The 72,089-nt window shown below is 38.5% G+C and overlaps 1 protein-coding gene across 7 annotated transcripts; it reads right to left on the minus strand.

Moving 5' to 3' along the window:
• Positions 1-21,679: 21,679 nt before the first annotated feature.
• zbbx (zinc finger, B-box domain containing) lies at positions 21,680-60,158 on the minus strand. 7 transcript variants are annotated; one of them, XM_086164553.1, is made up of 11 exons: positions 60,012-60,158; positions 58,388-58,515; positions 57,822-57,935; positions 50,101-50,203; positions 47,859-47,910; positions 45,720-45,835; positions 34,781-35,003; positions 33,249-33,408; positions 28,357-28,445; positions 25,225-25,352; positions 21,680-22,898 (listed from the first exon to the last, which is right to left on the minus strand). In XM_086164553.1, exons 2-10 carry the CDS (start codon positions 58,447-58,449, stop codon positions 25,276-25,278), a joined length of 996 nt encoding a protein of 331 aa, XP_086020679.1. In that variant the 5' UTR covers positions 58,450-58,515; positions 60,012-60,158; the 3' UTR covers positions 21,680-22,898; positions 25,225-25,275. The 7 variants fall into 7 exon arrangements, with proteins under 7 accessions (XP_086020679.1, XP_086020678.1, XP_086020675.1 ...); XM_086164552.1 differs by having other exon boundaries at positions 25,221-25,352; XM_086164549.1 differs by lacking the exons at positions 21,680-22,898; positions 25,225-25,352 and adding an exon at positions 25,375-25,722.
• Between the last annotated feature and the right edge of the window lie 11,931 nt (positions 60,159-72,089).

The raw sequence follows: 72,089 nt of genomic DNA on the forward strand, positions 1-72,089 counted from the left end.
CTGCTACAGTGAACAACTTTCCCATATTCTGTTTTTGTCTCTTACACATTTTTCTAGTTTATGCGTGGATGCAATTTGTAACACATGAATACAGCTGATGTCCCTTGCAGCTCACTATTGAGTTATGAGACTCAAAGACACGGGAGACCTTTCAGTGCACTCTGTGAGAGAGGCATACAACAAATATAAATTGAAAACAATTCTCCACTAAGTTTACAAAGATTTTTCTACTATTTCTTACCGTAATCTCTAAGTTCATATGGTGTACTCACACTTGAAAGATTTACTATGTATAGTCCATTATGAATGATATGAAGTGTTATTTTGAACACTTAGAATTAATTTAGCATTCTCTGCATGAGTAAGGTATATTAACATCGATAATTTTTACACGTGCATACAGTGACATTTCACACCTTCTCAAAATGATTTTGTGTCATGGAGTTAAATGTCAATTCACTGTCTTTCTGACAACAGAAAGCGCTTCAGAGACAGCTCTTTTCTCTTTTCTTCTCAACCCGTGTGTGTTACTGCAAGAGGGAATGAAGGTGATGGTGAGGCACACATCTCAGGGTTCTATAAACTCAGTCTTGAGGTTCAATACCCATCAGATTTATGCCTGTTATACCCCCCCCCCCAACAGAAAGCAATAAACATACTGAGGGGCACTTTCAAAGATTTACCTTTTCATTTCTCTCATTCACTTGTATCAATTGCTTGCTCTTTCTTTCACCAGCCATGCTATCAATTGGTTCGATGGTGATTGTCATTGGATTACCAAATTTTTACTCCCAGCTCCTTGCAGTTAACCCTCATATTATGTTAAGGGTCAATTTGACCCATTTCAGCCATTGACCCAATGGATCAAATTGACCCTTAACATAATATGAGGGTTAAAGTGGTAGATATAAAATGTCCCTCATTGTGTGGTCTCAATTGTATTTTATAATCTCACAGACATGCATAGTACTGAAAGACAAGGGTCCCACCATTGTCTCATCCTGTCTATATGTCAGCAAAAAACAGCCAATTTCTTAACCAGACTTTAAAAGCAGACTTTTGAGAGGCATGCAAGTTTGCCTCTATGGGTTTCCAATGTTTGATGTGAGACAAGTAAGAGACTCGTCCCTCCTGCCTATCATCAACAGACACAAAAGCAGTTGCTTCTCCTCGGTCTCCATGTGACCCTCTCTGTCTCCTGATTCAGACAGCTGTAAATGGATCCTTAAGCAGGTTGCTCTGAGCTTCCCTTCACGGATGTAAATGCACACAACTACGTGCACCTCATGAATATATTTTCAAAAATGTATTCTTTGCTTACCATCAATTTTTTGACCATCCCATTTTATGTGTTGTGAAATATGGTTGTGACTTTCCTCTTTTTGAATCTGTTTGCCTTTGTTTGATCCTCGCTTGCACATGAAGCAGAGATGAAAAACTGACCAGGGGTTGTGAACTTGGTTGAGGACAGCGGCAGTCCTGATTAGAGGAGCTGCAGGGAATAATGCAAGAACAGAGAGAAGGCACACACTTGGACACACAATTAATGTACAAATTCACCACACAGGTGACAAACTGGTGTCTGGTGTTTATCTTTTTCCCCTTCTTTATGCACACACACCATGATAACAGTGGTCACTGGCACAGGTCCTTATCCCCTACCGAACAAACACAATTTATCACCTGCAGGAGTATCCTGTGTTTGAAACGTTGGGTATGGGCACTCTGACGGGGTCTGACCCTGTCACAGTGCAACAATAGACTGATGGCAATAGAAAATGTGTTGCTTTTCCTTTTGGCAATATTTGTATAAGAGTCAACTCTCCCATTGACCATTTACATTTCATACCACTTGCACGAAAAAACAATCTGCATGCATGCATGCATGCATCAACACACACACACACACACACATACATATACATATATACATATTTATTTATTTATTTATTTTTTGTAAGAGTCAACTCTCCCTTTTTTTTTTACTACAAAAAAGAAAAACAGCCATAGTTGCACATGAACTTCTCCACGACTGTTAACCCTCATTAAAATGGCTACAACTAAGTTGTTGTTTACATTGGGGTATACATATAGCACAACATCCAGCTATAGTTACCTGTAGCTATAGCTGTTGCTGGACCAAGAGATCTTCCTAAAGGATGGATACCTAACCCCTTTACAACAAAAAAATTCCTATTATTATACATGAAGAAAACCACCAGGTTTTAATTTAAGGATAGCCTAGTTTTACCCATCTGTGAAGACAAAATGTTAAGTGTAATCTTTTTTTTGTTTTTAGTTGTAAATATATATGGTATATATATAAATATATATGTATATATATGTGTGCTATATGTATACCTCAATGTGACAATAAAGGTCTTCCTTTTCATAAAACTGAACACAGATCCATGAAGTAAAAACAGACTCATGTCCACTGGCCGGTATCTCTTGGCAACACCAACAGTATAGCAGAATAGTGACTAGGATTTCCCTTTTTCATATTTTTTGGGTCAGCATTAAAAAAAAAAAAAAAAAAGAATTTACAAATGGACAAAATAGCTTTTCAATTATTGAGATACAGTTGATCTGCTTTCTACTTGGGTTTGATGACAAGGCTTGTCCGTGAGTGAAACCCATATTACACGATGGACTTAATTTTGGTAGAAATGTATTGCTGTCCAACAATTCCAACAACACTGAAATTCTAATAATGATTTAACCCCATGATAGGAAACAATGATTAAATGAAACAGTGTAATGAGCTGTACCCAAGGTAGAGATACATCAAGATTATATATTCGGATGATCAGTCAGTGATCTGCAATCTAGATGTTATTGGCATTCTGTCTCAGGGTAATATGTGTGAATCATTGGGCACCTATGCATGTTACCAAGTGGACAATAACATGCAACTGCCTACTCAAGAGTATAAATCAGGTGTCTAGTAGAAATAAATTAAATTCAAATAGCTACAATGAGATCTATAAATAAATAATAAATATAAACAGCAATAGAAAATAAGCCGAAAAAGGCTGATCACTGACAATCATCACAACTCGAGAAATAATCACACACCTATAGGAGATCCAAGAAGTTCTGACCTAAACATTAGAATAACCTGGGGATGTTTGTTATAACTGAAAAAAACATGTACGTTGTTTGTTTGTTAGTTCGTTTGTTTATGATTGTACAGTAATAGTCTCTTGTGTCTAACCTTAATTTCCTTTTTATACAAGTTGATATTGTGCATATTTCAAATGTTATAGACTTAATGGGCTTAACCACATTCAGCACTTACATGGGTATTTAATGAAAAGTGACACAATTTAATGAACTGACATCCCACATTCTTTTTTTTTAACTTCCAGATTTTCTTCTAACTAATGCTTGTTATGGTATGTTTTATCCTTTTCCTGGGGGGAAATCATGTCAACTAATATTATTTACAACTTGCTCTGTACCAATCCAATGGTGGAAATGGCCAAGTAATCCTTCCTTTTGTATCTATATGTCCCTTATATCAGTGTTTCCCAACCACTGTGCCGCAGCACATTAGTGTGTCGTGAGAGATCATCAGGTGTGCCGTGGAAAAATGTCCACTTTCACCTGATTGGTCCGAAAATTATTTATCCAACTCAAATATGTGTCTTCCTATGTCTATGTGGGCAGCGCGCCCATTCGATGGCAACGGGCAGTGAATTAACCTATGCATCTGTGTATCAGAGTGATTAGTGACGCTTGGCGTGATACATTTTTAAAATTAAAAGTACTTGTATCTAAGTAAACAAACAGGCAGCTTTGTTGAACACCACCAAGACGAGTGAGAAAGCAGTGAAAGCTTGCTACAAAGTTGCTGAACTCATCTCTAAATCCAAACAGCCACACATCGAAGCAAAACATTAATACTACCTGCCGGCAAAATCATTGTAGAAGAAATGCTTGGCTCTGGCGTTGATAAAGAAATAGCCAGAGCTCTCTCAAATACTACCATTTCCAAACATATTGATGACATGTCTTCAGACATTGCAAAAAAGTGTTCTGGAAAAGTTGCACATCAGTGGGAAATTTGCATTGCAACTTGATGAATCTACAGATATTAAATATATTAGATTTTACACTAAGTAAATTGAGACTACGGTTTACTTCTAATTCGTTAAAAACTGTTTTTGACATATTTATTTGGTGGTGTGCCGTATGATTTTTCTAATGTAAAATATGTGCCGTGGCTCAAAAAAGGTTGGGAAACACTGCCTTATATATCCCTCTGCTGTGATTATGTACAGCGTATTGGATAGTTAGCCTGCACAATGTCTTCAGCCTTGAGAGCGTGTTGAACATTGTGTTGTGATGTGCTGCTTAATGGGCATTGGCAAGACACAGTTTGTCAGTGTACTATCCTTGATTTTCAGGAAGAGAATGTGTGTCTGTGATGTATTGACTTTTTGTGTTAGCGTGTCACAAGCATAATCTGTGCTAGAGGCAGTGAGCTGAGCAGTGCACTGTGAATATCACATTGAGACATGTAATACCAGATTAACACATAGTACACAGAGGGCTTCCTAAACAGCTCCTTACATATTTCAAGAATACTGACATGGCGCAATGATGACATGAGTTTTGAAATTTATTTTGATGTGTTTGTTTTTTCTTCATTTTGAAAGACTTTGACCTTTCTTCACAGAAATATGTGATTATTCACTTATAAGTAAATCTACTGAATATGCAATAGGGTCAACATTCAGGCTGTACAATAATCACAGGAAATACTCAACTGTGAAAAATTTTCAACTCATTACATTTCTAACTACAAGGTCATTCACATGTCTGTCAAGGCTGATGAAGAAAAAAAAAATTCACTTTAACTTTTCACTTTTCCACTGATTACTATGCACTTGCTACTCCCTTCCAATCAAAAAGACCTTAGTGGGATTGTGACAATAGGCAATCAAAGAAATTACAATAAATCAACAAAAGAAGATCTATATTGTCTTGGCCAACTTTATGATGTAATATGTGATTTTCAGAAAAAAACATGTTTATCTTTGAAAACACATGTTTTCTTTCAGTTACAGCCTAATTAAAAAAGCCATAAGACATTCAAAAATTAATTTTGGTTACATGCCAGGTGCAGGAGGGAATAGCATTCTTAAATACAAGAATCAGTGTTTATTGTTGGAGGATTTTTTCATTGTTTGATGAATTAATTAATTAATTTGATTAAATATATCCATGGATTTCTCTTATACTAGTGCCAGGTCAGTCATCACAGGTTATTGTAGGGATTATTTCAAGCATGTTAAAAATCATATGCAGTCACTATATAACCCAAGCTTATTTGTACTTTCTGTAGACAAAATTTAAGTGATTTATTACCTATGTTTCAAGTGACTATATCCCATCTCTCAGATATGATGACATTACCATTATCTTCAATGAGAGTAATGGATACAGTCAATTAAAGTACATCTTCATTTTATTATTTTTTTTATTAATGCATGTTTTCGGTTGAATGTTCTGTGACTTTAAAACTTACACTCTTATTACATTTTTGAGGGCAAATTATTAAGATATTATACCATTTAATGAATGCTTGTATTGTCATGTAAAAGGGTTTTCACCAATTCCACCAAATATTTTAGTGTGATTCAATGTAGCGAGCAAACATCGCTTTAAAAGTTACAATTACGAAACATGGGCCTGAAGCATCCACAGTTACAGTATTTTCTGTGACTGGGGTTGAATTCAGCATTAATTATCAACAATTACATTCTTTTCAGCATAAAGAAAGATGAGACTGATACTTATATGACTATATGGCTTGAATCCATCATCATTATGTATGATGATAAAGAAGCAAACAAAGTCAGCATCGCTTCAAAATTGCTCTGAGACCTGAATTACGGTGCCTGTGATTAATGGTGGGTCTAACTGTGTACAATCGGTTTAAATGAATGAATAAATGAGTGGATGAATGAATAAATGAATGAACGTTATCTGCATTCATGTCTTTGTTACTGTTGAGAGTGTGGGCATTTGTTTCTGTGTGGAGGCGTCATCACAGCCTGCATGGTAAATGTTAAAGATTTCCATAATCTTAGACTTTGTCAGATGATAGTACAAGACTGGTTCCACTCTTTGGTCCCATATGAAATGAGAAATGCAGGGAAGATGGGGAAAAAGGGACTGATTGAGGCAAGAATGGACTTTGTGTTCACATTTGAAGGCCAAGATAAAGTTGCATTGACTGGCTGAAAAGGTTAGAGATAATCCTGAATAGTGCAGACAGAAAAAGTCCCTAAACTCGTCATGTTCTGCACAGAGGTTTAATATTTGTAAATAGAATGTGCCAAATGATACAAATCAGAATGGGCTTCAAGGGAAATGATAAGCATGCTTATACGTTCTAAATATTTTACACACATTTTTACTTCTCATCCTGAAACATGTAAAAGATAGGATTTCCTTGATAACAGTGGAAGTACTAGAGGGCTACTGATGTGAACTCTCTTTGTGCACTGTAGACCTGTGTTGAAGGTAGTACTAAAACAGTAATGAGATGGCTTGACAAGTCTCTAACAGAGCCCTTACTAGTATCCTTTTCAGTGAACCCACCAGATCTTTATAAAGACTTGTCACTGGGTTGATTTATTGCAGCAAAGGTGTCTTGAATAAAATCCAACAGAGTGGGAGTTAAGGTGATGGCTTAAGATCATGTCAGACACCGGAGTGGTTACAATTACGATTGATGGCATAAATAATTTCCCGAGACTCTAGCCCAGTACGTGAAATGTTTTTGACCAGTAACAAATTCAGTTCTAGGGAGGTTAATTAAAAAATATAAGTGTTTGCTTAGAGCCATACATATTCAAATGTCATGGAGAGGCATAAAACCTATTGTAATTTTTTTTTTTTAGCTTCTTCTTCATTTCTTTCTGTTTAACCTATGAAAAGTTGATCTGTTTAATGAAAAAAAGGACATTTTTTTAGATTTTTTTTAAAATTAGTGTTTAATAAAAAAATGATAATAATACAATAAGAATAAAGGCTTAGCCAGTGGATAACAGAATTTTACAAACATAAAATTCATAACATAACATTCAACACAATTTTACAGCCACATACTATATATATATGTATTTATATATATATAGTACCTTATAGAAATCTTTTTTTTTTCCAGTACTTCCAAAAATATTGATAATATTTTGATAATATGGTAATTGAATCACTTGCAGTTTTTAGTCATTGTCCAATACTATTTTAAGCATTCTAGTCATCGCCATCAATGTTCCTATAGTTGCGGTTCAAACTGTCATTGAAAGGGCGGTTGCAACCATGGTAAAATTCACAAAATTCTAAACAATGCAAATTATTCTAATTACATAAGCGAAAAAAGACTTCTAATTCTGGTTAAAATCCCTTTAATTGACAACATTTAACTGTCACTGATGGAATGGAAGTACATCTGAGAGCAACCTCTTTTCTATTGCTTTTGTTTCTTCCATCACAAACAGGAGACTATTTTTTGTTGAGGTGATTTCAAAGACACTAAATTGTGAAAGCTTGACTCAACCAAACGTTTTAGTTCTATCCATTTGAGTATGCAGCACGCTTGTCACACCTGGCTGCTCAAAAATTGTATCTGTCCAGCTGAGATGATAGTTGATTTAGATGAAACCTACTGCTTGCTTTGGTCAGGAGGAGTTATTTTTGTTATTGTTTTTGTTTTTTTTTAAATTCTTTTAGTTTACCTTAATGATAATTGGAGGTAAAGTCGGTTGTCAACTATACCACCACAACTCAATAATGCGCAGAGAAGCAAACAACTTTGTCAAGATCCCCTGCTCCTGATACACATCTTCAGATTGTGACCATCCAAGATGATAAGAACTACTGGACAAGAAAGTCAGTAAAAAACCTGTCTTCTTACAGATATTATGAAAAGAGTAAGGTGGGAAATGATAAGATGTGTCATAGTATATTTGCTTTCCTAAAGTGGACTTTTTTCAGATTTTGTGTCTGTAATACAGAAAGTGAAAACAAAGTCTCAAGGTGATGGCTCTAAAAGAAATAATGCAGTAATAGCCATTTTCATAGAACAGACTGCAATGATTATCATCCAAAAGAAGGATAAATATAAGAATCATGTTATGATTATATACACTAATGGGGTATTTTTTCAGAATCAGAAAATGTGTGACAGAAGGATGAGGTTTTAAACCGAGGAAAACAAAGGGAATCAGCCAACATAGTGTGAGATTTAGAGAGATCATAGATTATTGGACAGATAGAGGGAGAGAGAGGAACAAAACTGACAATGGTTGAGTATCGTGTCACATCTTAAATTGAAAAGACAAGCCTACCTGCTAATTGTAAATTACATCAGAGGACCCCACCGAGAAGCTATGAAGTTACAAGATACGGAACGTACAACTCCTGCTGCAAGCTCTCATATTGCTTTCTGCCTGGTGTTAAGTTCCCATTCTTTCAGTCAGTCACCTCCTTCTCACCCCTTCAGTGCTTGGCACTGTCTATCAACATACACACAACCTCCATTTAGCACTTCGCAATCACCTGTACTGTCAAATTAGGGAGCATGAAGTGATGATATATGCAATGCAGACAGCTGAAAAGAGTTAACTTATATAAATCAGTAATGTCTGAGTATATGCACAACTTAGTGGGATTGTATTACAATGGCTTGGGATCACACGTCTTTTCCTCTTCTCTGATCTCTGCTTGAAAAGTCAATATCTATTTGACAGTATTTGCTCTGAAAGAATATGTTAATGAAACATACACTGCCCCACTGGGGATAGGGTTTTATGTTGTATTGGCATGGGCTTGTTTTTAATATTCATAGATCTCTCACATTGTTCCAAACTGCCACTTATTTGCATGAAGTTCATAACAATTAACGTAACAAATACATAACTGTGCAGGGAAAATTGTGAGGCCCTGTTTGTACTGACACTTTCAAAGTAACTACGGTGCCTTGTAAATGAAAAATTTCAGACAATTACAGTTAAAGGCTGCAAGATATTTCTGGTGTTACAAAACTTAATTACTCTTAACACACATTCAGAACTAACCCGAACTTATACAGAGAATGAAACCATACAGTTTTGTATTATCAAGTTTCCTTGGGTTTGTCATGACTTTTCAATAATATAAGATACAAATCTAGTGATGATTAGTACATTTAGACATAGTTTGGTTGACCAACGTTTAAAATAGAGGTGTACAAAAAGGGTTCTGGCAACTTGAACTGGAAAAATATTCCATTTCAAAATATTCATGTTAGACATGAACACATTAATGCATTTAATTAAATTTAATTTAATTCAAAACCACAACCAAAGGCAGCAACTTGTAAAGTCCAAGTCAGCAGCCCCCAACCTTTTTTGTATCAGGGACCAGTTTAATGCATGAAAATGTTTCCACGGACTGGTTAGAGACACATGGGGTTAAATAACAAAGACTTTTGTCAGTTCACAGTATTTAATCTGAACACAACAATTACACTTTATGTAAGGCAATAACAATAAAGCAGAAAGGTGGAAACAGTCCTTTTTCAAAATAAGATCAAGAAGGTCTAATAAAAAAACTATAATTTGTACCAAAATCTTGGTGGACCAGTGCTGGTTCGGGGACTGGGGGTTGGGGACCACTGCTCTATGTCTCTCTGGGGAGAAACGCCACTTTCTAAAAATCTCAAGGCCTCGATGATGGCAAGTCACAAATTGATATTAATCAAGACTATTTAAAGCTGCACTAGTGTGGATCCTGCGGCTACCAAACCCGATCCCCTCAATGCCCTGGCTGCGCGTAGAAATTCTGTCCATAAAAGTTATGAACAGAATTGGTGACAAACAGCAGCCCTGGCTGAGTCCAGCTCTCACCAGAAATGGGTCCAATTTACAACCAGCAATGCAGACCAAGCTCCGACACCAATCATACAGGGGCTGAACAGCATACTCAGTACCCCATACTCCCTGACCACCCCCACACAGGATTGCCCGAGGGACATGATGGAATGCCTTCTCCAGATCCACAAAACACATGTAGACTGGTTGGGTAAACTTCCATGGCCCCTGGAGGACCATGAGGGGGTATAGAGCTGGTCCACTGTTCCACAACCAGCACGACAACCACACTGCTCCTCCTGGATCCGAGGTTCAATGACCCGACAGACCCTCTTCTCCAGCACCACTGAATAGACATTACCAGAGAGGCTGAGGAGTGTGACCACCTCTATAATTGGAGCAAACCCTCCGATCACCACCCTGGTTTTCCAGTCAAGCAGCACTGTCCCCAACATCCTCGCAATGCAGCAGAGGCATGTCAGTCAGGACATCCTTACAGCATCCAGAGCCTTGAGGAACCCAGGACAGACCTCTTCCCCCCGGGCCCAGAAACTGAAGAGCTTTTTGACTGCTTCAGCAACTTCAGCCCCAGAAGTAGGTGTGTCCGCTTCAGAGTACCCCTGCTCCCCTGCTTCCTCATTGGAAGATGTTTTAAAGGGGTTGAGGATGCCTCGGAAGTATTCCTACCACCGATCAATAGTGTCTCAAGTTGAGGTCAGCAGTCTCCCTCTCCCATTGTACCCAGTGTTGACAGAGCTTCCCACTCCTGAGCCGCTGGATGGTGGACCAGAATCTCCTCTATGCCCACCAGAAGTCATTCTCCATAGTCTCCCGAACTCCTCCCACACCCCAGTTTTTGAATCAGTGACCACCAAAGCCACATGCCGCTTGGCCTGCCAGTACATGTCAGTTGCCTCCAGAGCCTCACAGGCCAGTGGGGTTCTTCAGTTTGACAACATTCCTCACAGCCTGGGTCCACCAGCGGGTTTGAGGGTTGACGCCCATACAAGCACCAACCTCCTTGTAGTTGCAGCCCCAGTCTGCCTCCTGGACAATGGAAGCATGGAACATGGCCTTGGGACAGAGTTGGGAGTTTAAACTCCTTCTGACAGGGACTCTGCTAGACATTCCCAGAAGACCCTCACGTTACATTTGGGTCTGCCAGCTCTGACCAGTATCCTCCCCCACCATTGGACCTCGCTCACTACCAGGTGGTGATCAGTTGACAGCTCTCTTCACACAAATGTCCGGGACATGCAGCTGCAAGATCTATGACACGACCACAGGGTCAATCAAGCAACTGGGGCCTGAGGTCCCTTGGTGTCAAATGGACACCTTTATGCTTGAACATGGTGTTTGTTATTGACAATCCATCACGAGCACAGAAGTCCAATAACAAGACATCACTTGGGTTCAGCTCTGGAGTGGCGTTCCTCCCAACGCCCAACGCCTTTCCAAGATGCACTGTCATTGCCCACGTGAGCATGATGTCTTCCAGTATGACAAGGGAGTCCCTGGGAGGAGCGCTCTCTAGCAGCCCCTCTAGGGACCCCAAGAAGGGTGGTTAAGCTGAGTTGTTGTTAGGTGCAAAGCCAGAAACAGTCAGAACCAATCCCCCCGCCTGAGGGGGCAGAGGCAGGCTACCCTCTTGTCCACCAGGTTGAACCCCAATGTACAGGCGCTGAGTCGGGGGGCAATCAATTTACCCACACCTACCTGCCACCTCTCACCAGGGGCCACTCCAGAGTAAAAAAGAGAATCCAGCCCCTTTCGGGAGGCCTGGTCCCTGATGTAGGAATCTGTCAGCCTCACGCACCAGTTCGAGCTCCTTCCCAACCAGAGAGGTAACATTCCATTTCCCAACAACCAGCTTCTGCAGTCGAGGATCAAACTGCCAAGGTCCCCACACTCAGGCAACCACCTGGCTCGCACTGCACCCAACCCCCTTGGCCCTTCCTGTGGGTGGTAAGCCTGGGGAAGAGGGACCTGGCCCGAGCCCCGTGGGTGAAAGCCTGGTCACCAGGTGCTCGAAATCGACCCCCGCCCCTGGGTCTGGCTCCAGGAGTGGAACTTGGGCAAGGAAAGACTTAATCCAAAGTTTTTCTTCCTCTTCTTTCCAGCTGCAGTGGTGTCAAGGCTGTCAGAGCAGTGTCTGGAATACTCAGTATTACAATTTTGGTGATGTAATTCATAATACATGCCAATACATAAACATGCCCTGAAAATGCAAATGACTGAATGGTGAATTGTTACATTATGCTGCTTGATAAGCCATGTCTGATGGCATGTTGTTTCAAAGGCAGAGCCCTATCTCCATGTAGTCGCTACTTTGTGACAAGCAGCCCAAGCTAATTGTGTCAGTGCAAGGATTTATGTAGATTTTGAGACAATGACTTAGAACACTACAACTAACAACTGACAATGTTAACTTTATGTAACTTTAAATGTGTGGGCTAAAAACATACCACTGTGCACTTACCTTGACAATACCAAAGCATTATACAAGGAAATACAGAGTAAGGCAGTAATCCATACGATTCAGAATCTTGAATTTTCTTTATTTCCCAATGTAACTTTAGTGCAAAGTCATCCGAACAAAGTCGTGTCTTAAAAAAGCACGTAAAGAGCAAGCTAAGTTAAAGACAGAAATCGCCATTGAGTTTTGTTGTGTGTTCAGTGCTTATACAGAGCAAGTTTGACTTAAAGCTGGTGCTATGAGTTAAGGAGAACTGCAAAGTGTGTGAAGTTGGTAAAATTGCTGCCAAAGCCGACTACAATCTCTTTAGAGCCATTTTAGTAACAGCATGTTTACAGCATGTGTGTTGCTATCCCAGTCATTGCTATTACCCTTGATTTGACCCCACCAATGGCAAAATTCTTCATGCAGTTCAAATTCAGTCCATGTTTGGAAATAAATGTACTCTTGGAGTTCCTGGATGAAAACCAGCACTGTTTTTGTACCCCAGTCCACCATTTACCAAAGCCTCCCACATCATCAAAATTGGTGTTTCTCATTTTGTACTTATAAAGATAAGGGTTTTTTTAAATGCACAGACTGTCATTTGGTGTCACACTGCCGTGTCATGGTCAGTCACCTCATCCTAGAAGGTTAATAACTGGTCAGAACTTATGCAAGAGAAATGCTTTCTTCAAGAGACAGGACACATCTTTAAAGATTGTTTTGCACTCTATTTGGACTTGGACTGAACAGTTCAAATTCACAGTGCATCGAACACTTTGCTATGTCTGCTCTCTCAGTACTTGAATACAAAAAAAGTCAAGCAGATTGGTTGGTCTGCTCTTAAAATGTGACATAATGATTACATATCATAAAATGTTGTCCTAAATTGCACAGCAATGTTATTTGCAGAAAACTGATAAACAGTAAATAAAATTGATATGTGATGCATGAAATTAAAATTAATCCAGTATGTTTTGTTTATCTCTGAACCCAGATGCATCAGCATAAACTGATCATTGACTTTAAATTGTCCGATATCTGCATGAATATTGAAACCCACTATTAGTGTTAAACAGTTCTATTGAGCAACACCTGCATAAAAAGTTCTGAAAAATGTTTGTCATTCCAGAAAGAGAACAAAGAAATGTTAGAGGGGAAATTGTGAATACTCATATTCACAAACAGATGAGACATATATATATTTACCTGAGAATCTGTGTATTTTTCAAACATTACTCCTTACTCCTGGTGCTTGGGCATTTGCAAACCATAAATCTAATTTCTCTTTATATTTGAGATTTTGAGTCTCTTTGAGTCTTCTCTACAGAAGCTTTACCTGTATAAGTACTGTAAAAGTACTTTTCAAAATTATACATTTTTCCTCTTGCATTAATAGTTATTTGATATATATGGAATGAAACCAAATTGATTCAAAACACATGATCTGCAGGACTTATGGAACAGATAACTGTGTTGGTTTTTTGTTTTTTTTTTTCAAATTAGCCTTTTTACCTTCCAGAACAATGGCACTGAGTTAGGCTTACAAGTGGAATTTACCTTCAAAAAACTCTAGACAAATGAAAAGATATGTAATATGGGAGGTAATTGAATACAATGGCAGGAATGTTTTTCAATTAGCTCATAAATAATCATCAATGTGTGATCTTTTTAAGTAAATGTACTTGGTTATACTCCATTTATTCATTCTGCATGAAACCATGGTTGCTTAACACGCCTGTCAGGCCCATGTTGTGATGGTTGTTCTCTGCTCCATAGCAGCATGCCGTTTCGGTAATGATATTGATTGCATGTAGAATGTATTAAATGGTCTAAATCCGCGGCAAATGAAGAGAAATGTAAGTGAGACATTCACTTCCTTACTCATAAATATATATATATATATATATCTATAGCTATATATATATATATATATATATATATATATATATATATATATATATATATATATATACTGCTCAAAAAAATAAAGGGAACACTTGAACAACACAATGTAACTCCAAGTCAATCACACTTCTGTGAAATCCTAGTGTCCACTCAGGAAGCAACACAGATTCATTTTGACTTGTTTTAGGGACATTACATCAAAGTTGGATCAGCCTGGAGTTTGTTTTTACACTTTAATTTTGAGTGTGATTCCTAATCCAGACCTCCATGGTTGATACAATTGATTTCCATTGATCATTTTTGTGTGATTTTGTTGTCAGCACATTCAACTGTGTAAAGAGCAAAGTATTTCATAAGAATATTTCATTCATTTAGATCTAGGATGTGTTTTTTAAGTGTTCCCTTTATTTTTTTGAGCAGTGTATATATATTTATATATATGTACATATATATAAATATATATATATATATACAGAGAGAGAGAGAGAGAGAGAGAGATTTATCTATACATATTTATACACATGCATACATATATGATAAAACAACTGTATTCTGTTGTTCTGTCAGAGCTTTGTTCCTTATAGTTTATGCCTTTAAGGATGGCTACCCGTCTCTTTATAGTGCTTTGTCTGTCTGTCTCTCTTTCTCTTTTACTGGATGCACACCTGACAGAAACTGCACACTAACAACCTAATTTTCTGACTGACTGGGTGGTAGAGCAGGAGACATATAAAACCTGTTGGATCTCAGCCTTGCCTGGGAAAAAAAAGAAAAAAAAGGGGAAGCAGATGGAGGGATAGAGGCACTTAAATGAATGTGGTGTGTTGTCAAGGTGATATTCTTCCTCTCTAACCTTTCTCTCTCATTAACTTTGGAGCTTTAACGATGAGACCAGAGACATCGCGAGCTTTGATAAGCAACTCGCTGCATGGTGTGAGATGTCCTTGTGAAAGCATCTTGATGTCAAGTGTATTTGAAATAGAGGTTTTGAGAGTTGATGAGAGAAAAAGGTCTTGACTTGAATATTTCAGGCCAAAATAATTGACGTAAGCAAACAATACATGAAAAATAAATATTTGTATTATGCAGCCCAACAACCTTGAGGGGACCACCAAACCTGTGCAGTTCAAAGATGTATTAGATACTATTTCGGTATCTGCCGTTTTTTGCTGAATATCTCTCACTGTTTTTCTGCAGTCTAAACAAACAGACAAGGCTACTTTTTAAACACCTGTAATTAATGTGACTACACATGTAAAATTTATGATGCATCCAGAGATTATTCTTTATTAGACTTCAGAATATTCCCAAACTTTGAGAGGAACTAACTTTCAGTAGCCTTTGATAAAGTTTAAGGAGAAAACTACTTATCACAGAAAACTGGTTGATTCAAAGCTATGGCTTCATTTTTACATTATTTTTGAGAAGTAAGACCATTTTTAGAGTTGGTCGACAAGAATCAGTCATGCCTACACACTAGATCCATGCCATCATTTCTTAGCTGTACGTGAAATTTACTCTCCTTTCTTCATCATAAACTGACATTTTGGACAAATTATGTTGCAGAAAGAGCGGGACATTTTTCAGAATTATATAATTGTCATATTTTAAAAGGAGATACTGACGGAACTGTTGTCCTTCACAAACGTGTTAAAAACTAGCAAAAAAAAAGTACTTTGCATGATTAGTAAAAAATCCGATGTGATGTGATGCAAGTCATGCCACCTTTTTTTTCTTCACCGAGGAGTTGCAATTCGCTTTACTGAATTAGCTGCGCAATGAAACAATTTCTAAGCATTCCAAAGAATTGGTGAGTCAGTGCGGTAAGGATTTCAGAAAAAGAAATTCATCCTGACAAGCCTATATTCCATTCTCATACACCAGCCATTCCATTCTCATACACCGGTCCCATATTGGTCAGAAGTATCGATAAAACAATATATTAGTCTGGCCCTGTTCAAAACTGATGCATAATAGGGCAGAACAGGACTAGAATTATTAGACAGACCTGTAGCTTTGTGTTACATTGAGCTATGTTCTAAAATATATCACCTTTCTATATTCAGTAATGGATGGGCATTGCTGGATGCCAAGAAAGTAGATTTTTCAGAGTTGTTTAAATAATACAGACAGTAATGTGAAAACATGTAATATTTGACAAGAAATTAAGAGTTTAAATACAAAAAAACATTATTTACAGATTACTTTCTCACTCTGAGCTCAGTGGAAAACCCATTATACAGAAGGTAACACAGAAACCAATTAGTATTAATACCAAAAGGATTACAAAAATATCTTAAAATATACACAAGTAACTCTAAAAAACAATAACCACACATGCAGAAATATAAACAGGATCACTAAAATCTTGGAGATAAGCAAATTAAGCATCCTTTCAACATTGTAATGCAATTATATATTTGATAGGTCAGATAAGGAATATTATCATGTTGATTTTATTTATGAGCTAATGAAGGCTTTTGAATGCAAGACTCACTCAGTTGAATAAATGAAACATCATGTGAGCACGCGAGCTGGCACATGTTTAAGATGTAATTGGTTTTAGGCGCTCTTCTTTTGCATATCCTCTCCTATAGTGTAGAAAAAATTGTGTCTTTAAATGCAAAAAAATGCTAAAAAAGAATCACACCTGATTAGAAGTTTGCACACACACACACTTTTAAACAAAAAAAGGCCTCTAAGGAAAGTTCCCTTTGGATCCACCAGTGCAAAATTATCTGCACTGTCCCAAATCTCTCATTTTCTGCCGAGCATCCGGCGCTCCTCTGGGTCCAAAACTCATTTTCATCTGTCTTGTAAGCTCTGCGTTTGTACATATTTGTTGTAAATTCTATTATGAGGCCTTTGTGATATGAATAACGCTTGCAAATTGGAAAGTATCTGCGGGCAAAAGTTGGACACAGAGGCAATCTTCACAATCTAATCTCTTGAAGCATAAAAACAGCATTACTTTTTTTCCTGATGTAGTTTATAAGGAAAACATGAGCCAGATGCATAAAAAAATCAGGTGCATAAACAATTACCCTGAAGATGCATCTCCTTTCACGTTATACCTACCTGTTTGGTCAGACTCAAAGCATGGTATTTGGTCATAGCATGTATGTTATGAAGCGTTTAACTGACAAGACATTATGGTGTGAAAGCTCATCTAAATCATAGAACTGTATATCTACAACTATCTCTTTGATTGTGCATCACCCGGGGGTAATAAACACTGAGAGGATGGTGAGGGTTGGCGGGGGGTATCTTGTATCAAATAATTACACCTAACATATCAGAAGAATAATAGCCACAGGTCCCCCTTGTGTTGAACAGTTTTTGGATTATTTTAGCTGCTGGTTCAATATATAAGATGGATCACTGTAGATTTAAAGGTTGATGCACAGTATTTATTTATGCACAGTATGTGTTGCTAGAAAATGACTAGTGGCTCAAATGTGTCCTGAAGTGCAATGCTTCAGTACTGATGTTACTGATGAGTTACTGATGCACAGATAGGAACAGGGAAAAGCTCAAAGGATAAATATAATAATGGTTGGAGTGGAGGGACAATTTGTAGGGTAAAGAGGGTGGTATATAGAGAAGCACTAGGAGGCAAGGTCCACAATGGATAAAAATTGTAATATAACAGTGCTGAGTGGAATTATTGTTATTATCATTCCATTAACAACAGTGCAATCACATAAACATCACACTGTTTTTCACTGAAGATTATTCTCTCCTTTTTCTGTTTCCACTTGATGAATTTGTTTTTAATTAACCCCCCCAAGCTGATGAGAGAATCTCACAAGTGCGAAATTCACTGTTCTTCTCAATCAAATGTCATCTTGTGAGAAGAGGGTAAAATTAGTGAGCTCTGTTTAGTTGAGATTAGATCCATTAGAATGCCTGCCATATCATTTGACTCATTGCAGATCATCTGGGAAAAAATGTTAAAAGAAAAGCATGGGAAGATGCAAGCATACATAACCAAAAGGAGGAAAGGGTGAAAGACATGGGGGGAAAAGAATAACGGATTAACACAATAAATGTATACGTAGGGGTGGAAAAAAATGTTACGTCTAAACATCAAAGTTTTGGTATTACAAAAAGAATTATGTGCTTCAATTGCATTAAATATAAAGGAAAATAAGTGAGGAAAGAAATAAGAGGCAGGTGTAAAAAGAGAAAAGTCTGAAAAAATAATTAAAGCAGAAATTGAAAAAAGTCAAATTCTCTAAGTAATAGTTTGATATAGCATCATATGCCATAGATGGCCACTATCATCACAATTATAGATCTCATTTTGCTCCAGCTTTTTAATAAATCCCTACACCCTATAATATTCTTTTTTTTTTTTTTTTTTTTTTTTTTTGTCAAAGTATAACAGCTTCTGACCATTAAAAGGTTGATAGGTTATTTGGGACTATTCAAAGGATGTTTTTTAATCCAGTCTATTCCTCTTTTCTTCTCAGAGGTGTGCAAATTATCACTTCCACCTTTTCTCCGTAGAGTAGCTCAGCTATAGACAGAACATGTGCAAGTTCTTAGTGTGGAAGGAATCTGGTCTTTTAGAGGTACAGCAAGAAATTCAACATGTATTTTGCTGTTTGCCTTTATATTCATTAAAGGGACTATGTTCTGTGTAATAATGTGCTTCTGAACATTTAATAAAATGTTTGTTTCTTTTTTATGAACTTGCCTTTTTGATTAAAAAAATGCATATGAGTATGAGCAGTTGATAACCTATTTAATACGGTTATCCCTCTTCCCCTGGGCTTACTACCCACAGGAAGGGCCAAGGGGGTTGGGTGCAGTGTGAGCCGGGCGGTTCCCTGAGCGGGGGGACCTTGGCAGTTTGATCATCGGCTGCAGAAGCTGGCTCTCGGGACATGGAATGTTCTTCTCTGTTGGGGAAGGAACACGAACTGGTGCGCGAGGCTGACAGATTTCGACTATATATAGCAGGGGTCGGGAACCTTTTTGACTGAGAGAACCAAAAAACCCACATATTTTAAAATCTGATCCTAAGAGAGCCATATGTATATTTTAATACCAAAAACAGCTAAATGGAAGAGAAAGACCATCAATTTTAGAGTACAATAAGACTGAATATATTTTGAACAACATACTTTGAAAAATACTTTGCTGCATTTATGTCGTTCACCTGTTGTTTCTACACTTGATTTGACATCATAATGGTACGATCATGTACAGTTCTTGCTGAGAAAGGCATCTTTTATCCGTTTGATTATCTTGTCTTTATCCATAAAGTCGTCAAAAAGCTTGTTGGCCACATCAAGCATGAATGATTTGGCGTATTCGCCATCTGTAAACGGCTTCCCGCTTCTCACAAATGTTAAAAAAACAGCAAAGCTAGCTGAATTGTAATCACCTTGTTTGGCCCAGACATGGAGCTGCTGCTGACTAGCCTCCACTCTGGACACTAGTTCTTGACAGGCCTTCTTTCTGTCATCTCCCGCTGGATATTTCTCTGCAAATGTGGCATGGCGTGTGTCAAAGTGTCGCTTTATACTTGAACGTTTCATCGATTAATTTTATCATTGCATAAAAGACACACTGCACAACCCGCTCTCTCCACGAAGGCGAATTCTTCTGTCCATTTCTGCTGAAACATACGGTAATCCTCATAATTTTTTCTTTTCGTCATCTTCTTGGTTAGAAGGGTTCACTCTGCATATACAAGCTAACCAAAAACGAGGGAATATTACTTCTTGGACTCAAAGTGACGTGTGCAGGCTTTTGTAAATTATCCAATAAAATTAGACTTTCAGGGTATCAGACCCTCCCGGACACCGGAGTACAGAAAGGATTGGCTCTCTGTTTCGTGCCAGCGCGAAAAGTTGCGGTGAAAATATCTTAAGATTAAAATGTGTGTGGATTTTTTTTTTTATTGTGATGCTTTTCCTGTAATTTTTTTTTTTTTTACTAAGGTAACATTATTAGTAAAATTATTGATTCATTTTTCTGTTAAGAAATTTTCAAAGAGCCAGAGGCAGTCATCAAAAGAGCCACATCTGGCTCGCGAGCCATAGGTTCCCGACCCCTGATATATGACATGAGGTTTGGAACCAGGCCTCTCGAAAGGGGCTGGACTCTTTTTTTCTACTCTGGAGTGGCCCCTGGTGAGAGGTGCCAGGTAGGTGTAGGCATACTGAGCAATCACATTATCATTTGCTCGCTGAAAAGATATTGAGATAACAGGAATGCTGATCAATGGATAAGATGAGCTTTGATCCCCGATTAGTTCATTAAATATCCCCTTGAGAAAGGTCCGCAAAATGTCTTTCAGGCGTGTGCTTTGGTGTTTATTTTATCAATTTATAATTTATAATTGTTTACATGCTTGTACTTCATAAAATGCCAGTGTCTATATGAAGTCTAAGTGCATGTCTTGTGTGTCTGACTTAAAAAGTAGTAGTGGATGACTGACTCTTCATAAGAATTGCTTTAATGGGTTTTAATTTCTTCTTGTGTGGTTGACATAAATCATAATGAATAATAATTACATTACTCATTACTCAATTGACACTTCAATTAAGAAATATGCAAATAATCTTTCTTCTACAGACATTAAAAAGGGTTCTGATTTATATCAGTCACTGAATGTTCAGCCTTGAAAAACAGGAAACAATATCTTTCATGAACTGTATTTGAACTGCATGATTGCAGTTCGATGTGAATTACAACCCAATATGCAAATGTAAAAAAGAAAAAGGAATGCCTTTGCATTTTATTACTAGTGACTAGTTAGGAGTTTAACCTTCCTTGAGTTGGATGAAAAAAAATAAAAATATGTCTAAACCTTTAAAGTAAATCTAAAATGTTTAATGTCCTTGGCATTTCCACACACCCATAGCAAACTCCAAATAGTGACAAAGTAGGCATTCGTATTACGACTACTCAAAGAGCCACAGAAAATTGTGGATGAGGGCAGCAAGTGCAGGAATGATGATGAATAGAGGAAGAAATTATGCGATGTGAAGTCAAAAAACAGGATTGAGAGAAATAAAAACGGCCAAAATGACATTTGGGAGTCGACAAGCCTGTTAGTTATCCACATCAATAGATAGTGGTCCTTTAAAAAGTTGACATGGAAGTTTCAGCCCGGATTTAGGGCAAATCAAAATTCCTGAGCATTCAAACACTCCTGTGCACTTTTGTAACACATGTCTGTATGGTCATACATTAACTATAAAATACATTTCTGCAAGTCTGCAACATCTCAAATGAGTGTGAATGTTATAAGTAAACCCTGAACAAAATGGTGTGTGCATGTGTGTGTGTGTGTGTGTGTGTGTGTGTGTGTGTGTGTGTGTGTGTGTGTGTGTGTGTGTCAGAGTGACACAAAGAGCAAGCAAGTGTGTAGAATAAATTATTTATTATGAAAAAAGATAATTAATCTGCTATGCGATTTGCAGGCACAAATATACACAAAGCAATCAAATCAGCATACCTGTTTATGTTTAAATTTAGTGACCAACAAAAGCCACAGTTAATAAAGTTAAGATGAAGTGTGAACTTCATTTGAGTCAATTGTGTCAGCAGGAGTGTTGGACAAAACAAGATGAGGATGGTGTGTGGCGGCAAACAAAAGAATGAAATAAGCATGAACAAAGAGAGAGCTGGCAGAGCAGGAGGCCCGGTTTATACAGCTGAGAATCTGCTCCCAAGAAGCTCCAACTAAGCAGATTGTTCCGCCTCTTAGCTACCTGCTTCATGACAAATGAAAAAACAAGGTGAGGAGCTGCCTAAGATCCATCAAAAGGAATTAATTTTAATTAATCATTTTTTTTGAAAATCATAGCAAGGGAAATCGACCTGCTCACATCAGTTTAATTATAATAAATAGTTTGAACTTGTGTTTATGTCCTTCCATGTTTGCAAATACAATTTGTTGAGGTTTACTGTTAACTGATGCGTTTGTAAAAAAATAGACATACAATTATTTGGATACATGCTTATATAAATGTCATATGTTGTCATGGTACATTGTACCTTCACTGGGTTTGGTAGATTCCTCTTAATGGGCTAACAATGAGTCATCCACACTTGCTTATTATAGCCATAAAAACTGGAGGAAATGTATAAATAATTTGAACATTTAAAAATTAATAATGAAAGTAAAAATAAGAAAAAAAATCAAATTATGCTTGCTGGGATCACTGAATGGGAAAATTTGAAGACTAATATAGGGGAATGTTTCTGTCTGTTGCTGTAAGACTTTCTGGATGATTGTGTTTGGAGCAGAGAAGCTTTATCTTTACGACATGGTAGTTTCGACCTGGTAGTTATTACAAGTGTTCCGGGCACCACCTTTACTTTACAGGAGTTCTGCAAGAGTAAGGTTACCCTCTTTGGGGGAATGAAATCTTAAAACACTCTAAATTTAATTCAATGTTTGGCAAAAAGATTTTTATTCAGTAACAGCAATGTCGGCCGCCACAACACAGCATTTGAAGAAATTGTCAGTTAAAAGTTAATACAAACGTTATTTTGTTATAAATTGAGGACAAATACACAGAGCATTAACACACGTGTCCACTCTTTTTAAAAATGAACACCTGAATCATTGATACATTTCAGATTCAAGGGTTACTCGCTTTTGTTGCCTTTCCTGTGTTCATTGTCTCCATCTTAGTCTGTCAAACAAAAAAAAAAACAATTGTCATGAAAACATTTTTAAAGAGAATTTTCATACATTAGCATAAAGACCTGAAAAACCCAAAAAAAACAAAATAGTACCAGTAAATATAAAGTGGGGAGAACAATTCAATTATTTGATACACTGGCAATATGGACTTCTGGCTCCCTCCTCAGATTTTCTATTGGGTTCAGGTCTGAAGACTGGCAACCCATCTTCAAGGCTGACAGAAGATTTTAATCCATGACAGCATAGTGTGTTACTAATGGTTTTCTTCTGAGACTGTGGTCCCAGCTCTCTTCAGATCACTGACCATGTCCAGCCAGTAGTTCTGGGATGATCCCTCACCTTCTTCATTATCACTGATGCCCCCCGAGGTGAGATCTTGTATAGAGCCATACTAAGGGAGATTGACCATCATCTTGAACTTCCATTTTCTACTAATTGTGCCAACAGTTGTTGCCCTCTCACCAAGCTGTTTGCCTATTGTTGTGTAGCCCATCCCAGCCTTGCTCAGGTCTACAATTTTATCTCTGATGTCCTTACACAGCTCTCTGGTCTTGGCCACTGTGGAGAGGTTGGAGTTTGTTTGATTGAGTGTGTGGACAGGTGTCTTTTATACAGGTAACAAGTTCAAACTTGTGCAGTTAATACAGATCATAAGTGGAGAACAGGAGGGCGTCTTAAAAACTAATAGGCATGTGGGAGCTGCAATTCTTACTGGTTGATAGGTGATCAAATATTTTGTCATACAATAAAAAAGCAAATTGATTATTTAAGAATCATACAATGTGATTGTCTGGATTTTTGTTGTGGATTCTGTCACTCACAGGTGAAGAGTACCTATGATAAAATTATAGACCTCGAGATGCTTTGCAAGTGGGAAAAATATTTATCAAATACTTGTTCTCCCCACAATAAAAATATATATATTGCTATATATTGCTCAAAAAAATAAAGGGAACACTTGAACAACACAATGTAACTCCAAGTCAATCACACTTCTGTGAAATCATAGTGTCCACTCAGGAAGCAACACAGATTCATTTTGACTTGTTTTAAGGACATTACATCAAAGTTGGATCATCCTGGAGTTTGTTTTTACACTTTAATTTTGAGAGTGATTCCTAATCCAGACCTCCATGGGTTGATACAATTGATTTCCATTGATCATTTTTGTGTGATTTTGTTGTCAGCACATTCAACTGTGTAAAGAGCAAAGTATTTCATAAGAATATTTCATTCATTTAGATCTAGGATGTGTTTTTTAAGTGTTCCCTTTATTTTTTTGAGCAGTGTATATCTTAGAAACCTTGCCAATATCAGTATTGATAACACTAACTATCTGGAAATCTCTCTAGATCTGAATAAGAGAGGGTTTTAGTTCATCTACAGAACTTAGACAATGAGGCTTATGCATTTGCCCAGCCATCACAAAAGATCATGGTAAGGAGGGAAAAAAGGAGAAACTTAACACCAGCCAGACGAGTGTAGAGACATGATGCTAAACAAATTTAAAGGCAGTGCAGAAGAGGGAGAGCATGCCTGTAGGAAGCTGAAAATCCTGTATTAAGTTTTAAGTTAAGTTTTTTTAGTAAAGACAATAAGTCAGATTTTTCAAGGCCCGCAGAAGCAAATAATTGGAAGGGTTCTCAATTTGTGTGGCAAACTGGTACAACTCATCAGAAAATCATATCAGGAAATGAACTAAACAATGAGTCATTATGGCCAAACACTGACAGCTTTGTGGTTAAGCAGTGATGGCTCAGAAAGCTAACAGCATGAATATGAAATTGCTGCTCTTTATAGTCTTTACTGAGGTTGCATTTTTGTTTTGTTTTTTCCTTCACAGTACAAAACAAATTCCAAACAAATTGAAAGAACCCCTTATGCAATATATGGAATAAGAATTTCCAGATACGCAAAGCAAAATTTTAGATGATGAGGATGCTGTGGAAAAAAATAGAGGTTTGGTAGTACAGTGCTAGAAGAGATATTAGCATTCAATTAATATGAGTTACATCATCGTAAACACTGTAAGGCAAATACACCTTTGAAAAATCATTTTGTGAAAAAGAAGTAAAGCATCATGGAGGATTTCTTGTATTTGGAAATCTGTCAGTTAGTCCATTACAAGCATTCCTTATGGGGGACAGAAGGCAATAGACAAAGAAACATGTGACACAAATAGGGTTACCTTGAACCAGGTGGAGAGACTAGCACAGGTCAGTGAACAATGGCAGACCTTTGCCACTGGCCTATGTTTAAAGGACAGAGGACCTACAATTCAAACATTACCGTGCTTGTCACTGAAAAATACCAACTGTTCTTTAATGGTGGAATCCTCATCCATGATTTCGACATTTGCTGCTTGATTAAGTTGAGGATCTGATAATAGTGACAGGGACAGCAAGCAATAACGCACAGTAGCGTCGGAAATCCTCTTCTTGATCTATAAATGTATACAAACGCAAATAAGAATCAGGGCAAGGCAATTAGTAATGTGAATCATTTAATATGATGCAATTTAGTAATCAAACAGTTGTCCCACTTTCAGAGGGATATACCAGGGGAGAGAGAGCAACTCCAAAGGTAGAGATAGATGACCGGGGAAAATTTCAATTGAAAACAAAGGCCCAAATGTACTACAAAGCATATGTAAATCACATTATGTAACAATAATGTGAGTGGTGCACCAAACCTCTACTTTGATCATTTTGGACTTCTAAGCACTGGACCATGGAAGTTAACTACTTGACTGAATTCAGGCTTAACTGAAATCCAAACTTCAAGCACTGGCAGGAGAAGAGCCTTTTGCCTTTCTGCACAAAAATAGGAACATCTCTAGAGTCAACAGGGAAAAGATGCAAGCAGCAGAGTGTGTCTGTCTTTTATACCTGTAAGAAAAAAGCAAGAGCTAAAGTCTTGTTTATTCAGTTTACTTGTGCGTGTATCTGCCAATCTAAATATACTTTATGGCCACAAGTATTCGCTCACCTGCCTTGACTCACATTTGAATTTAAGTGACATCCCATTCTTAATCCATTGGTTTGAATATGATGCTGGTCCAACCTTTGCAGCTATAACAGCTTCAACTCTTCTGGGAAGGCTTTCCACAAGGTTCAGGAGTGTGATTATGGGAATTTTTGAGCAATCTTCCAGAAGTGCATTTGTGAGGCCACACACCGATGTTAGAAAAGAAGGCCTGGCTCTCAGCCTCCACTCTAATTCATCTCAAAGGAGTTCTATCAGGTTGAGGTCAGGCCTCTGTGCAGGCCAGTCAAGTTCATCCACACCAGACTCTGTCATCCATGTCTTTATGGACCTTGCTTTGTGCACTGGTCCAAAGTCATATTGGAATAGGAGGGAGCTAGCGCCAAACTGTTCCCACAAAGGTGGGAGCATGGAATTGTCCAAAATATCTTGGTATGCTGAAGCTTTCAGAGTTCCTTTCACTGGAACTAAGGGGCCAAGTCCAGCTTGTGAAAATCAACCCCACACCATAATCCCCCCACCACCAAACGTCATACTTGGCACAGGGCAGTCAGACAAGTACCGTTCTCTGGGCAACTGTCAAACCCAGACTTGGAGAATTGCGATTTGTCACTACAGAGAACACATTTCCACTACTCCAAAGTCCAGTGGTGGCGTGCTTTACATCACTGCATTTGACCCTTTGCATTGCACTTGTTGATATGTGGCTTGGATGCATCTGCTCGCCCATGGAAACCCATTCTATGGAGCTCTCTGTGCACTATTCTTGAGCTAATCTGAAGGCCACATGAAGTTTGGAGGTCAGTAGTGACTGACACTACAGAAAGTTGGTGACCTCCTTGCATGATTGCGCCTCAGCATCCACTGACCCCGCTCCATCTCTTTACGTGGCCTGCAACTTTGTGGCTGATTTGCTGTTGTTCCCAAACACTTCCGTATTCCTATAAGACAGCTGACAGTTGACTGGATTATGTAGGAGCAAGGAAATTTCATGACTGGATTTGTTGCACAGGTGGCCTCCTGTCAAAGTTCGCCGCTGAAATTCACTGAGCTTCTGAGAGCAGACCATTTGTTGGGCAAAACAAATGTTTGTAAAAACAGTCTGCATGCCTAGGTGCTTGATTTAATACACCTGTGGCCACAGAAGTGATTGAGAGACCTGATTCTGATTACTTGGATTATTTGGGTGAGCGAATACTTTTGGCCATATAATTATAAATATATATTTACATATATCTATATATCTGTAGATATATAGATATATGTACCCAGCGAGAGAGCGAGAAAGACAAAAGACAGGATTTATGATTACCGGTAATAAGTACCACCTATTTTGTCTCTTGCTAAGAAGTCCTTCGAACAATTCTTTTGTCACATTATCACATGGGTCCAACAGTGGAGAAAAAGAGACTTAAAATGAGTGAGTGTTCTCTACATGATACCAGAAAAACACCTTTCATTATTCATAGATGCACAAACAAGTCACAACCTACTTTCTTATTCAAAGACAGAAGAGGAGGAGAAAGTCTTCAACCTGTTGAAATTGACAGGTGGAAGAATTCTTTACCAGCTGCTGTACAGATTTACATTTTCCACAACTGTCTTCCACACAACTGCAAATAACCCAAAGATGCTGAATAAATTGTCCAAAAGATTAATTAAAAAGTTGTGTATATATTTTTGTGTACACACACATCACATATTATATATATATATATATATATATATATATATATATATATATATATATATATATATATATATATACACACACACTTTATTTTATTTTGTTGGTATCTATCTTACTTTGATACTGTTCTAAAAGACATTTCATTTGAGATATGGTACAGATGATGAAATATTGTAAGGACTTGCATATCTAGGCCTTTGAAATCATGCACAGAATCTTGATTGATGTGATAAGACAGTTGAGCGCCTCGAGGTTTTAGGTTTTGAAAGGTAAGCGATAACCCTGCTCTACCTGTATCCTGACAGCCTCATCTAGGGGACAGACAGTCCCCTGACTGATGAGCTCCAGGCCATGAGCTTCAGATTACAAGTTTCCCTGTATCCCCCACCCTGCCCAATTCTTAACACAGGAAGAGTGCAACCTGTCAGGCATGAGTCGCTTCGAACAGCCCTCTGCCCACACAATCACAGTCAGTGATTACCCATCACACCACCACCAATGGATGGGCAGACAGTGATATGGCTGACACAGTGAGAAACTTTTTTTTTCTGTTTTTATCATTGTTTTTTTAACTTTTGAATTTTTGTGAGTTGTGATGTGCTATTCGCCTGAATGAAGACTATTGACCGGATCTGTCCAAAGCATTTTGATATCTGGGTAGGCATTTCATAAATATGATAGGTTTAACTGTCAATGTGTATTGTCAATGTGATATTACAATTTTTGTCCTTAAATATTTGTAAATGTATGATTGTGCGAGCATGTATGTTACCTGTTGGGATCCTGGCAATTTCCTCCTCATCATTTATTTCAAATGGTGCTTTTAAATCTTGATTAAGGGTCAGCATTTTAATTGGTGTTCTGGAAGTAAACAATGATAAATCAATAAACACAATTATTAATGAGCTCAACATTACTTATTCACATAGTCAGATGAAGGGCAAAGCCCTTGTAATATAAACTACTGTTTATGGATTAAGTCCAATGCTAGTCTGAACAGCTTCATGGATGAATGGAGACATGCATGAATTCACAAAATGGTTCAGGTTGAGCATTTCTTCAGATAATCTTGAATTCTGCACCATGTTTGCATTGCGAGTTTCAGTTGAAGGGGGAGGTTCTGAGAGACATTTTAGTCATTATGAGGCCATATCTTTTATTTTTTGTTTAAAATTGAAAACATGTCAATCACGACTGAATAACAAGGTAGAAAATTCTTGATTCTGGATTCTAATTATCCAGACCTGAGAATAATGGTACTGAAGACCTTGTAGAGGATCTGTGCACCCATCATGATGAGGAAGAGCCACAGGTAAGGTTTACATTGGTAATCAAATCACCTTTAATAGATACATAAATTTGATTTAGACGTCACAAAACAAGTAAAAAAAGGGATAGTGTGAAAGTAGTATATACACTGGCAAATGTAATTTATGGACTCATATACTGAATGAGTGGGTGACATGATGCTAGGTGATGAAAAGACATATTTTATTAACTTGCCACTTAAGGTACTTTGTCATACTAGGACTTGACTGGGACTGAATGAAAATGAATGGGGAAAAGAATAAATGGTAATCGTCCATCGTCTGCCGCTTATCCTGCACTCAGGGTCGCAAAGGATGCTGGAAGCTATCGCAGCTGTCATTGGACAGTAGGCGGGGTACACCCTGTACTGGTTGCCACTCAAACGCAGGGCCATAAATGGTAATAATTACTCGTTAAAATATAATTGTTTGTAAACATTTGCTAAAAGATTCGAAGGTTTGTTTTGCAGCTATTTTTTCCCACAAAATGTTTTCTCACAGACAAACAGAAAAGCACAATTTGGGATTAAAGCAGAAATCTTGCTGTGATGTGACACACAATTACTATGTAAATGTAATTCCCATTTAAGACAATATGCATACAAATTTGAAAGGATTGTAAGGAAAAAAATCTGTAGTAATGATCATGTTGCAAAGGAGTGCAACATGATAAACCTTCAAAAATGCCTTGGACAAACTTTTGAGTGCAAGAGACACGATTGGAGTGAGTTTGTTATTTTGGTCTTGTTTTGTCAACAAAATAATGCAGCCATCTTAAATTGTCAATGTGAGATCTTCATGGAGTTGGTCATCGTCCCCTGGTCACCAGAACACTTTCTATAGCCTGCTGGCTAACCATGACTCTAGCTAAGTAGTGGTTTATAACTCAAATATAACTGACCACTTTTAGGGAATTCTTTAGACCATTTTATTCTTCATCCAACCTCCATACATTTTCATCATTATTAAACTTGTTAAAATTCAAGCTCTGGCTTCTTTTGTGACCAGCCAACCAGAGTGTCTGTCTTTCCATTAAGCTCTGCCACCTTCAGCGCTGCAGGCTTATTGCACTGTAGATTGGCTCCCTCCTCAATTCCACCGTTAAAGGCTACTAAAGCTGGGGAGTTAAAGCATTCCAGCTCAGGAAATCATTGGGCCTAAAACTGCATTCTGCTCTCCTCTCCAGTGGTCTGCTCTCTAGTGTCCTACTCAGCCCAAAAGGGGCTGCTTATATAAAGGACTGTAATAATGGGACCTACTGAAGCCAAGCCTTTAGGCATTCTCCCGCACAATGAGTTCTATAAAAATATTGTGTATACTGGTGTCTAATACAGACAGAATGCACAGATGCAAACCAGACAAATAAGCACATGTCTCTATTCATAGACGTTAAAAAGATGATTTGCTGACCATATAGTTCGCCCATTCATTGTTTATGACACTTATCATGCAAATGGTTCATAGGGGTGCTAGATGTAATCTCAGGTGAGTGGTACTGCCCTGGACCAGTCATCAGGCACAGGAAAAACATGAAAACCACACAAAGAGAGACCCCAAATTGAATTGAACTAGGCCTCTTTCTGTGAGCCAGGAATGCTAACTAATGTATCAAAATGAGGCTATCCACAGATTTCAAAAGTGGGTTTTGCTATGTATTTCCTGAAAACTCAAAATTGTACCCCTCTAATAAAACCAAACATCCAGACATACTGGCATTACTTCTTATGTAAATTAAAATTGATGGGATGCGTCTCACAGGTAAACCACATAAAAACAATTTAAGAATTCATTCATTAAGTCTTTATACAGCTTGTCCTGCACTCGGGGTCACAGTGGGGTCAAGAAGCATGTTTCACCCTGAACTTGTCACCAGTTGATCACAGGGCCTCATACAGATATAGGACCATCAATGTAGAAAGTAAGCATGAAAACAAAAGGCAGTGTGCCTTTGTGTGTAAATAAAAAGAAAGGGTAACTAACCATACACAATTTTACCGTACTCTTTACTCTTTTAAATCTGAAAATATAGGTAGTTCAAAATAATACATGCAAAAAAAAACACAGCCCTGAAATCCTATATTTATAAAGGTGATACTGGGAGGTACTCCCAAAATGTCCTGAATACCATTTGAATCAGTTTTAATTACCTAATAATTAATATCTATTTAATAATAACCATGGTTCGGCATACCTCAAAAAACAGCCTTCATAAGAATAAAAAGAACCAAAAATCTTTCGAAAATAATAAAACAACTTTAAAAAATAAAAACTCAAAGATTAATCATAGAGTGGCTGTCATATTATAGTGTGGACAAAGAAGGCAGTATTGTTGCAGAGGCAATGGCACTCATGTTAAGCTGTGTGAATACTCAGGACTTGCCCTTGGGCAGATATTCTGTAGCAATTTTCCTATCTGGCTTGATGTCTGCTTTACACCTGCTTGATATGTTTAGTTGTGTAAAGCTGGGCTGGACAAAGAAATGACACGGAGTATATGTCATCTGAACACCAAAAACTCACTTGATCTTGATTTCAGAGCAAGGTAAGGATTTAATTCCCCTGGCAAAATAGAAGCCGTGCACTCATATTCTGGTGAGACCCCCCCATCTGAGGATTCTACACCTCACTTGTGCACATTGATCCGGGTTTTGGCTTGTTCTTGCAGTCACACATTTCTTCATTTACTTCTACCATCTCTAGTCACCTCTTGTTTCTGTACATATTTCTTAGAATTGTGGTATTGCAACTGAGATTAGATTTTCACTTGGCATTCTTCTTGACTTACTAAACAGAAAGAAAGGCTGATTCATATGGAAGAAAGCACAACCTTATTGACCTGCGTTTATGGTTGTTTGACGAAATTGACTGGAATTACAAAAGGTTTTCTTTGAATATTGTGAATTCAGTGGGTGTAAACTGTTACAACGACCAAAAGACAGCGGGCAGAACTAGAGGTTGCAGAGATGAAGATGTTGAGGTTCTCTTTGGGAGTGACCAGGATGGATAGGATCAGGAATGAGTCTATCAGAGGGACGGCACATGTTCGGTGTTTTGGAGAGAAGGTCAGAGAAGCCAGACTGAGATGGTTCGGTCATGTACAGGGAAGAGATAGTGAATATATTGGTAGACGGATGCTGGAATTGGAGCTGCCAGGCAAGAGGTCCCGAGGAAGACCAAAGAGAAGATTTATGGACGTAGTGAGAGAGGATATGAAGGTAGTTGGTGTGAGAGAGGAAGATACAGAGAATAGGGTTAGATGGAGAAAGTTGACTCGCTGTGGCGACCCCTGAAGGGAAAAGCCAAAAGAAGAAGAATCAGAAGAAGAGTGGGTGTTACAGTGCCGTCATTCCAATTTTTGTGTCAATTGTTAGCAAAAATGCAGCATTCAGAGCACCCATAGAGTAGTCCATTTACCCACAAACTCACCAGTAATGTCTAGACCTTGTTTTTTCAGAGATATAAACATTCTGTAGAAATGTATGAGAGGAAACTGAGCACCGTGCATCAAATTAAAACTCACTGGCTGTGTACGGACCATCAAATTAGATGAGCTAGAGGCTAACTGCCAGCTGACTGGTAGATTGGTTTGGAAGGTCTGCCAAAGACACATTTTAAACTTAAAGACACAATGTGGGTTAGCTGACTCACTGGCAAACAAATTATGTTCTTATGAAGTTCTTCAGCTTCTACTACTGAAAGAAGGGTGCTACTTTCAGAGGCCAATTCAACGTTTTACTTTCAGTACCTGAAGGAGAGGAGAGTCACGAACTCCACATAACAAGACATAGGTTATGGCAAGAAAATGGTTAACTGTTTGCTTTAGGTAATTTACTCTCAAGGGAAGTTGTAAGTCAGACAGGCAAATAATGTAAGTGAGGTAACCACAGTTATGCAAGCCCTGTAAAGAGCTATTGCAGTGAAAAAATGCTGAGAAAAGAAAAATGCCCGGTTAACATGTAAAATTCAGACCTATGGTCCCAGTCCTTAATGAGAGGCGACCATTACAAAAACATCACAGATGCAAATCTGGGTGTGATTGACGGTTTGAGTTCAGTAAAAATGGAGAGGCATCCAAGGGAGATTAAAAAAGAGCGAAAAGGTAGCTTATAGGGTTCAGACATTTTGATGACCCTGTGGCAGACACATATTGCACAGCAAAGATCAAAAATTTTGGAAAGGTTTGTATAAGTTATTGTGCAATTTATTAACAATTTATTATTTATTAACCCTAGATAGGTTAGTTTGGCTTTGTGATACAGACCCCAGGAGTATGAAAAACAAATAAACAACAAAAAATTATCTATAAACAAATAATAAGTGGGCGTGATTTATGTGCGTTTGCCATTTTCCTTTGTACCTGCGATTCTTTTTAAGAAGCAATCTGTCCATGTAGGATAGATTTCTTTCCATGAACTCCACTCTGACAGGTATCCTGACACCTACTCCACCTTCCTCTTGTCCTTCATTTTCACTGTCTGGTTGGAGGTCAGCCTGGGTTGCCACTGCTGACACTGACACTGGAGACAAAAATGAAATCAAAACAAGAGAAATTAGATGAGGAAAAATAGCAGGAATGATAAGAATTGTAAGACAAAGATGGAGCAAGAAATATCTTTTGCCAGCTTGTGAACATGTTCTTCAATAACACCTCACCTCGAGAAGCGAGAAATCACCTTGTCACCTAGCCAAGAGTGCCAAAACACAAACAGACAGAAAAGAGCCCCACAGTGTTGAGTAAAAGATGTACACAATGGAAAAAGACAAGAAAACATAGTGAGCACATGAAACAAAAGGGAAGATAGAGGTAAGAACGAGAAATGTTGTGATTGTAGTCAGCATTTTGGCAGACCACAGTGGCAGCATTAAATTGGAACTGGGTGCCATTGGTCAGATAAAAATAATTAGGGCTGGAGGGTCTAACAGCAATTTTCAGCACATAGTGAAGGCAAAGAGGAATATAATATGTCCACCTAGTGAAACAGAGAAAATAGTTGGCCGGAAAAGAATGAAAAAACAAAGACACATACAAAAACCTGGCAAATAATGCTAACAACAGGTACCCATATTCACTCAGAGAAGCATGCAGACCCATATTGTCGGGAAAGGCATTAAATGGCCTGATGCATTGCTGGTTGTAAGAATACCTATAAACACAGCTGAAGCTATAAGTGCTGTGGTATGGAATAGAACCAGCCCTCTCATTATCCTCTCATTATCTCCATAAGCAACGGCCATGGATTATTTTTTTACTGCAGTGGCAAACACATTCAAAGAAGACTTAACAAATCTGAGCACATGCAGGGAGGAAGACAGGTGAACACAAAATTGGGGGAGGGCAGGAAGAGATGGGAAGAATGTATTGAGTATACAGCTAAATCAGTACTATTACATACATTAAACGTGAAGTACTCTGTCTAGAACAAAGATTTGCTTATAGAATTCGTAAAATAATTTCAAGACATTTTACAGTGTTAGTTTCCACCTTGATGAACAACTATCTGCTTCTCCCTCCCAACAACCACCCAAGACAGACAGAGCAGGATAAGTGGTATAGAAAATGAATGATTGAATGAATATTCATCACAACATTTAACAAGTTCTTGTGGCAAATCAGAAGAACTGGACTGTGTTCAGTAGCATTCATGTTTATGATACCCATGAGAACAAGAGCACAATAGAAAGGTTGAGCAAGTGAAGTAGAGAACAATAAAGAAAAAAGATAGAGCTCACATATTAAAAAACTATTTATACAAGATCTGGCTAATGCTTAAAATGGAGTGTTGTTGTTTCACTAAATGACACTTTAGAGAGAGTGGTCTCATTATCGTAGCAAAATGTTTATATATGTATATACAGTATGTGTGGAGACAACATGTCTTTGAGATTTACCCAGTTTTATAGATGTCTTCATGGCATCGTCTGTCATGGGTTGTCCTGTACACTCAAATCCCTCCTTTCTCCATTGTCTAAGAGCCTCCTGGAAAGATCTTGCAGATTCCTCTTCATCATACTGTTCTTCATGAAAGGAAATGGAAGAAACGTTTTTTTCCATTTTATGTGCATTTTCCATAATTTCCACATTTATCTCATCTCCTTTCTTCTGGGCTAATATCTGCAAAACAAAGAAAATCAGCTGATGTAGATACCCTGAATATGATGTGAAGCTAGTCATCTTAGTTGTTATAATACTATTGCAAAGTACTGTAAAGGGAAATAATTTAGATGCAGAATTTAGAGAAGTAACATGGAGCAGAGTAAAAATGTCATTTCACAACATCACCATGCGCATTTTCATCAAAAGAACTACCCTCGCTATTTTGCCACAACATGGAAAATAAATGTTTTCAGTGTTATATTGTGCGGATTGGTTACAATATTAGTTTACTTGAATGATGGAGGAAGAGCTGAATTGCAGCACAATAACGAAGCAGTGATCCGTGTGGCAAGGTTGAGACATTTTCAGATGAACATCCACTATTTGGTTATGTAACAGACTTCAAACTTGGTGCGGAAATATTTGTCATCCAGAAATCGGCAAAAAGAATCATACTCAAGAGTGTGGTGATGGTATCAACTGTCTGAGATACTGTTTTGGAGGATTATAGTAGGTCATTCAGCATTCAAAATTTCCTTTCACATGGGTCCAGAGCTTTTATTATGAGCATCCCTCAAGAGGCAAAGTCAACATGAAGGATTTTGATTTAATACCATTGTGATATCACTCAAATGCCACATTTTTGTTCGCTTCATGACTGTTGTACTGTATGTATGAAAATGGGAATAAAACTGGTGCAGGAGCCTAATGCTTGCATGTAACAAATTGCCTGCCCTATTTGCCTAAATATCTGCTCTGATTTAAGTAGCCCTGTTTCCAGAAAAGCATCAATTATTTCCAATTCCAGCCACAACACAGATAGAGGTTGACCAGACCATACAATTTACAGAGGATTCAAATCCAGTCAGCCAACTTCTCGTGTTCTCTATTTTGAGTAGGGTTAGGGTTAGTCTGATTTAAGGATATATAATTGAATGAATATATAACCCATTCAAGTTAGAAAGACAGCAGTAGATGACTTGTCCAATACTCCTCTTCATTTTGACTGGCTTGTCATTTCAGAAAAGATTATTTATTATTTATTAATTATTGTTATTTTCCCCTCTACTTAGACAATCTGTTTAAACAACTGCACAGCTAGCAACAGAGGTCCCATTTTGACATTAGAAGGACACTTAACACATGTCCACTTGGAGCACCACTTAACACAATTTCTCATTGCAAAAAATGTCTTCACAGACAAGCCACATCATCATAATTAAAACATGCATCATGAAATTGAATAAATAAATGGAATCCCTTTGGTAAAAGTCAATATATTTTTAGCAGCGATCCTTAAGAACATTTAGCCACTTAGTTCAAACGGCGTATCACATGCCACATATGGATAGTCATTGAACAAGCTTATCTATATTTTAAATAACAAGAAGTAAAAAGAAATTGTATACATTACCAGAAAGGTGGAAAAAAATGTGAATGACAGTTTTGGCAGGTTTAAGAGCTAAATGATTTCTCTCCACTATACACTTTGATGTCTTTTTACTGTAATTATCCATTCAGTCATTCATTATCTTTACTGCTTTTTCAATAAAACAAGGTCACAACAGGGTAAGGGCCAATCCCTGCTGACACAAGGCAAAAGGAAGCTTTACACCTTCAACTGGTTTGCCATTCGATCCACAAATAGGGCAACATGTAGAGACACATAGCCACTCACTCTCTATTCCACACCTCTGGGTAATCAAGAGTCCTTTATTTGCTACCGATTGTTTTCGGATCACAGGAGAGAACCGGAGAACCATAGAACCACACAGTCACAGAACAACCAAATTCTGCAAAGAAATTGACCCTTCAGAACTGAACCGAAAATCTTCTTGCTGGTTAGCAGAGCTAACCACCTTGTGCTACTATACCGGCAATGATAATCTGATGGGAACACTCACATAAGCACATGTATTGTCAGTGTTGGACACAGACTGCCTGGCATATGGCTGACCCAAATCACCTGCAATCAGTGAGGACTTAAAAGCATAAGCACTGTTTGCTGGGTCATTTGCACCTGTTCCCCATGTGTCTAGTTTTCGCTCCTTCTGCACACCCTTAGTCTCACATTCACTCTCGTGCCTCTCTGGCGCCTGTGCCCCCGCTCCCTCGTCCTTCCCTCCGGCGGTGTAAACCCATGAATCTTGCCGAGCCGCCACTCCCCCCCGCGGTGTAAACCCATGCATCCTGTCAAGCGACCACCTCCCTCATCGGTGTATGCCAGTACTTTCCACCTAGCCGCCTGTACCCAACCACGCTTCTCACTTGCCATGAGTTGATCCCTAATAGTAAACCCCCTAGAGGGACAGCTCCCGACTTCCCACAAAAAAATCGGGGGTAAAAAAAAACAGTAAAAACAGCTAAACCCAAATGTACTCACTACCTTAGACTATAATTTCTATGAAAATAAATGAATGATTGGATATCCCAAAATGTACCAATAACACCAATAAATGCAGATTGTTCTTGCAACCAATGAGCAATGATTAAAAGCTATCTGCAGACTTATCTACCTTTTTTTTACATTTTTGTTATCTTTTGGATTTATTTTCCCACCCCCACCCAAAAAAGAAAAATGCATTATGTTTCATAAACCACTAACTTCACTAAATCAAAATGAAACTGTTATAATTGAACAGCTATTCCATATCTAGGCTGAAACTTCCTTGTTTTCCCTTACCTTTATCACATCAAACTTCACTTTATTTTACCATTCATTGCTTTAATGAATCATTTAATCACATAATTGTCCTTATAAACTTAGCCTTCTCAACTTGCTGTATTCTCTTGTCTATCTCCCCAAGCTAGTAAGATGACAGCCAGAGAAATGTAATTATCTCCCACATGTTCAATATGAATAAATACACACATAAAGTGAAAGGGCAACTCTGGCTTAACTCTTCCTTTGACAGTCCACTATCACAATTTCTTGCTGAAAGGAGGGATTTTCAAATTGCACTTTAGGTTAGTAAAATTACTATTAGTCATGCTTAAGCTTGCCTGCACTATCTATTCAGCTAACCTTGCATGCAGCATAGAAGGGAGTTGCAGCCAGTCTCAGCTATATCGGGCAGGAAACAGGGTATGACTCAGTCAGGTTATCACTCAATCATAGAGCTGCCCTCTAGAGATAGACAACCATTCTCATCAATTCACATTTACCAGCTACTAAAACTCTTTAATGGCCTAAAACACACATAATTTATGAAGAAAAGCCAGAGCATGTGAAAAGTAACCATAACAGGGCTGGGAAGAATGCCGCACACAACTTCACCACTTGGCCCTAAAAACCATATTGTTCGCAAATTTTACGCTAAACTACCCTGTTTAAGCATAACTGAGCAAATGGCTGGCTGTAAAAACCAAATCAGTGAAAGGGAATTGGTTGATGAATGACATATATTATGTTTGGTACATTTGCCATTTAACTTCAAAGAGCACCAAATGTTAATCAATGCACCAACAGTGGACTTAAGAACTGGAATGCAAAGCTTTTCACCCACACTAGAATGGCAGGGCAATTCCAATTGCAATAGTAGGCTGCAATTAACAGCTTGGCCATTAACAGCTTGGCCATAGCACTTTAATGGTGCACAGCGTTGGTCTGAGCATATAAAATAGTGACATCAATAATTTGTCATAACCTGTGCTACAATTTTCAAATGGCATGGCTGCCACCAGTATTTGCCAGAAAAGTTGAGGGATACGCCAGACTCAGCACAACAGGAAGATTGTAATGGACAATCATTCGCTCAGTGGCCTAAGTGGATGTAATTGAAGACTCAGTAGAATAGGAATCTAAGGTTCATATAGCCCCCATTTGAGCTGCTACAATGCAGTTTAAGATAAAAATCCAACCAGTTTAAGAAGCTTGTGAGTAATGCAAACCCACCCCAACAGCCATTCTTCTTCATGATGTGTGCTGGTAAAGGCTGTGATAGAAAAATGGTCAAAGAGTTCTGATAAAAATGATAATAATTTGACCACTAAGTGAATGAATGCCTTTGGAGAAGCGACTCTAGGACATAGATAGAGAGTGCTGAACCCTGCCAGGGTTAAATCTGCCCAGGTGTGTTATTAAAAGGTCCATAGTATGATGAGTCAACGATTTAAACTTCCTATGCTATTTTCTGAATTTTAATTACAAGTAAATGTAAGATGTACATTTCTGGGATACAATGAAGACAGTTATCCTGTTATTTGTTACAAATAAAGTTGTTAAAAGCAGGTCACAAAACTAGTCTACAACCACCCCAACGTATCAGATCATAAGCAAAAGTTGATGGTCTTTGTATATGCAAAGCATGCCATATCAGCAGACAAGACAATCTGACTGTTACTGCTAAATTCAAATGTCTTAGGTTGATGTGTTTTAAGTTAAAACATACAGCAGGTCATATGTCTGCCTGTAGATATAGCGTCAATTGGGGTTTGTTTGAAGTCTTTTCTATTGACTCACAGGGAGTAGAGGTAAAAAAAAACACAGTGCAGGGCATTGTTTGACATGTTTTGCAGTATTGATTTTGCAAGTGAAATACAAGTAGAAAGACAGCTAGTCACTAGCAATTAAAACAAGAGATGCCTGTTTTTTATCTAGATTGATGGAAAACTATGGTTTTACAACAACACCTGGACATTTAGATTCCCTGCAAGTGTTTTATTTTAAGGAAAAATTAATTACATTTGCTATAACACCAAACCTCATCTGTGAACAAGATTCAAGATTCAAAGTATTTATTGTCACACACACAGTGTAGAAACGTTTTTCCCTGTGCAGTGAAATTCCTACTTTGCTATCTGCTGCTTAATAAGATATGTTCTGATGGGAAGAGTAAACATTATTATAAATATGATTGCAGATATGAATATGAACAGTACAATAAGACATTTGAGAGCAGCTTGGTGTGCAACTCACAAAGTGAAGGTGCAAATATGAGTGCAGTTTAAAGTCTGTAATTTTCATTCCAAAGCACCTTGTACATTTCTGGCCAAAAGCACTCTAGATGGGCAGCACCGTTTGAGATAAACGCAGGTATACATTGGCCAAGAATTTAACCCAGGCAGCAGTTGAGAATTCTACCACAGAAGCATGCAATGGCTTGGCATGTACACCATGACTTGGAGGCCCTTTCAGACTTTTGACTTGGGACTTTGAGGGACCCATTGAGACTCTTGAGATGGAGAATATGTGAATGTATATACATGACAGCAATTGGAAAAGAAATAACTTCCAAATTATCTTTAAAAACTTTTGCAGTCAGAAGTCCAAATACCGGTATACAGTTTTTTGTTCGTTTTCTCAATGTATTTATTTATTTATTTGTTTATTTATTTTGGATTACCGTTAGTTAACTTCTAAGTAGTCCAAGGAGCAAAGTGGTTATTGGTGATTAATGGACCAGAATCAGAAGTTTAGTCCGTGGTACAGAGTCAGCACTAATTGAAGTAATGAAGAAATGTTTTTGAAGTAAAACCAATCAATAAAAAATGTGTTACTTCCTAGCTTCGTTTGATGGCAAGGACAATATCTTTGAATTTCTGTGAATGGCAGAACAGCTTTGTCAAGGGAGGACACACATTTATGAATCAACACTCACTCATGACGAGTTGTCATTTACACAAAAACTGGTAGATGTCCAATACAAATGACCAAAAAAGAACAGCTACGTAACTGCAAACAACTGATTGACAAGAAACATTGAGAAGAAGCTAGGCTGAAGAACACTTATTGCATCTAACATCAATAAGGGGTGAAAGCAAAACACAACACAAGAGGGGAGGTCAAAGACAAAAGTGGGTGCCCGCACACTATGACCTACAAGAGAAACAGACTATAAAAAAAAAAAAAAACCTCATACAAAACAAACGTCTCAAGACAAAAATATATGAAAGGTCTAAAGTAGTTGTAGTAATGAAATACAACTTGAAAAATATGTCAAGACAGGATACTACAATTTTGGGTTCAAAGTCTGTCTTATTTAATGATTGTGAATTTTTCTCACCATTAGGATGTAATTTGTATCCTTGGCCAGTTCAATATGAAAGTATGCCTAGGTGTCTTGCTTGCCTTGTCCAGCAAAACTTTTCAAACTGAGAGATTTAGAACACCATGATTTATATCAAATCCACAATTATAGTCGCATTATTGTGTACATGGCTGATGCCAGATCAAGTCATCTGCTTCTTTTGCCCGGCAGATAGTAGTTTATTCACTTTTGAATAAAATGAGCAAACTCAAAGACACTATGTGTTAAATTAGATCATTCATTCTCTTGACGCAGCAAATTTGCTTATGGCCATGAAATATTTAAGAATCAAATCTTTCTCTGCACACAATCCAGCAAGCCTGAGGGTAGGGCAAATCTTTGCATCACAGAAAGTATTAAACGAAGAAGCTGGTTTTCCTTATGCTCTCTGGTCACAAACCAACTTGTGCTTTTTCAAAGCATAATGATAGAGACAACACATTTCTGTTAAAACTTTACAGAATTTACAGTCAGGTATATTTCAAACTATCAAAAGCAAACCCACTCCTTTCTCATATCTTCTAAAAGTCATGCAGTTAGTGGACAAACCTAAATGTGTTTTACTTTAGGCCCCTTTTCCCCTTTAAATCTTGTTTTTTTAATACATGGGAAGTGCAGGTGTGGTATGTCATGCTCACATTCTTTCTTAACAGTTATGAGAGAATTCATCTGGCTCTGCTAAAATTACAGGCAGTATTTTAAGCAATTTCACTTGCTACAAATTATAGCTATAGTATTGCACATTCATGTCACATTCATGCAGCAGCAATGACAATACAGTTAACAAAAGCACTCAGAACGCTTGTATCTGACCAATGTTGAGAACTGGTTTCTCTACCTATTGGATACGTTGACGGCATGAATGGAAAGAAACAAAAACAGATGTTTTTAGCTTTTGACCATCAGCCTCATAGTTTATTTTTTTCATATGAGAAAACACCCATGTACAGTAGCCTCATGCGAACAGATTAATCAAATGAATTGATCCGCAAAAATCCAAATCCCTTCATCAATATGTCGCGTAAAACAGCACTTTGTTTGGCCTCTGGACCAGGTTTGCAGTAAACTGTACAGTGGTTAACCAGTAACTATATCAGTAATCTATTTCTATCATGTGACCATGGAAGCATTACTGATATCAGGCTACTTTCGGGTCGAGACCTAGTTATAAGATTATGGTTATGAATAGATGTAATAGTTCAGTTCATTAAAATGTACAATTCGGTGTCTAATTCTGATGGTCAACATACGAGTTAGGGGCTAGGGTATGTATTATGACCTCCACAAGGAAGTATGTATTATCATGTGAAAGTTATGGTTTGCACATGCATAAGCTCCATACACAATTCTTTGAAGCCAGGAATACTACACCACTGTTAAGCCTCACTATGCATAAAAAGGTTAATGAAGGCGGAAAAGATTATTCCACCTCTGAGCAGGCAACCAAGGTTACTATAGAACCACCTCAGTGTCTGTGTAAAGAAGCAGACGAAACGACAAAGCAGGTTAATCAAAAGGCTGCATTGTTGCATTTAAATGATGTGGCTCTGTTGCAGATTGCCAAAACACTTTATGCACTGGAAAAGTATGTGTGGTTTCTGTGTAAATAAAGAAAGTCTCACAGACCCATTTACAACATTGCGGCAGAATCTTGTTGTAAAGGAGTCTGAAGAACAAGGGAAAAGATGACAGGATAAAATAAGGAGAGTCAGAGACTCACAAATTTCAAAAGACACAATAAGTGAAAAAGAAGAATAGAACTGGAAGATACTGTATATTATTGAAAGTATCACTAGAATAAAAATTCGAGAATAGAACAACAGAATCAGTGTGATGTGAGGTCTTGGTGAGTTGGACCAAAATCATCTGAATGACATTTGTTGTGTGGTGCCTCAGTGCCCCCTTTTGGCAAAGGAACTAATGCAATATATTTTTGTTAACTCAAAAACATCCACAATTCACAATTGAACGGTGTTACTGTGTGTGTGTGTGTGTGTGTGTGTGTGTGTGTGTGTGTGTGTGTGTGTGTGTGTGTGTGTGTGTGTGTGAGTGCACGCGCACGCGTGCACCTGCATTTCAATTAAATATATCTTAAGGGAGGTCATTATCATTGCTATCCATGACACTCTGGTCTGTGGCCTTCCTAGTGTAGAAAACACCTCATATCAGCAAGTTTGGCAACCCAGCCAAGACCAGGTAGAAAAAAAGAACACACAAGGCCAGGCTGAATTTAAATAATAAAGACAGTATTCTACCGAATGGAATGCATTTGAGTGTGTGAAAATGACGACTGGAGTAATTGTTTCTTTCTCTTCCTTTGGCGAGCACCTTTCTGTTGACCCAAAGCCAGGATCTCCAAACAGTCCCTCTCTTCCCTTGGTGTCTCATTTTTCTGTGAATAATTATTTTTACCTTGTTATTCTGTTATTCATGTCTTGTATTTTATGCTTCCAGAATGAAGTAAAAATTCTACTGTGAAATTCTTCTCCTGAATAGCTCTATAAATATTTAAGTATGAATTTATATTTTTGTCCTTTTTACTATTTCCCTCTCTCTCCCATTTCCTTACATTTGTTTTTGAGCATAAGCATGAGCATGTCTTGCTATCTTCTGTCTTCTGTCTCTCTATTTATACTTATATTCATATTCATTTTACTTTTTTTATCTTTTGATTGTACTGTCATGCTGCTGTGACAAAGGTATTTTCTCTATGGGAATCAGTTTATCTTATCTTATCTTATCTTATCTTATCTTATCTTATCTTATCTTATCTTATCTTATCTTGTCTTATGTGTATGTGTATGTGTATGTGTATGTGTATGTGTATGTGTATGTGTATGTGTATGTGTATGTGAGTGCACATGTATGTTGATATGCAACCCTATAGCTGCAACATTGCTTTTTAATGATACCATAAAGCTGAGGCCTCATTTCCCCTCTCAGGCCTGAGGATAAATTACAGCCACTCCCCAGGGACAAGGCATCCCTATCAGGCTGCCAGCAGCATTTCACTGCACTCTCCTGTGCTATGTTGAAGGAAATTGGGTCCTTTTTTGCCTGGATGACTCTGGAATACAGCATAGTGCATTGGACCAGTGAGCGAGTATACGCGTGTGTGTGTGTGTGTGTGTGTGTGTGTGTGTGTGTGTGTATGTGTGTGTGTGTGTGTGTGTGTGTGTGTGTGTGTGTGTGTGTGTGCGTGTCAAGATGCAGCCGCATGTAATTTTGGAGCACCATGTGTCATTATGTGTGATTCATAGTTTAAAGCAAACCCAGATTGCATCTGTGCTCATGTGAGCATCAGTGTGCTTAAATGTAGTTCCAGACAGAATGGCAGAGACAGCCATAAAGCTTTCATTATCACCATTATTACAGGGCACAAGGGCTATACAAAATGTGTGTGTATATGAATGTGCTTATTGTGTGTACTTTTGTGAGCTTTCAGCCAATGTGTTTGCCAGACTACAATAAGAATTGCCATTAAGACCACCACAACCAGGCACTGGAGGCACTAGGACTTTCATTGGGCAATTCAGCGCCATCATTATCAACTGCCCTATCAAGGAAATTACCACATTAGATTTTAACGTAATATGTATGTGTCACTTAAAATTAATTTTTCTGGAACAAAAATGAGCCAAATATTAGCTGTTAACTCAGTGGGGTCAATCGTACCCTATCTTATGTTGTTGTACGTCTTTAACTGATCCTTTTCCTCAGAGTTTGTCTCTTGGAAATATTTGCAAAGGTTCAAATTAGACTATACAGAAATGACAAGAAAACAAATATGTAAATAGCAAAATGAGGGAAAGACACATCATCCAGGCACACATTTTTTCCCTCACACACGCATTCAAGCACACACGGGATATGTATTTTTTCTATTCTTGTTTACACAGACAGTTGCAAGGCACCATCACCTCTCCTCAATGGCTGTGAAATAAAGAATATTTTTAAGGCTATGCTGAACAATAATGCATTAAGAAGTTGAGTCAAAAACACTGTTAACAGTGTAAATATAAAACGGATAAATCAATAGGTTATACAGGAGAGAGAGAGAGCTGGAGAGAGTGACAGACAGACACGTACACAGACAGACAGATAGACAGACAGAGACAGTGATAGCGGAAGGGAGAGACAGAAAGAAGAAGAAAAATAATGTGAAGAAGAGAGTTGAAAAATAAGTGGGGGACAGGAGAAAAAGACAGAAGAGAGGGCGTTGATAATTAAGACATAAAAAGACAAGTTAACTGAAATACAGATGGCAGGAGGTAGTAATGTTGAAGGAAAAAAAATGAAATAAGGGCAGCAGACAGTTGTACAATTAATTAAGCTTTTAGAAAAGGTAAAACTGTGCAGCATGGGGCAACATGAGAACATCTACTGGTGTCAGTGTGAACCTTAAGACCAGTAAAGTGGCTGTGTGGGAAATCATGTTGCTTTTCTTCTAGCAGACTGAAAAGTCCACACTCACTTAATCATGCAATGTGTTTAAAACTTCATCTTTTGCTAGATCTTATCAAAGAAAAGCACATCAGTGAAGAGAATTATTTTTTGTCAGGTAGGTCAGCTTTGAAGTACAGAGACAGCTTCTTTGATTGTTCATGAGCTTCCAGAACAGCTTTAATTCTTCAAAACTTCATGTTCAGACTGTCAGTCACACTTTCCTATGCATGCATTGATATGGGTTTGGATGTGCGCATACTAGTCCAGCAGGTTTGCTTTCACACGATTCGCAGGTAGTTCCCCTCATCCTGTTTTTTCTTGTTGCTTGATGAAAAGTGGGGGGGGTTGGCGGCAGAGATGGAGGTGACAGTCCAACTGGAATTGAAAAAAAGAATAACTATAGATTTTTAAATTAACTTCATATCAGACAGAATTTTTTTTTTTTTTTTTTTAATCCGGTTTTATCTGGTCCCAAGCCCGGATAAATGCAGAGGGTTGCATCAGGAAGGGCAAAACTTTTGCCAAAACCAAGCATGCAAATCAATCATAATAACCAGATCAGAGGCCCGGGTTAACAACAACCGCCATTGGTACCGATGACCTACAGGGAACTAATGGAAACTGGGCCACTGTAGGTCAAAGAAGGAGAGGAGAGAAGAGCAGAGAGAGAAGAGGAAAGGCAAAAGTCTGGGACTGAGAGTAGGGACTTTGAATATCGTGGGATGTGAGTTTGAGGAGAAGGAGAAGTTCTGGAATAAGTTGGATGAAGTGATGCAGAATATCCCCAGGGATGAGAGAGTGGTAATTGGTGAAGACTTCAATGGGCATGTTGGTGAAGGCAATCGAGGGGATGAAGAAGTGAAGGGCAGATTTGGTATACAGGATAGGAATGCAGAGGGACAGATGGTGGTAGACTTTGCAAAAAGAATGGAAATGGCTGTAGTGAACACTTTTTTCCAGAAAAGACAGAAACATAGGGTAACTTATAAGAGCGCCCAGGTAGACCACATCTTGTACATACGAAGTGATCTGAAAGAAATCAGTGACTGCAAAGTAGCTGGAGGTGAGAGTGGAGCCAGACAGCATAGGATGGTGGTTTGTAGGGTGACTGGTGACAAGGAAGATCAAGAGGACAAAGGCAGAGCAGAGGACAAACTGGTGGAAGCTGAAAAAGGAGGAGTGTTGTATGGTTTTCAGGGAGGAGTTGAGAAAAGCTCCGGGTGGTCAGGGAGAGCTTCCAGATAATTGGACATCTATAGCCAGTGTTATCAGGGAGACAGGTAGGAGAGTATTTGGTGTGTTATCTGGAAGGAAAGTAGATAAGGAGACTTTGTGGTAGAATGAGGAAGTGCAGGAGTATATAGAGAGAAAGTGGTTAGCAAAGAAGTGGGACTCTGAGAGGACTGAGGAGAACATACAGGAGTACAGGGAGATACAACGTAAGGTAAAGATAGAGGTAGCAACGCCAAAACAAAGGGCATATAATGACTTGTACACTCGGCTGGACAGTAAGAAGGGAGAGAATGATCAATACAGGTTGGCAAAACAGACCAATAGAAATAGAAAGGATGTACATGATAGACAGGGAAATGTATTAACAGAAAAGGAAAGGTATACAAGACAGTGGTGGGACCAGCTATGCTGTATGGCCTAGAAACTGTTACACTGACCAAAAGACAGGAGGCAGAACTAGAGGTTGCAGAGATGAAGATGTTGGTATGAAGGGTATGAAGGTAGTTGGAGTGAGAGAGGATACAGAGAATAGGGTTATATGGAGAAGTTGATTCACTGTGGCGACCCCTGAAGGGAAAAACCGAAAGGAAAAGAAGATGATACGTATTTTATATATATATATATATATATATAGATAGATAGATAGATAGATAGATAATTTTATATAGATAGATAGATAGATAATTTTATTTTTCCCTCTCTGTTTATTTTTTTATAAAGCAATAATGGCTGATTCCTGTCAACCAAATATGGTAACACAACAAATGTAGAGTCAAAAGCAATTGAGGTGGTAGTCGTAGCTTAAGTAGTTTCCTACTCCATGCTGATTAAGATGTATTAAGATGTGAATTGCTGACTGCGAAATATGCTCAAACCAACTACCAAACTACCGATGACAGTGGGGCTGTGGTTTAAAAGTCAGTAATACCACTGGTCCATCAGCAAATCATACCACACAAGGTCTCTAAAAATAACTGATAAGTGATTTTTCAACTAACTTAAGTAACATCAGTAAAATACTGAGCTTCTACATTTCACTGTACTGCTTTATTGCTGATCTTGAATTACCATACAGACGACCAATCCATAGATTGATTACAATATGATTCAAGGGTTTAGCGTAAACCGTCTGCAGAATCCCGGGTTGTGGCTGCGAAAAACTCACCTGTCTGTGTTTTATCCTTTAGCACTTTGATCGTCGCCTTGCCAGCTGCCAACTGAATATGACATGAGAAAAAGCAGAAATCAGTTACCTGTCAAACTCAGACAAGGGTGTCCAATCTGTGTTGAAAAATGATGTTAATGCTGCATTAAAAACTAGGTAATGGGAACCACAATTACAAATGGAATATTTAACATAAAAAGGCACCTTGTGGACACATGCTCTTAACATACAAACTAAAAATGAACATACTTCCCTTTCCTGTCCTCTTTTATGTAATTTCTTATGTAGTCTTAATAGAAATAACAAAAACCTTGAGATGATGAGTAAGGTATAATCACATTCAATGCTTCTGTTCATGATGCTGATAAAATGCAGCCTCAGGGAGCTACAAGCCAATGTCTCTGAAACCTGGATTAACGTAGAGGGAAAATGAAGGTGTGATGCTCAGTATTGTTTGGAGCAATGCACCACAGAGGGACAGAGGGTGTTCGACTTTGCATAAAGGATGGAAATGGCTGGACTGAATACTTCTTCCAGAAAAGGCAAGTAACTTATAAGAGTGGAGGTAGGAGTGCGCAGGTAAACTACATCTGTATAGACAACGCAATCTGAAGATCAGTGACTGCAAAGTAGTGGTAGGTGCATGATTATATACTGTACATAGAGAGGTTAACAAAGAAGAAGAGAGACACTAAGGGGACTGAGGAGAACAAGCAGGAGTACAGGGAGATGCGGTACAAGGTAAAGATAGAGGTAACAAAGGTCAAACAAAGGGCATATGATGACTTGTGTGCTCGGTTGGACAGTATGGAGGGAGAGAAAGATTTATACAGGTTGACAAAACCGAGGGATAGAGATGGAAATAATGTACGAAAGGTTCAGGTGATTAAGGATTGAGAGGCAAATGTATTGAAAGATGCTAGGAGAGTGATTGGAAGATGGAAAAAGTACTTCAAAGAGAAGATGAATGCATAGATGAGGTGACTATAGTGGACCACAAAGTAGCAGAGGTCAGAAAAGGTGAATCTGGGAGGGCATTGAAGAGGACGAAGAGTAGAAAGGCAGTTGGTGATGAATCTATGGAGCTGATGATGAATCTATGCAGGTATGTAAGTGTCGGGGGAGGCAGCAGTTGTTTCTGGTACGATTATTCAACAGGATCTTAGGGAGAGAGAAGATGCCAGAGGAATGGAAAAAAAGTACGATGGTGCCCATTTTTTAAGAATAAGGGAGTTGTGCAGAATTGTAGTAAATGTAGAGTAGGGGTCCCCAAACTTTTTCCTGCGACGGCCAAATAACTTTTCCCTTCTCTGACGGGGGGCTGGGCCAGTTTGTAACAAAAAGTGTGACGATCCCAGAGGAGTCTAAACGTAAACGTTGATTGTTTTTCAGAAAGCCATTCACAACCAAAAATTAACCCTTTCTGGGATCTTTACAGGAACAAAAAAAACAGAAAATAATGATAAAAATGATATCATTATTAATGACATAAATAACACCATTTATGAAATACATAATAACCAAATAACCCTTTTCAATTATTCACAGTAAAAAAGACCAAGGAACATTTACTTTCTTGTAGACTCAACTGTTTGCAGCTCTCTCACATCAAATTCACTCTGAAAACCAGAGAGCAAGCAAGCTATGAAACCAAACTGATACCAACACCTACCAACAAAAAACATTTCACTACAAGTATTGTTTTAGAACGGATTTTATCCCAGTAAATTTGATTATGATTATATTTGTATTATTATTATTTGAATTATGATTATAAAATCATAATGCATCTCTGGTATGGTTCAAGGGCCGGGCAAATTGTAGAGGCAGGCTGTAGTTTGGTGACCACTGCTATAGAAGGATTGACTGGTTCTTCATTCTACCGCTTGCCTCGAAGGGGACATTTAGTCGCAATAACAGCATACATACTACAATTTTAAGCATTCTTGTCTGGTTTTAAAGTAATTTGTAAATTAAAAAGTATACATTCAGAATTACTTAAGTTATTCATTTGAAATCTCTGGAACTTACTATAATATCTATGGCCAATATGCAAAGAGTAGTTTCAAGTCTTACACAACGCGATAAAGACGATCTGGTTCTTAAATTCTGAGATAAATATCACAAAGGAAAAGGAAATGATTATTCCAAATAACAAAAAACTAAAAGTTAATACATTAAACTCCTTTACACAATCAACACATTTTTACAAGGCATTAGAAGACGAAATACTCTCTTGTACCCTTTGCAGGCTGTTCTCCTTGTTCTTCTTGCTGCTGCAGTTTAAACCACTGTTTTGTAAAGTGCCACTTTGTCCAGATCTCCATCTAAACTTTCCTGAGTGCCTGGATGTAAAAATGACAATAGAAAGACATAAAAAATTTGTCGTGACCAGATTGAATGTTTTACTGTAACTATGACCTGTATGTAAATAATAAAATGATTAGACCAGTCTGAATCATTGATTTCAGTTGTATATGCTTTACTCTTGACTTAACTTGAAACAAGCAGCATCTGTTTGTATGCATTTCAGATTTTCAGACGTATGAGTGGAAGCTGAAAACATGGTCTGTCATGGGCAATATTCAGGAAATTTGCAGAAGTATCCATTCAGCCATAGATGCTAATATCCCTAATAATCAGCACTTCCTTGATTTGAGTGGTGGGAGGGGTAAGAATATCATCAGTGTCATTGGGCAACCTCTTTCACCGGTGTTTCATTGATGGGCCCACAAAAGAGAGTGTTATCCACTCTCGCTGCTGTTTTCACTGGCCCCTCTCCTGCTCAGATGAAGGGGAAATTGGATCAATGCCTGGATGTTGGATGAGGTAAGGCATGGATAGATGATCGCATTCTTTCAAGGATGACTGCCAATTGGTGTAGGACTTGGTTATGCCTCCAGGTGTGCCAGCCTTAGGACAGTGTGGTTTTGCAGCTGGTGAGGATGTGACTGAGAGTTGCTGTGGTTAAGCAGAGAGGGCATGACTGGTCTTCTCCAATCTACTGGTTGAGATTTTTGGGTGTAGGAAGAAGATCATAGATGGTCCTGATTATGAAGCTGTTTTAGCTTCTTTCCATTTCCCATAGAAATGGGAAGAAATAGGAATAGAAATGGGAATAGAAGTGGGGATTCACATAGACTCTTTTACTATGATTTACAATCATAACTGTATTAAAATGAAAGGGAGTGATGTATCAACAGTAATGAAGCAAAACTTAAATTAATACTTAAATCGGCAAAACTACAATGTAAGTTTCAAATATTACGAATTAATAACTTAATTTATCAATATATCATGTACCACGAAAGGAATAAGGGCATCAAAACTCAAAAGGAAAATGGCACTGTATAACTTTGTCAAGGAGAGGAATAAAATAAATGAAACATGTAAATAAGAAATCCTTTGGTAATTAAGGTCCTGGAAGGTATTATTATATCAGCTGATGTTTGCCACAATCAAACACAGATCAACCAGACACACACACACACACATACACACACGCAAACACACACACGGTGCAAAACAAACCCTCTGGTTGCAAAAAGTGCAAAAGTACAAACTAATTCTCATTTACACTTGAGCTATTCATGTTTGTGCAATTGAATATTTTATGCTATTTACGGTATCATGAGGATGGCTGTCTTTGAAAAGATATTTTGGAGTACGCTGGCAGCTTGTCAAACTACACAAAATCAAACTCTGTGTATGAGAAACTGTGTTTTTCTATGTCTCTTTGAGTGTATATGTGATGGCAAGAGTCGCCAAAGCCCCTGAAACCCTTATTGTGCTATGTTGACACTTAGGTGGGTGTCATGCAATTATCTTGGAACCATCACCTTGCCAAAATTATTCTTACTGGAGGAGACAGAGGAGATGTACTCCGATTGGTGATGGTGGGCAGTCTCTTCAGGGCTTGTTACCATGAAAAAAAGTGTTTGTGTCTTTCTGTCTCACTCAAAGACTGCATTTTTCCAAATTTGGACTTACTGGTAAACTCATAAATTTAGTTTGCCAGATATGTTTCAAAAATTTGGGTAGGAAACTGGGTCCAAACATCCTACAATAAGAAGCCAGCTTTGGAGTACATAAAGATTACACCGAGAGGGTCTACATTCAGGTGTTGAACTTCATTCTGCATGTGGGGTGAAATTCCCATTTATAAAATGGACTACACGAAATAAGAAAACAAAAAGCGGAAGGTTTGAAAAAGATTAAATGATATCAATAATAATAATTACTATTATTACCATTCTGAGAAAAATAATGAATCAGCCACTTAAGAGCAAGGGCAAATTAAAATAATCTGGAAAAAAGCAACCTCAACTGTATTTCTAGATAAGGCAAGAAAGTAACCATATGTTACTCTTGAAGGCCCAAACCATAGCTACGTTAAATCTAGATCCAACCAAAACAGACAATGATGTACTGCTGGTGCCCAAAGCTACCAGATATATCATCGTCTATGTACTCTTCCCTACATGATTGTATCACACCTCCTCTCAGCAAGCCGAATCACTTTAATTCTATGTGCGCGTGTGCGTGCGTGCAATTGTGTGTGTCTCAACTCTGAGAAAATGTGCAATTCAGCTGCAACTAGAGTTATTCCATCTAAATGGTAAGAAAAGACAGAAAAACAAAGTGGAGTATTACACAGACATAGAGTACAGCTAACGGCTTGAACATGGATAATAACTTGAAAATCTACACTAACAGCTTGTCAGACACATCTACATGTTCTGAAAGGAAAAGACAGGTACCACAAGAAGCTTATAGGGTAACCCAGGTAACCAGCAGGTCAAAATGTCAAAAGTAAGCAATGTCTTAATCAGGGTAATTCTTTTCCCTTTTCCATTCCTTGGCTACATCACATAGGCAGTAAGATTGTGAAAAATGGAACAGATGCCATTAACTTATTTCATATGACGGTACACTGATTAACTACACTCTATAGATGGGATATTTAGATTCAAACAATATGGCTATATATATATATGAATTTCTCTTTATTAAGGTGTGGTACTGTACTTTAATATCTGAAAGTGATTAGTCCAAAAGAGAGTTCTTGTTAAAGCCTTTCTGATTAAAGAACATATTTCATAACCTGAGTCATAAAGAACACAAGCTCACACGAAATATAAATACCATTATTTACAGAGTTCTAGTATCCAACACACCTTGTAATCTTGAGGTGAATGAAGCGTTAAATGTTGCAGTATTTCAGCATGACAGGAAACACTCTGCTGATGTACTTATCTTTCATGCAGCCTAGACAAAAAGGTTGTCTCCTCATACTGAGGTACTGCTCCTTAATTAGGGCTCTGCCTCCACTAAAACACAAAGTACGCCCCTAGTCTCCACTTCCTCTCCTCTCCTCTCCTCTCCTCTCCTCTCCTCTCCTCTCCTCTCCTCTCCTCTCCGCTCCGCTCCTCTCCTCTCCTCTCCTCTCCTCTCCTCTCCTCTCCTCTCCTCTCCTCTCCTCTCCTCTCCTCTCCTCTCCTCTCCTCTCCTCTCCTCTCCTCTCCTCTCCTCTCCTCTACTCTCCTCTCCTCTCCTCCCCTTTGCCACAAACAGACAGCACATACCCAATATCCCTAAAAATATAATAAAATTAACCCAACATCTAAACATGCAGAATCTAAAATGAGTGTAAACATTTTAATACTTTCTCTATTCTAGATTAGGTCCCCTATTTTGTACGTGATCACGTGTGTGTCTGTGTCTGTTTATGTGTGCGTGTGTGTGTGTGTGGGGGGGGGGTCTATCTGGTCTCTTCTGAAATAGTATGAAGGTTTAAAACTATTTTTTTAGAAATATGTTTATACATGTGTGTAATACACACAGTATAATGGGCTTAATTTTGTGTTGGGATTAAATTGCGTGTCCTTGTGTGTGCATGTCTGAGCATCCATTCAAAATCCAAATCAATATCATAATCAACAATAATATACATAGATTAACTCGAATCTGTTTCTTACAGTTAAGAAAACTTGTATACACATTAGTAAGGCGGCATCTGTGACAGATTTGACGGTGCCATGAATCAGTGAGACAGCTATAAAATTCTATATAATTCATTCAAGCTTTTTCTTACATATCAGTTACAGTATATGTGGTCCAATGACAACCATAAACATCATTAACATCTATTACCATTTCTCAGACAAGCTTTCACCCATTTGACATGTTTAACTTTATGGACTGGAAATCATGAAAACAGGGTGAAAGAATAAAGCACAGCTGCCATTGCCATGATGACGATTTCCATTTCTCTTAAGTCAAGTGAGGACTTTGAGAATAGAATAAAAGTTTTAAAAGCAAAGTGTGAAGAAAAACATGTCGGTTTGGTTTATTTTGTTGTTGTAGTTGTTGTTTTTTTTGCTTTTTCAGATCTTATTAATTTACAGAATGTACTTCAAATGTGCCTGTTCACATATGTACAGGTCTTTTTCATAAAATGTCAAAGTAAAAAACTTCAGATGTTGGATGAGACACTTGGACTATAGCAAACAATGCTAAGGGTAAAGTCTACACATCTGTAGAGCTGGTCGAATTTTAAGGCAATGAGAAAATAGTGTTAGCCTTTTTAATAATGTAAAATAGTCAAAATAGGCACACTCACAAACTTGCACATTATGTGTTCTAAGCAGATCTACATATTAGAAAATGACTCACATTCTTCAATGATGTAAACTACAGCAGCTCTTCTGCGCTGCTTTCTTAATTCACTCCAGGTGACAATCAATCGGCCTTCTTTGCACAGACCACTTTCAGCAAGTACAGACGATTGCTCACCTTCAAAACTACAACTACAATTTTGGAGTTTGGCCCTACATTAGTGGTCTAACAAATTTGTCCCAAATCAGAACCAATCACATCCTTTACAACCAAGTTGGAGGGGAAAAAATCACTAACTTCATAATACCACACACCGACTGGTGCTACCATAACCAGAAAACATAGAAAATATACAGCAATATGACCTTGAATGTCATTCCAGCACAGCCATGTCTAAGAAGGAACACCTGACTTTCAGCCCTATGAAGATATTTATAATCATCCAGCAGTGAGGCAATCTCCAGACATTTATTATTGGTGGTACTGTGCAGTTTCAAGCGTTTAAGATGGCAAAGCTAGCCATCTGTAGAGGCAAATTCAGTATTACAGAGGTTGAACCTATTTATTTGCTGTTGGACTATCAGAACAAATCAAAATTCTTATGAAATGGTTTCCCTCTTAAGAGACCAGATGCAATTATCCATACAAAATCAAAATCAATATGTACAAATCTGCAGTGTGATTTAAAAAAAAAAAACAAACATTCAGTTTGAAGTGGCTTAAATCTAATCCCTAACTTGATTAAATGCAAGACAGTAGATGGCTTAATATCTCCAAATGAAAATGTTAAAACTGACCTGTAAATGCACATGCTCAGGCTCCATTCACACAGTTGAGCCATCTTTACATTTATTTTATTCTAGTTCTAATTCCCATACATTAACCAGTTCATGTGGGGGGAAAGAATGAGTTGGAGAATCATGATTCAGAAACAAAGGAAAAAGGCACAATAGAAACAAGAAAGAACTTTTGACTTTCAGGACAATTAAGCATCAGCCTTTATCCACATGGTGATTTCTCCATGCTCTAAATAAAGCACATTTCTTTCATAGTTACATTTCTTAACCTTTGTTGTCCCACATTTCTTATTCAGATGCTTTCCATATTTATCTGCCTTCATTTTATTTTTGTCCATGTCATACTCTATCCATTCATCCATTGTGCAGCCGAAGCACAAATGCCTGCACTTTGCTTAACCCAACAAAAAAAACGCAGTTCTTCGGGGAGAATCCCAAGCCATTCCCAGGCCAGAGACAAGGTCCCTCCAGTGTGTCATGGGTCATCCCTGGGCCGCCTTCCAGTTGGACATGCCTGAAGCACTTCCCCAAGGAGGCATCCAGGAGGCATCCTGATCAGTTCCCTGAGCCAAAACATGTGACTATTCTCAATGCAGAGGAGCAGGAGCTCAACTCTGAGTCTCTACCGGTTGACCCAGCACCTCACCCTATTTCTAAGGGACAGTCAAGACACTCTGTGGAGGAAACTCATTTTGGTCATTTATATATGTGATCAGCCAATGCTGTGGTCACCAAACCAGATCCCTTCAGTACTCTGACTGTGCCTTGAAATTCTGATCATAAAAGTTATGAACAGAATCAGCCCTGGCGGAGTCCAGCCCTCACATTAAAAATATCCGACTTACTACCAGTAATGCTGACCAGACTCTGGCACTTGTCATACAGGGACCCAATGACCCATATTACGGGATCCAGTATCACGGAGTCCTTCAAGGACTCCTGGTGCAGTCCTCGAAGGACTCCCCATGGAATGCGGTCGAATGGCTCAAATGGCTTCCTCAAGTCCAAAAATTACATGCAGACTGGTTGGGCAAACCAGTCCAACCAGAATGCAAAGAATGCATCTCAAGGAAGGGCCATGCTTAACTCTCACTGATGTCTGCTCCCGCTACTCAATTACTCAATAATTTTTTGGAAAGGGAGGTTTAATAGAGAGAGCAAAGGTGGAGATATCTTAACTCATCTTGTTGATTGCTGTTATTACTGCCCTTCAAGGTACCTTAAGAATACTGCTATAATTTTGCAGCATCAAACATACTTTCTAACATTGGCTATGTTAGAAAGTAAATTGGTCCCTTCAAATTTTTTGAAGAATAGTAAACACTGTTTTGATAAGAGTACAGAGACTGATAAATAATCAGCTCCATATGGCTGTATTGAGCACTCAATTTTCAAGTCCAAATTAATCAAAGAAAAATTTAGCTCTGAGTCAATTGCGGGGCCAAATACATATCTTGGCAAGAAGTTGTATATTTATTTTATTTAGCTAAGGATATCTTATGCAAAATATTAGTTCCAAAAACAAAACAAAAAAATAGATTTATGAATTAACTAATTTGAATAAAAGTTCAAAATAAAATATGGGGTCTGCAACAACAGATTCAAGATTCAAGATTCAAAGATTCAAAGATTCCCTGTACAATGAAATTCTTAGTTTGCTTTCCACAGTGCATTTGGTTTTGTATTGGCAATAAGTAGGTATCGCAAACATTATTATCAATATGAACGGTGTTGGCAGTGCAAGTAAAACATTGAGTGCAGCTCAGTGTGCATCATTAAATCATATTTTTTGAAGATTCTCAATGATAGAATATAATTAAATGTAGTTATCCAAAATATATATATACCGTAATTTCCGGACTATTGAGCGCACCTCAATATAAGCCGCACCATCTTGGACTTCCTCAAGCGCACTAAAACCATCAGCCGTCTTCTTCGGTAGCTCGTTAGCCCCCACCACCACCACCAAAATCCATATATTAGCTGCATCGTTGGTTAAGTGAAAAAGTCAATGAATGGAAAGGAGCAGTGAGAATTATAGAATTATAGAAGTGACAAATTACCAGTTGAGTTAGATTATGTGGATTTTCCTTTGGCCTTTATTAACAAATGATTCATGTTGAGTTTTTTTTTTTACATTGAGCAAATAAGTATTTTGATTTTAATTTATAATTGTCAAATATATGTAATGTCAATGTTCACACTCATAGCTACAATTTAATTTTGTTACACCCTGAGCTGTGTTTTTTGGGCCAGATTCCCTTAAAATAATGTACCAGCAAATTATTCTACTTTTAAGTTTCATATACTTCATGAATCAACAGTGATAATTCATAAAGGTGAAAAGAAGCACAGATTACAGAGCACACAGGAAAATACTGAGAAAGTGGCGGAAAAAGGTCTAATGAATGAGTATATGACCAACTGTTTTCTGTTTAAAATGTCACAGCACCTCTTTCAGATACTGTCATCTGTTCACCCCCTACTTTCAATCAGTTTGGTCTGCCTCTCCTCCTTCTCCCCAACATAAATTGTGAAAAAAACCTACCCTCTCTCCTCCTTCTCTTTTCGCATAGTCTCTTTCAACTGTTGCAGCTTCTCTTCCATCTCTTTGCTGTCTTTGGCCAGTGTCATTGTTTCCATCTGCAGTTCACTGAGGTTCCTATGCAAACATACACATACTCTCATATATGAAATCAATCCCTCACAATCAATCATACAAACAACCCACTCAATCAGGTAGGACAGCAAGGCTTTCATCAATAGATTTAATGTATCTGCAGCTCTGGCAGATGTGAGTTTCCATGACAAATCAATACTTGAACCAATTAGTCACTAGATGAGTGTAACAGCAAGTTAAATACCTGTCAAATACCTGTTGGCAAATGAGAAACTACTCAAAAGTGTTGGATTGTGTTTCATATTGGGAATTATAACAAAAACATATTGAAGTGTGAATATCAAAACTTAGATCAGAAGATTTATCTGACATGTACTTAACCTCTAAGTAAAATATCAAGTTAACTCTTTACTTAATTCAAAATGGACAGACATCAATTACAATGGCAGGCCAACTTGATGCCTTGAAAAAATTACTGAAATATCATATCTTACCTAGCATTAAGCTTGAATGATTTGGTCTTATTAGGGAGAACCACAAAGTCATTTAAATTCATGTCTCTTCCACCCAGGAATCAGATCGTGCTCCTGTCTTTCAATGTGCTTTTTGCAAATAGTTCCGTCTGCGATAAAATGAAAAGCAATTGTAATGGTCACTGACTCCGTGTTAAATCACCGCATTTCATAAAATGACAACACTTCAGTCAAAAAAGGAAAATGGTAAGGAACGATTTGCTCACACATTAAAAAGTAAAGCAATGTCTGTCATAAATTTGAGACTTACGCAACAAATAACACTCATTTAGATGCTATTAGGGTCTGGTGATGTGGAAAACATGAATATCAATATACAGAATACCAATTTTAAATGGGAAGTAGTTTCAATGTCACTTTAATTTAGACATTTTACATGATCATTTAGAAAAGAGAAATCTGTTATAGTATCTAAAATATCCATATTCAAAACAGTTCAATCAATTTTATTCTTTTACCCTTAATGATCACATATGTTCCTTTTCTTTTTGTTTAGCTGACATAGGGTGACCAACTGCCAACTTTCTAATCACATGTGCCCTCTACTTTACAAGATACAGATCCATGTCAGGATGTAACATCATGCATAATAATTTTAAATTTAAAAGGGAAAAATTGTGATTTTTTTTTAATCCATCATTCAATATAGCAGATTATATTAGCCTTATACTAGTCCAATTCACAATTACAGATGGAACTGATGAGCTTCATTTAAAATTGTCATCCAGAGTAAATACAATCATGTTTCATCTAAAACATAGCTTGAGTACATGAAAGGAGATTTTATAGAACCAGATGAAAGGATGAAAAAAGGGAAATAAGTCATTGAACAGCAAAAATAGTTTAAAATAGGAATATGGAGGTAAACCATAGACAAGTAAAAAGAAGACACGGAGGATAAAAAAGGAAAATAGTGTATTCCAGTGTTATGTGATTAAAAACAATATTTTATCCTTGACAAAATGTCGCCAAAAAGATTCAAAGGTGGTGTTGGAAGCTGAAGAAGCGTAACAGCCCGTTCTTGTGGCAACGTAATGTCTGTGTGACGCAACAGCTGTTCGAGCCGCAGGAGCTGGTTGCATTAACTAATTAACTGCTCTTTCCTTACTTGTTAACGCCAGTCTTTGGGAGTTCAGATTAGTCGGTTAGTTATCAAACACAAGTGAAATTATCCTTATATGAAGATAAATGCGGCCTAAGGCTTCTACAGCTGTTCCTGAACATGTTTGGGATCGTAGCTCATTAGCATGTTGGTCTGAAGACTGTGTTACCACATAACATGTCGGCTTTAATTAAAATAACCAAACGCTCCAACCAAGCTGTTAAACAATAAGAGACGTATACATATAAACAATCCCATATATGGTGCGTTCAGAATCCGTTTGTTCTAGCTCTTGGCATTCATCCTTACTTTTTCATCAAATTATGGCTACGGACGATCATTAGCACTTACCGAAAAACGCTGACAGTTCGAAAGGCTTATTGCTACAGGACGTGTAAAAGAAAACTGCGCGTTTAACAAACACTAAAATGTGCTAGCTAAACGTTGAACAGCGCAGGAAAAGTTATAAAAACCTTAGCTTACCGTATTTATTGACAGTTTAGCTTCGGGAGTTTTAATAACTTGTAACACTGTACTCAAATGCTTATTTCATGAGAAATATTGCCAATATATAGTGTTTAATTAGCGATCTTGAGTGCTGACCTAAAACCTGCCTCGTGCCTCGACCGTTTGTGCAGAGCGTTTCCATGACAACCGACCTCAACCCTAAGTCTCGCTCTCTCTCTTCCTCTCTGGCTCTATCTAACAGACAGACAGACAGATAGATTGATATTAGTGTGTAGTTTTGTTTGTTTTTGTTTTTGTTTTTGTTTTTTTTTTGTTTGTTTTTTTGGTTTTGTATCTTGTTTTTTGCATCTTTTTTCATTCTCAAGCTGTTTTCACTCCCTCAAGATATGTTGGTGTTTGATCTTCCACAGTGGTAAACTTAAGAGACCTCAAGCCTGATAATTTCATGTGCACTGAAAGAATAATGCATTTGCTGAGATCTTCAAAAAAAATAAATGAATACACAAATACATAAAAATAAAATAAGGCTGCCACAGAGGAAAATAAACAGTATGAATTGCATAAAGTACCTTACCTTGTTATTATCTTATTATTATTGCAAAATAGTGTTCCATCAATCCATCCTCGAGCAAGGGCAGCACCTGAAGCAGAGCCCAGACTTCCCTTTCTCCACCCCCTTGGTCTAACTACTCCAGGGGAATCCCAAGGTGTTCCAAGGTCAGCCAAATCACATGATCTCTCCAGTGTGTCCTGGGCCTTCCTTGGGGCCTCCACCCAGTTGGACAAGTCCAGAACACCTCACTAGGGATCCGGAGACATCCTGACCAGATTCTCTAGCCACCTCATGTGACTCCTCTCAATGTGGAGGACCAACAACTCTAACTACTTTCGGCTGCTTAGATCTATGACCTTGCTCTTTCGGTCACTACCTACCCCTGTAGTTGGAGTACGGCCTCCAGTCCCCCTTTTTAAAGAGGGGGGTCACCACCCCTGTTTGCAAATCTAACGGCACTGCCCCCTCCCTGTTTAGTCAATGTTGAAAAGGTGTGTCAGCTGCGCCCCTTGCTTCACCCAAAACAGTGTTATCACAGGTAATGACAAGGGATGTTATTGCAAAAGTCTAAATTTGGGACACTGAGCTACTGATCAGTTAAGTAGAAAATTGAAGTATAATGATTTGTGTTTAAATATTTTAATATTAAAATATTTTTCCCAAATCGAAGTGTAATTCTTTTTAAGCAGATAATGATGACAGAAAATTACGATATTCTTCCAGTTTTTATTAGAATATAATTTACAAAATGTCAGACATCAGATCTCACTTTGAACTAAAGAAGAAAATAAATTAACAAAATGGAAATTGCATTACTTGCATACTTACATTATAATGTATGTGGTTGATGTATTTATGATTTGCTCATAGTGCTCAAGTGATCCCACAGGATTTCCAGTGTTTATCTTTGAATTTTTGTTTTTCTTGTCTGTGTACCACCATACATATAATTTCTTCTTTGCCTTTTACTGCGATCCAAGCCTTTGGATAGCAACGTACATGCAGCCTTTCCTGCAGGCCATGCCCCGTCAATTGTTACATTTCGTTTCTCATCTCTGTGTTCCCTCTAACCAACAAGGCAATAACGTCTCTGCAAGCACTAAACACACATCTACCTTATTCTTAAATCCTGCCTTCCCCCTCTCTCCCTTCTTTTCATTTCCCTATCTTTCTCATCCTATATTGTTGACCTGTTGCTCCTGCCATTAGGGAAGTGTGGCTGTATAACTTATTGAGCATAGTATGTGCGTGTTTGAGTCTGGTGGTCATTTGGGGTTGTGACCCTCCAGCTGGATTCTGTCTCTGATGCTAAACAGTGACTCTTTTCCCATCTTTTTTCTCTCTCTCCAAACCCTGTCTACACAGACAGAGGGGTGTGCAATAGCATACTGATGAGCGGGCAAGGGAAAAAGGAGCGAGTGCTCAGGGAGAGAAGTGTAAGAGGGGGATAGAAATGAAGGATGGAGTTGGGGGGCAATAAGAGGCTACAAGGCATGTGAATAAGCAATGCAAGCGAGAGGACAAGAACAAGCGTGCAGTAGACTGCATGAAAGCGGTACAACAGCAGAGTAGTTGCGAGAGAAGGACAAGCACTGCACTGTGAAATGTCAGGGCTATTACTTCATTAGGAAGCAATGATGATGATGCTGTACTGAATGTCATCCACTGGGTTAAACATTTCTGTGCAGCATCATACTGGCTGTTTTAAAGCCTCATGCAATGTCAAAGTGTCAAAAACAAGATAAAGAGTCAAAATACTCAGACAGCCACAATCAACACATTTTTATGTCTCTCTTGTTATGCACCATAGAGGCTTGTTGATAATCTTGAGAGTATATTGATGAAATAATGGGAAGTTATTGAATAACCTTGAAAGGGGTGGGTGTCTGAGTCCATTCATCTTCTATACCCACTTATTCCTGTCAGAGATGGGGATGGAAGCTATTTGTGTATGCTCAAAAAGAAGCAGGTCAACAGTAAGGTTTAATAGCAGACAAGCACATTCTGATTCCAAATGTAATTTTTCCCTTCACCTAACCCCCATTCCGGTTTAAGCATGACATACATGGAAGGGAGCTCCAGAAAGACAATGAGAGTATCAACATAGACAGCACCTAACCTTGAACTCAGATCAAAACATTTTGTTATTCATGCACACAAGATTGCTAATTATTAGTCACGATTAAGTCTCAGTGCAGCTCTTCCTTGACAGTGAATGGCAGAGAAATTATGAACCATTTATTAAACACAGCCTGCTCTGAAAATATCCAACAGTCAAATGTAAATTTCTTTGGATTGGAATGTATGATATATAAGTTGAAGTCAGCTGAAATTAACCTAATCTAACCTTCAACACTGGCAAGTGTTGGATAGCTGGAGATAAAAGAATTTGCTTCACTATTTCTAAACAGAGTATTGCTCAATACTTCATATGGATCCATATTTAAGATGTTCCAAATGCATTAATGTGAATCATCATACAGTCAATAAAACTGTAGTTGAGATTTTTGATTATTGGGTCGTGTGATAGTTTTCCATGAGTTAAATGATTGTGTTCAGAAAACTGGGAAAGGATGTTCTCGTGGCAAAGGCAGCTGCTAACCAAAATGAACAGGCCAACTAACAATGCCCACATGGTGAGATATTTTGAGTTGTCTGAAATACCCCAAAACATCTGTGAATAAAGCAAAAGAAAGTTCACAGCAAATGAGAAGGGGTAATCCTACAAAAGGTATCACTGTATGCAATCTTTGCAAATGCTTTGTGACTGGGTCACTTTGTGATGTCACTTTGCAGCATACTGTTAAAACAAATGTGAGGCAATGAATTTGATCTGGGACACACACCCTGCATAGTATTATATGGTGTCTATAAATCTGTGTAATAATTATGGCTTTAGCATTTGTGTTGATACATTCAAACATTTTTTTAACAACCAGATCGAAAGTTACAATCGACAAGAGGACACTTTCCTTTTTTTTATAATTACTTCCTATTCAGCTGTGTTGTCAAGATACTTAACTCTTAACTTAAGAAACTAAATCTGAAAAAACCCCATCCGCTTCCCTCTGGCTTACATCTATCTAGTCATTTTGAAAAACATGGATATCCATCACTCAAAGATAAATGTGATGAAGGCTATAATTCTGGTGGATTGTTTATTTATCCTAATGGATATTTTAAGTGTCAAAGTAATGATTTATGTTTTCTGCTATATGAAAAATGTAACCACAGGTCTAATTTAGCACTAATAATGAAAATCCTTCTCCCTGAAGTGCTCGTCTCCTGTAACACACAGACCTTATCTGTAACGAGAGTTATACTTACTTGACATGTCAGTCTGAAAGATGTGAGCTTGATGATTAGGAGTTAAGAGAGGCAAGGGCCTGACATAAAGATGACATAGCTATAAGCCACAGAGATGAGGATGTGTCAGGAACACTTGTCCCAGTTCTTCCCATCATGAAAAATGCCCACTATGGCCACTAATGAGATCTTGATTCCACTCACTCTGCACTGACAGTTTCGTGACGTGTGAATAGCTTGTGTGTATAAGCTGGAACAAATGGAACAAAAAATAGGAATAGAGAAGGACAGCATGGATGGCGAATTAAGATAAAGAAAGTATCTAAAGATTTGAATCTATAAAGTTGCATGATCATTGCAAAGGATTGCTGTGAGCTTAGAGAGACCTGAGATATCTGTTCCTGTGTCAATATTAAACAATATGGAATCTAAATTTACATTAAGAGATATATAAAAAAATCCTTTCAGTGTTACAGTTTTCCATTTTCATTTCACTCCAATGTCTAAAATGGATGTGACTCTATGTCTGACAGTGGGTGTAGAACCAGAGAGCATTCAGTGAGAAGATAATACACTGCTCAAAAAAATAAAGGGAACACTTAAAAAACACATCCTAGATCTAAATGAATGAAATGTTCTTATGAAATACTTTAGTCTTTACACAGTTGAATGTGCTGACAACAAAATCACACAAAAATGATCAATGGAAATCAATCGTATCAACCCATGGAGGTCTGGATTAAGAATCACACTCAAAATTAAAGTGTAAAAACAAACTCCAGGCTGATCCAACTTTGATGTAATGTCCTTAAAACAAGTCAAAATGAATCTGCTTTGCTTCCTGAGTGGACACTATGATGTCACAGAAGTGTGATTGACTTGGAGTTACATTTTGTTGTTCAAGTGTTCCCTTTATTTTTTTAAGCAGTATAGTATTATTTGGTAAAAAGCTTGAAACTTATATGATATATTTTCCAGCAGCAGGCAATTGTTTTGCATGACCACAATATTTGGATTTTTTCTTTGTTCATATGCATACTGCTTTTATTATGTGTCATTTTTGTTTTGTCTTTTATTTTGATTCCTTTCTGTTTTATTTTCAGTTCCTTTAACTTCTGTTATCCTTGGACACAGTTTTCCACTGCCTGGATGTGGGTCACGGTGGCCCCCACTGAAGCCAGGCCCGGGGGGCGGGGCTTGATGGCAAGCGCCTTGTGGCCAAGCCTGCACGCACAGGGCTCAGCTGGGCACAGCCCGACGGAATGACATGGGTCCCTCTTGCCCTGGGCTCAACACCCAGAGGAAGGGCCAAGGGGGTCAGGTGCACTGTGAGCCAGGCCAGAGAGGGGCACCCTGGCGGTACAAACAAACACCATATTCAGGTATAAAAGTGAATTTGTGCACTTGGCATCAACACACCTTAGGACACAGTTCTTTGATTGACCTTGTGGTTGTGTCGTCGCACCACAGGCCTCTCTGGCAGCTGACAGATACCAGCAGCCCAAGCAGCAAATAGTTTCAGTGGTTGCTGAGGCAGAAACTCGGGCATAGGAGGAGTTCAGGGAGACCATGGAGAACGACTTCCGGTCGGCGTCGAGGAGATTCTGGTCCACCATCCGGCGGCTCAGGAGGGGGAAGCAGTGCTCCGTCACCCTTGTGTACAATGGGAGTGGGGCGCTGCTGACTCATCTCAAGATGTTGCAGATTGGTGGCAGAAATACTTCCAAGACCTCCTCAATCCGGTCGGATTGCCTTCCAATGAAGAAGCAGGGCTGGGGGACTCTGGGGTGGGCACACCTATTTCTGGGGCTGAAGTTGCTGAAGCAGTCGAAAGCTCTTCAGTTGCGGGGCCCTGGGGTTGGATGAGGTCTGCCCTAGGTTCCTAAAGGTTTTGGATGCTGTAGGGCTGTCCTGGCTGATATGACTGCAACATTATGTGGCTATTAGGGACAGTGTCGCTGGACTGCCACCCCAGGGTGGTGATCCCCCTTTCAAAAGAGGGGATTGGAGGGTGTGCTCCAACTACAGAGGGATCACACTCCTCAGCCCCCCTGGTAAAGTCTATTCAGTGGTGTTAGAGAGGAGGGGGTCGCTAGGTCCTTGAACCTTGGATCCAGGAGTTTTGTGTAGTTTTCTGCCTAGTCATGGAACGGTGGACCAGCTCTATCCCGTCAACAGGGTCCTTGAGGGGGCATGGGAGTTGGGAGTGCCCAACAGGTCTATATGTGTTTTGTGGAGCTGGAGAAGCCATTTGATCATGTCCCACGGCAATCTTATTGGGGTTACTCTGGGAATATGGGGCACCGAGCATGTATCGGAGCTTGGCCCGCATTCCTGGTTGTAAGTCGGACCTGTTTCAAGTGAGTGTTGGACTCTGCCAGGGCTGCCCTTTTACACTGATTCTGTTCATAACTTTTAGCAGGCCATGATCTCCAGCTCTCACTTGTGTGCTTTGCAGCCGAATGTGAAGCGCCCAGGATGAGGGTGAGCACCTCCAAATCTGAGACCACTGTTCTCAACAGGAAATGGGTGGAGTTCCCAATCTGGGTTGGGGAAGAGGTCTTGCACCAAGTAAGGGAAGGATGAAGCGGGAGATTAATAGGCAGCTCAGTGCAGCATCTGCAGTGATGCGGACTCTGTACCAGTCTGTCTTGGTGCAGAGGGATCTGAACCAGAACGCAAAGATCTCAATTTACTTTTTGATCTACATTCCTACCCTCACCTATGGTCACAGACTGTGGGCAGCGACCAAAAGAACGAGATAGTGGATACAAGCAGCCAAAATGAGTTTTCTCCTCATGGGTGGCTGGACTCCCTCTCAGAGATAGGGTTAGAAGTTCGGTCATCCTGGAGGAGCTTGGAGTAGAGTCGCTGCTCCTCCACATAGAGAGGAGTCAGATGAGGTGGTTTGGGTATCTGGTCAGGATGCCTCGTGGAAACCTCCCAGAGGGCGTATTCTGGGCATGGCCTCTTGGCTGGCCTGGGAACACCTTGGAGTACCTCCAGAAAAGCTGGATCATGTGGTGGGGGAGAGGGAGGTCTGGGCTTCACTGCTCCAGCTGCTGCCCACGCAACCCGACTCCGAATAAGCGGTGGAGGTGGATAGATAGATAGATAGATAGATAGATAGATAGATAGATAGATAGATAGATAGATAGATAGATAGATAGATAGATAGATAGATAGATAGATAGACAGACAGACAGACAGACAGACAGACAGACAGACAGATAGATAGATAGATAGATAGATAGATAGATAGATAGATAGATAGATAGATAGATAGATAGATAGATAGATAGATAGATAGATAGATAGATAGATGAAATTATTTATTTCTCCAGTTCTCCTGTCTCTCCATTTTATTCTAGAGGAGTGTTTGGTTTGTGGCCATTGTTTGGTCTAGACACGCCAGCCGACAAAAGCCTGCTGATCGACTTTGAGTACATAAATGACAAGCAAAAGAATGAAAGCACCATCTAATAACTCTGAATTCAGCAGTAAAGACTGTGGGGTGGGGGAAAGTACGATTTCATCGAGAAACTAACCAAGGCAAAGGGAGGAGATGACAATAGGCTGCTATTGAAAATTAGAGCAAAAGAAGAGGGAGAGAGGGTGATGAGATGCTTGACAAGTGAGTGACACCAGCAGAGAGACTGACATGTAATGAGAACTCTGTCCTGTGGGGGCAGGGAGGGCGGAACTGGGCTAAAAGGCCAACTGAAAAATTGAGAGGTAGAGCATGGCAGGCGAGAGAAAAGGGAGAGATGGATGAGCGTGTGTGGCGAAGGTGGGAGTGGGGGAGGAGCACTGAAAAACACACATGGCTCTTCGTCATGTGCAGTACTTCAGGCTGATGACCTGTTTCCCTCACATACTGTCACATTGTATACACAAAGATGACACACACATCAGTCAAAGATGTAATAACTGTCTGGCATTTGCTAGGATTGAAGTCTTCCGTTAGGCCATGTCACTGCTGGTGACAGAAGATCACACAGGAAAAAAGGCACAATGGATGTGATTGTGATGGAATTATAGCAACATTGAGCAGAGAGCAGTAAAGACTGGGAGAGTGTTGAAACCGTTGACCGAAAATGTTAGAAAATCAAAAAAAAAAAAAACAACACACAAAATAAAAAAACTTATTGATGCTCCTTTGTGCCCACTGCTATCAGAATGTCCAACTGCAGTCTGGACAGACACAACTCCGATCGTCCGGAGTCACATCTGTACTACTGGCTTCTAACTGCAACTGTCAGCCACGAACATTGCTTCACTCCTGTCCTTGCATCGGAGATTGTTATATATTTTACCGTTTTACTATAGTTCTCTCTGGTCTATTTATTGTTATTGTTTAATGTCTTTTGTTACCTGTCCTCTGCCCTGTGCTGCTGCGACACCTGAATTTCCGTTATGGGGTATAGCGGTATATAAAGTATTATCTTATACTAATTTATCCTTTATTAACTCCTCATGGGGAAATTCATTCTCTGCATTAAACCCATCATGGAAGAACCATGAGCAGCAGTTAGGGGTTCAGTGTCTTGCTCAGTAACACTTCGGCACACTAGGAGGAGCCAGGAATTGAACCAGGAATGTTTGGTAGATCACGATAGCTCTACCTCCTGCGTCACAACACCCTGAACAAGAATGAGGTCCCACAGGGATTATCTCGTTTTATCTTATCTTGTCTTAATTCAAAATTGTCAGGGAGACAGTAATGAATTAGTAATTCTAGTAATGGTGAAGGGTTTGATAGCAGCAGTGACTGCCTTGTTAATGAAATGCTGAAACAAAATATTGTGTCATTCCTGTTTTATCAAAATTGTACAATTTTTGTGTCAGAAAGTTGTGACTATAGCAGTAACAGCTGTGTAAAAATCTGGGTCAAACATGACATTTAATAACCAGGGAACAAGCTGATACTGTTTGATCACATCAGCCCATTGTTCTGCCATGGATTATGGAGACAAATGGTGGCATGAACAAGATTTAGAATAGACAATTTGCCTTCCAATGTCTGTAAAACAATGTGCGTGAGAGCACAGGTAAAATAAAACTCCAATACCTTTCAGACTGCTGTTGTTCTGCTTGATCACTCTCATGCAACCCTTTTAACTCGCCTAAAAACAAACACCTATACGCAACACAAGAGCGTATTGGTGAGGCGAATCTTCACTGCCACCCAGAGGTTATGTGTAGAAAATGAGCTGGATTTTTTGCGACGCTCCTGTGAGCCATGATCTCGATAGTTACTGCTTCCTGTAAAGCTATCATTGTGAGCCGAGTAGAGGAATCATCACCAGGATCAGGGAGAGCTTGAGGCACTTCCAGCAATCTGGCAGTACGATACAATGAATGATTTGCTGTTTTTTCTTCTGCTTCAAAAAACACATTTAAGATGTAATGTGTTGTCATATCATGAGTTAATCTTGGACTTAAAGAAATGCAAAAAAAAAAACATTTATATATATTTTTAGATGAAATATTTGTGCATGTACAAACACACAGGTGTGTGTGTGTGTGTGTGTGTGTGTGTGTGTGTGTGTGTACCTGTCTGTGAGTTGTACGACAGCGGTGTGTAAGATACACCCGTTTTTCTTTTTTCCTTATCCATATCTATGGATTTTGTGGATATTGACGATTGCACAGCTCGCCTGAGACAATACAGCGATAAGAACTTGAGAAAATGGAGGACAGGCTAAATAGGGAAAAAGGCTCCAAAATAGCTTAGAGGTTAGTGTAGCAACACTGCATTACTATACAAGTGCATTTCCAGCAAAATATATTATATTAATTTAAAGACAGAACTTTTCATTCAGTCATCAAAATACAAAACACAATCTTAGTTATTCATTTACATTTTGACTCAAATCCAAGTCTATTGTCATATTATTGTCTCCCAACTATTTACATACATTAACATAGATATTCATGGGTGATTGACAAATAGTTTGGATAAGATGACAGAATTTAAAAAGTGATCTCTATCCCTTATACAGATGAAAGAAGTCTCATTGTTTTTCCAGCCATCTATGTATGGATTTAACCTGATGGGGGATTAAATGAGATGTGGATAGATGGATATACCTGAGAATATTTACCTGTATCACAGATAGATCCAAAAACATGTATATTCTATTGGATTTTGATGTGTTGAAATTAGTGTGAAGAGTATGTGTGTGAGTCACAATTCAACCCAGCAATGGGTGATCGGTAACGTTTCACATTATCCCTGGAATGATTCCAGAGAGCACAGTAGAATGCAAAATTTAATGTTCATTTGCGCTAAAAGAATACCATGTGCTTAAATTAAAACATAGTAACTGTATCAGAGATAATATGTTAATTATTTTGGCAATATAAAAATGTGGTTCACTGTGTTCTCATCCCTTCCCACTCACGGAATAATTTGCATTTAATTCTTAATTGAACAGAAAAAATGTATGCATGCTTTTGGTCAAATTCATGCTTTTTGTCGAATACATGATTTTAGTCACATTAAAAAGGTTTGGTAAAAGGTTTGGGACACAAACCCTTACACCTCCACGCTCTCTCTCCATCCCTCTCTCTCTCTGCCACACACACACAAACACACACACACACACACACACACACACACACACACACACACACACACACACACACACACACATATTTTTATTTATTTATAGTGTGTATTATGAAATTCATGTATATGTATGTTCCATACACACACACACACACGCACACACACACACACACACACACAGCACTTGGTTGGGATGGACAGTTTCTGTCACCACAGCACTTTTCCAAACAAGCTCTGATTAAACAGCAGCTTAGAGCACTTTAATTTCATGGAAGAACAGACAGCAACCGGGTGAGCGACAGAGAGAAAGAGAGACCGAGAGAGAGGACGGAGGTGAGAGAGATGAGGTGGGTGACAGATTCACAGACATGGGGAGAGGAAAAAAAGGTGGGGCAGTAGACTGATGGTAACAGAGAAGGGAGCAAGAAGCAGTCGGTGAGAATTGAAGGAATAGATGGTGGATAAGAATGAATGATGGAGTCACAGTACAGAAAAAGATTAATTAAGAAGAAGAAGGTTGCATTAATAGACTAGATATGGGGAGAGAGAAAGAGGATGTGGAGGTCCATAAGGACACAGGAGAAAGGAGATAAGAGAGGTAGGTAAGAGGCAAAAAGAGGAGGATCTGAAGTCTTGTCCAGAATTGGAAAATAAAATCCTTGAGCAAACCCAGGCTATGGAGGAGATATAGCATACATTATGTAAATCTGAGCTAAAATCTGCAAATGCAGATATTTGTAACTTATCTCATGTTCTATCACACAACATGCATCCTCTTATCTGTATTTCCAGCAGCAGAGATGATTTTAGTCAGTGGCTGAACAGTTCAGGATTGGAATTTATAGGATGGGTGCCAAAGGGTCTGTGACCAAGGCATCACACTGTCAAATCATCCTTCTAGCCAAGACCAAAGTAGGTAAATGAGCACCAATGGCCAGCAGAATGTGTTTACATATGTTTGGTTTCTTGAGGATTCTTCAGTACAAGTATAGATTGTCCATGGTAAAATGATTCATTAAGTGTTTACCATACTTAATGTTGACTGTAAGTGAGCACAGACTGACTTAACAGGTTTTTCTTTCAAAAGCAAGGATTTATAATATATTTTAAAGTACTCCAGCAGTCATTTCATTTGAAGAGCACTTGGTGGCCTCAAGAACAGCTGTGCAGGTGATAGTTATGGTTTATGGTGTGTGTGTGTGTGTGTGTGTGTGTGTGTGTGTGTGTGTGTGTGTGTGTGGTCACGCTGAGGTGAATATTCACACAGAAAACACACACACTTTTGCACTTATGGGTTTGACAAATAGATTTTGCGTACACCGCTTTGTAATTCTCGCAATGGTGATGCAAGATTCCTTCAAGTTATATATAATGCTATACTACACTATTATAAATTGTCCAAATAATAATGTAATGATAAACATGCAATATTTTTTTCCCACAAAACTGCTCAATCTAGGGCTGAGAAAGGCAGAGGAAAATCAAACTTAAATCCCATATGGCAAGTAGAACTGACATGGATGAGCCGCTGAGGAGATCATGGGAATCAAGAGACTATGAGGTCAATATTGGACTTTCCTGTTTTGGTGTCTTTGCACAAACTTCAATTAGAAGTTCACCTGGGGCTACATTGTCAATGTGCTCTCAGACGGTGTCTGAG

Source organism: Fistularia commersonii, chromosome 18, assembly GCF_037954325.1.
Source record: "Fistularia commersonii isolate RoL2024-O1a breed Wild chromosome 18, RoL_Fcom_v1.0, whole genome shotgun sequence".
NCBI lineage: Eukaryota > Metazoa > Chordata > Actinopteri > Syngnathiformes > Fistulariidae > Fistularia > Fistularia commersonii.

Coding starts and splice junctions, on each gene's coding strand:
- zbbx (XM_086164549.1), bottom strand. CDS start 58,449: ATGAATTTAAATGACTTTGTGGTTCTCCCTAATAAGACCAAATCATTC. Junction 28,446..33,248: donor CTTCTTAAAAAGAATCGCAG/GTACAAAGGAAA, acceptor GTTTACTTCCAG/AACACCAATTAAAATGCTGA. Junction 25,723..28,356: donor AATTGCCAGGATCCCAACAG/GTAACATACATG, acceptor ATTTTTGTGCAG/AAAGGCAAAAGGCTCTTCTC.